The sequence below is a fragment of the Arachis hypogaea genome, chromosome 16 (genome assembly GCF_003086295.3).
Source record: "Arachis hypogaea cultivar Tifrunner chromosome 16, arahy.Tifrunner.gnm2.J5K5, whole genome shotgun sequence".
NCBI lineage: Eukaryota > Viridiplantae > Streptophyta > Magnoliopsida > Fabales > Fabaceae > Arachis > Arachis hypogaea.
In genome coordinates, this window is record NC_092051.1 from 11,179,858 (window position 1) to 11,250,824 (window position 70,967).

A 70,967-nucleotide genomic window follows, 5' to 3' on the forward strand; every position below is an offset into this window, starting at 1 on the left:
ACTCCTGTATGGCATTGAGCTGCGCCGTGTCGGATGGAGAGGACAACGATGTATTTTCACATGGATTGTGATTTTGCTCCATGACATTAGAGGATGGAACATCCCTTTCCATGTCCATGTCCATGTCCATGTCAATTCCAAACTCTGGTGAAACTTGAGGAAAATTCAAGTCAATCAACATCATGGTTTTAGATTTTTCTTCAGAAACTTGTACAACCGGATCCTGCTGAGTGGCACTGCCTTCACAAGGGTGAGAAAAGATGTCTGAATCCATAGACAAAACCACGCCCTCGGATGCTTCGTGCAAAGTTGATGGCGAAACAGGTTCATTCAAATCAAACTTCTGTATTTTCATGACATTAGGAAAGCAATTTGAGCAATCAGATGCTGCATTTTGAATGAATTCATGCTCATTGATCTCCCTTGGATGGTTTCCATCATGCTGCTCTGAATGAAATCTATGATTTTCTACTTCTAAGGTGGTGGTGTTGCGCTCATCGAGTGTAAGAGATAAATCTAATGCATCTATGCTCATATCTGTAGCAGAGAATTCTCCAACAGGCTTTGAAGAATTAGCCTGTTCAACCTGATCATCCACATGGTTTGAAGAATCAGCTTGTTCAACATGATTTGGAGGACTACCTTGTTCAACTTCTTCTTCAGAAGTATCTTGCTCAGATTCAATGGAACTGCTTGAGATGTCAGATATGCTCATAGTTTGAAAAGGTAAGCTTCTTAGCTGCCTCACTTTGCATTGATGCGAATCAACAACAATGCTTGTATCAACAACTGTAAATTTCCCATGATCTTGCTTGCACTTTGAACTTAGCGGTTGAAGGTAACGAAACTGTTTGTTTCCCTCATCCAAGTTTCCCTCAGTTGCTTGAATTTCATTCTCAATAAGCCCCGGCTCCAGTGCTACTTTATTCAAAACATCACTTATCGAATCGAAGTAGTGGTTGCCTTTTACCAGTTTCCTTCTAGAAAATTTCTTAACACCGGGTATAAGAAAAACCAAGGAAGGTTTTGAACTGGTGACAAATTGATCCTTAGGCTGCTCAGAATGCCACCCTTTCGCCAAAAGGCGCGGCCAAACAGCTTCCCAGAAGAGATCATTGGACCGAGCTTTGCTCAACCTGAAATTTCCTGTGAGAAACTTGATTATGTCAGCTGATGTAAGAGAGGAGCAAGCTTTGCCAACTGGCATTTCGGCACGAATAGAGAACACGTTTGTAGTCTTTGTCGGCTCGTTGGCAGTGCCAGTGAGATCTTGCTTCCCTTTACCAATGCCTACTGCAGCTATGAACACTTCAATGCCAACAGCATCCTTTAAATCAAATACATATTCTTCAAATGGCATCTTTCCCTCCAGAAATTTCCTTGAAATCTGCAGTAAGCAAATATTTGTCAAGAGTTTGTTAAGGTACAAAATACAATTGCAGTTCATTATAGTGAAATATTTTCCTTGTTGAAAAGCTAATACACCTATATCCACAAAAGATGTGAAAGGAAAAGGTTCATGATTGAAACCACAAATATTTCTTTTAAGAACTTAATCAAAGTATTTGTTATCATATAGAAGGCTAATTAAACTATATTTGTTATCAATAATCACTTCCATTTATAATTACAGCCTTGATAATTAAACTAGCTATGAAAATTTCTGCTGTATAACACTGCTAATTGAATATAAGATTTTTCATGGAAAATCAGTGCTTATTTCTAATCTATGCCATTAATTGCAACTACTTTAAGTCAAGTTGGAGTATCTTTTTCCCAATTATTTCCTAGCATGAACACAATACCCCAAGCTTGTTGATGGTTAATATTTAACCTCTAATGGAAATAGTATATGGCATCAGCAACACAGACAAAGAGGGATTTCATTCAACAATATTCATTACTGATAAAATGAGATCAAAACTTTCAATATCAATGTCAAGAATCTATGTAATCTATACAATGATTTAATCTCACAAGAACATTACTTACTTAACAAGGTGGATAGAATTATAAGAACTTGCATACATTAAAGTATGTCAAAGACTAGACATACCTCAATCAACAAAGTTTGGCATTCTCCTGCAACATGGGAAAACATTCTTGACAGCAATTCTTGTTGCCTCCATCCAGTGAATATTTTCTGGCCGTATATACATCGCCTATTTCTCAACTTCCGGCACTCTGACCATCGGCGATACCCTTTAGACCTATAAAACTTGCCATAATAGAAAGACAATATGTCTCCCATGTTTTTGGTCCCAACAAATCTCTTTACAAGACTGAGATTCTTTCCAAATATATAGAGGCCAAGAAGAAAACTGTCATATTCCGTGTTCGTCCAAGATTGAGCAGCCAACAAACCAGGGAGAAGATACTTTCCTCTTGACTCAACAGATTTTGCAGAGGATTGAATTTGAAAATTAGAAAACATAGTCTGAAATTCCACTTTAAGCTTAGGACATTCATTCTCCGAAATCATTTGTCCCTCTTTGCTTGTGATAGATTCTAAAGCCTCCCAATTACTGTTTTCTAACTTGCAATGTGACCACATCAGAGGAATAGGTAATCCTAGTGAGAAAGACTCTGGCCTATTGACTCTGGTTTCTGAATCTATTGTCTTCTTTATGAGCTGAGAGCGATACGGCACGGCGATGAATGCAGGAATTTCAGCTTGGTGCTCCTCTCCAACATGAGGATGATCTTCTGGATCTCCAAATATATCATCAGAAGCATCAGAAGATTTCATCTCAGTGCCTTCTTTGTTGTCATCACAGCATAGATAATCCATCTGCTAATAAAGTGAAATCTAACACTGCAAGAATTTTGAATGTTCAAAAATCATTCCCTTAACACAACAACATGATAGCAATTTCATCATAAATCAAGTGATTAAAACACCAAACTTCAAAATTTTATGAGAAATTCAAGTATATTTAACTATGCATATATATTACAGCAGAAAAACTGCTAGAATAAGGAATAAAAGGGAAATAGAAAAGAGAAAAGTAATGTGAATCAGTTCACAGAAAACAACTCAAGTGAAAAGGACATTCACAAAATCAAACCACGCAAAAACGGACACTTCATATCCACATCCAATTACAACAAACCCAGATCATCCCTCCACGTTATAAAAATAATAGTGATTAAAAAGACTTAAACATATTTAAAAAATTACAAAATCAAAGCAACTACAACAAAACTAATAAGCTTGAATTAAATAGACAATTAATGATACAAGGCAAGTGGGAATGATAGAGAGAAGCAATCACAATGAGGTTGTTATCATAATTAAGAGGCAAACCCATCAAAATAATAAATAACCGCTTTAATAATAAGATTATATGCATGTTAATAATGTTAATGTAAAGTAATAATGATTGGAAATAAGAGATGAAATGTAACCTTGAAGGGGATAGGGCCCACGTGTGAAAAATCGACCTGGGAAAATGGGTCTTCTTAGAAACCTCGATTGTCAACTTGTGTTGTGTTGTGTTCTGGTGGGAACTGAAAAGAATAACACAAAACACATTAAAAATAAAAAAACAGCAGAGACATATATAAATATGAGAGATGGAAGGACGTGGTTTAAGGTTGTTGATAGATTACCTCGTATGGTATGTGCTACTGATTACTATGTCACAAACACAGTTCAACTTTCATGACAGCAAACTTGTGTTCCGTAACTAGAGAGAGAGAGAGAGAAAGAGAGAGAGAACGAAAGAAAGAAAGAAAGAAAGAGAGAGAGAGAGTGAGAGGACCAAGAAAACAAGTAATCAAAAGAATAAATGAAGGAAATTCTCTACGATGTTAAAACTAGAGACAAAGCAAAAGGTTTTATAGTGGGTACTTTAGCAAATATATATATAAATTACTTGTATATTTTAAAAAAAAATATATCAAATTTTGAAAAAAAAAATCAACCGTTTATTATTTTAGATATGAGCTATGATGTATGACACGGGACACGACACTATATGGAATACGTCGATATGCGAATTTTAAAATTTTATAAGATATAAGGACACACGTACATATAAAATAAAAAATATTTTTTAGATAAATTGTAATGATATTTTGATATTTTATTGTTATTAAAATATAAATTAATTTTTTAATTATTTTTAATGTCTTATTTTAATTATATTAAGTATTTAAAATATTTTTTATTTTAATAAATAATAATATATACTATATCTAAATTTATTTCAAAAATATATGTTAAGAATAAGATTGGACACGCTGACACGTGATGGTATTTAGGTGTGTCCAAGTGTGTCCGGAGAAGAATTTTTTACTATTTATTAAGACATGGTTGGATACAGCAAACACGCGTATCGAATGAGTGTCGATGAATGTAGCGTCCAAAATGTGTCCGACATGCAGACATGACAATTTAGTGAAGTGTTTGTGCTTCATAGAATATCAGTGTAAAACTTTGGAGTAAAACTCAATTTTTTAATTTTGTGGTATTCTTTAAAATTTTAGGACCGAATAATATATTTTTTGCATATTAGACGTATTATGCCGCCTCAAAATTAAAAAAAAAAGTTACAAAATTCAATAACTGAGTATTACACCAAAATTTTTTTATAACCAAAAAAATTAGTCCAAATCAACTTGGATTAATATTAAAGAAAAAGATTGAGAATTAACCATTTGAATTTTACAGTTTAGTTTCTTATTTTTTTATTTTTTATTGGCTGATTATTGGTTAAAAATTGAATTTTAGCAAATACTAGAAATTTTACTTTGATCCAAAATGTGTAGCTTGTTATTAGGCTATAATATATGTTTCTTTAATTAAATTTCATATCACTTCATGCATATTTAATTAAAAAAGATTTAGTCATTTACTGTAGTATTCAATTTCAAATTTTAATTTTAAAACTTTGCAGTCAAACTGTTTGCAATATTAATATTTAAACGTTTTTTTATCATATAGAAAAACTTGGGACAAATTAATTTGAAAAGCTTCCTTAAGGAAATTTTTTAAGAAAAAGAACGGAATCGTGTGTAGGGCTAGCAATTCATACTCTATTCGCGAGTATCTAATTCGATCCAACCCATTCGGATAGGGTAGGTTATTCGACCCGCTGCGGGTAGGGTAGGGTACGATTATAACTTATAATAAGTGAATAACCACTAAAACTAGTTAGTTAATTTAGTAATTTAGAGCATTAGTTTTTTATTTTTTATGTTATTAATATGTATAAAATTCGAAATGATTGAATTTTATATTTATTTTAAAAAAATTTGATATTTCTGCGGGTATGATAGGGTAAAGTAGGATTTAGAATTTTAGGGTGTGAGTAGGGTTAGGGTTGAGAGATTCTCAACCCGCAGGTAGGGTAAGATAGAGTTTTAATAAAATTTTCAACCCGCGGGTAGAATTAAGGTAGGATTCAAACACTACTCTACCCTACTCATTGCCAGCTCTAATTGCGTATAAAAATAGTTTTTTTTTTTTTAGGAATTAATTTGTATAAATAAAAATTACGAAGAGCTTTTAATTACGTATTACCATAGGTGTGGTCACTAAAATAAGATATATTGTCAAATGTCATATCTACCAAAATATTTGACTTCATTATTACACATTTTATCCTTTTTGAAACAAACAACTCTGTATTAATAATATTTACTTAAATAAATGCTTTATACACTCAAAAGATATATATATATATATATATATATATATATATATATATATATTAAACTTGCAATAAAGGAATAAAATAATTAAATTTATCTATAGTAATATAATAAAAAATTGTATCAAATACCAAATACATATGTTTATACATAGTAATAATTTAGGGTAAACAACAAAAATACATTCGAATAATTTTGTTGTTAATAAAAATACATTTAAATTTTTTTATCAATAAAAATATTCTCAAATAATTTAAAAATGTGACAAAAATATCTAATATCAAATATTTATTTTCGAAAAATACTTTAGAAATTAATTTTAATGTATTTTTTGCAAACATGATTAAAAAACTGAAATATTTTTATTTTTAAAATTTGGTATTTTTTGCTAAATATATGTTTTTTTATTTTTTTTGTCAACAACTAATAATATTTTAAAAAAATCACAAAAAATATATATTTAGCAAAAAATACTAAATTTTAAGAATAATAATATCTCATTTTTCTAATCATGCTTGTAAAAATCACATTAAAATTCAATCACTAAAGTATTTTTTGAGAAATACATATTTAATTTTTGATATTTTCGTCATATTTTTAAATCATTTGAAAATATTTTTATCGATAACAAAATTTAAGTACATTTTTATCAGCGACAAAATTATTCGAATATATTTTTAATAGTTTACTCTAATATAATTGTTGATTTTTTATATATATGTAATATAATATGTATTTGCAAAAGAACACTAATTTTTAATTAGATAATATAATATAAGTTATTTGTATATTAATTAAAAAAAATATATCTATTCATTCATTCACTTTTTATTATTTATATTATTGTCAATATATAAAATAGCAATTAATGCAAAATTAATTAAGACAATTTCTTCTTTACCATCTCATGCGTTGTCAATAGCTTCTTGAGTCGAAACCAATCTAACATCTAAGTACTCCAATCTTTCATTTCTCTTTGGATATAGAAATAAAGAACACAAAACAATTTAAACTCTTTTTTTGTATAAAACAGACAAAGACTATTATATTATTTAAAAATAGGAGATCTTTTCATCAAATAGTATAAAAAAATTTAATTTCTTTTAAGTTTTTTTTTTTCAGAAACTTAACTTATCAACTTTAATGAATTATTACCAAGTTTTTTTTTTCTACAATTTATTGGGATATGGGACATCCAAATTTTTTGTTCAAATGGCAATTTTGTACTTATTATATTAAAAATTGGACAAATATGTACATGAGCACATGGGTCACAAGTAGAAGGTATCGGTTGAGGTAGTCCCGAGGTTCATAAATAAATCCCTTCCTATTTCTTTATGATTGAGTTTTCTTTATCATATTAACTATTAAGGTTTAGTCACCAAAAAAAAACTATTAAGGTTCAATTTAAGTAAATAATTTAATTAAACTCTTTTTAAAAAAATAATTTAAATAATAAATATTTATATTAAAAATAGTTTATAAATAAATTATTTTATGTTTAAATTTTTAATTTTTAAAAAAATGTGATAAAAAATTTTTATTATAGGATAAATTATTTTTTATTTTTTATAAATTTTTAAATAATTTTTTAAAAAGTGATAATTTAATTTTAAAAATTATACCATATATTAATATTACTATTTTTCATAAATAAAAAACTTTAAAAAATTACTTTTAAAATTAAACGGACCCTAAATATTCAGTTCATGTTATCTTATTATGAATAAAAATGTAAAAACAAACCAAATATTAGAACAACTCTATTAGAATTAATTTTGGGTATCATTTTGTTATTGTAATCGTAATAAAAATTCAATTAAAATATATCTAAATAAATTATATGTATTTAATTAGTTATATTTCTATATTTTATTACTCTATCTTTTTATTATCCTTTTATCAATTTTATAAAAAAAAATCTAAATTAATTTAATGTAAGTTATTTTTTAATTATTTAAAAAATTTTAATTTTTTCTCAATTCAAATACATAAAATTCTCAAAATTCATATCTACAAAATTATTAATTTTGTAATTTTAATTTTTAATTTAGTTAAATTTTCACAATTTAATAATTAAAAATAATTTAAATATAAATTGAAAAGAAAGCAAATATTGGAAGGACAAATTTTATCTTAAATTTTAAATTAAATTTTATAATATATTTTTTTTTGTGATTAAATTTTATAATATATAATCTTATAAAATATTTATATGACAATTTGTAAAATTTAAAATAAAATAAAATTAAAATCATTGGCGAGTATCATAAACCTAAACCTAAATACTTTGTGTATTATTAATAGCTCTTACTACATTTTATTAAATAATTTCGCTGATGACTAGCTAAGCGAAGGTGTAGAAAATTCTAATCCTCTCAGATGATGATTATATCTAAACTAATCTCAGATTATGTTTTATGTTTTCCTTCAAATGATAGTCAAATTCGCGATACTTTGATGAGAAATTAAAATTCAACGTGCTAGGTTACATTTTTGACGTCTCTTGGTTTGTTCGTGTGGATCCATGAAACCCAATATCTGCAAACCTTCGATGCTCTCAGCACACACCACTTGCCAATTGAACGGTTTCCCAAGCTCTTTTTTTTTTTTTCTTAAATTGCTAAAGAGGATAACCATTCAAAAATTATTTTTGGAATATTCACTTTAGTGTGATATTAGTTTTTTTAGTAGATACTTAAATTGCTAATTCACAAATTTCAAATCGGATAATATTGGCCTTTTTATTACTTTTAATTAAATTTTTTATATACTTATTGAACAAATAAATTTATAATAAATTTTATTGTAAGTTAATTAAATAAAAAACTATCATTACAGAATAAATTAATCTTCTTTAAAAATGACAAAAGGCCAATTTAACTGAAATGATTTTCAAAAAGTTTTAGAGAATAAAAAATTACTATAATACTATATGTACAAACGTTTTTTAGATTGATACAAGTCCAACAAAAAAATTTTAAACAAGTCAAAAAGTTTTTGTAATAGCACATAAACTTTTATATATATATATATATATAAATTTTTATACATAATACAAAAATTTATTTGATATAACATAAAAAAAAATTTGTATTAATTTTTTTTGTGTTGTATACTAAAATTTATGTGTTTTGTATCAAAATTTTTATGTTTAATATCGTTATTGGATATATATATAAGAAAAATAATGACCATAATTATGATGATGACAATAAAAAAAATGAATAGAAAGAAGAAAAAAGGCGACGGCAACAGTGATAAAAAAAAGAAGTAAAACTAAGGCTGGGTTTGGTAAAGTTTTTGCTTTTTAAAAGTAGCTTATGAAAGCTGTCTTTTAAAAGATAGCTTTTTAAAAGCTGCAGCACTTGCGTTTGGTAAAATCAAATTAAAAATGACTTTTAATAAGTACAAGCACCACAATTGTGTTTGGTAAAACAGCTTTTAAAAGTTGAAAAAATTATAATAAACATGTTTATAACAAAAAATAATTTCTTTTTTCAAATTTTTTAAAAATTTATATAATATTTTAAAATAAAATAATGTTAAAATAAAAAATTCATAATAAACATAAATATAATAAATAAATTTTTTTATTTTTTAACTTTAAAATTTTATATAAGTATCATAAAAATTTATTTTATCCTAAACATTATTACTAAAAATACTAAATTACCTAAATCACTATAATTTATTTTACATATGTAATATACATGTTGTTATTATAATTTTGACTAATGTTCATGCAAAGAAAATTTTATGATTGGTTTTCATAAACCAGATCAACCTCTTCCCGTTTCAAAGAACAGAGAAAAACAAACATAATAGATCTACTGAAAAAATACAAAATTAACACACAAAAAAATAACATAAATAGATAGAAGTTCATACCTAATATGTGATAGAGATGTATTTGTATTGAAATTTGTGAAGATTAGGTTGAAAACTAAAAAATATATGAAGATTGTGTTAGAATTTGTCAAGGTTAGGATGAGAAGTTAGAAATATACGAGAATTTTAATGGCAATATAATAGCGGGAAATATGTGCGGGAAAATGAAAAAAATTTGGTAAGCATAAGCCAGCTTTGAAAAGCTCCCTCCTAAGTGCTTTCAAAAGCACCCCTAACTTTTAAAAGCCGTAAGCACAAGCACTTGGACTTTTTAATTTACCAAACGCAAAATAAAGTGCTTGTGCTTTTAAAAAGCACAAGCACCTCTTGAAAAAGCTTTACCAAACTCAGCCTAACTTAATTTAAAAACGCTTAGGCACTTATTTTTATTTAAAAAATTATTAAAAAATAAAATATCTAATCCAAAATATTTTAGAGTTTGTTCTAATTTTTTAGTCGATCTATAATATCAATATTAGAACACATTATTTATTAAAAAATAAGCATATACCAAATCGGAGTAACTTATATTAGTGATATATATTTAATTTAAAAGTTAAATATATTTATTTTTTATTATATAATAAATAAATAATAAATATTATCATTTATATTTTGATAATTTCATTATTTTTATAAATTTATACAAATATACAATACAAAACAATTAGACGTGATTATGTGTAGAATAATATTATAAAAATAGGGGGATAACAATATCATTTTCCTAATAAATATACAATGTGTTTAATAAAAAGTTTGTAAATGTATGGCATGTGGAGTTGGATATTTGTATTGCCTTGGTTCGGTAATATTCTATTCTACTTAGACCCATTGCATTCAATTTTTCTTTTTAAGTTCGGTCAACTGCCAATTGCATTTTTCCTTCTCTTGCATTGTCCCCTTCTTTTGTCCTTATTTTCTCTTATTTTTTTGTTTTTCCTGAAAAATGTTATATTTAATTGATTTTTTCATAAAAAGACGTTCGTCTAAGCCTATGATATTATTCAATGACGATTGACGACTATATAAAATTAGTTTATATATATCTTAAAACAGTAACGCTGTTGTATCATGTTAGAGATAGCCATGAATGACAATCATAATTGAATGCAAAGGAGATTTGGACAAATCTTAACTCAACCTTTTAATTTTTTCTGAAGATATAATTTCTGGGGGGAAAAATAATAAAGGTTCAACTATAGGTCTTATTCATACCCTGGTTTAATGCTAAGGTCCAGAAATAAATGAGGGGTCCAATCTAAAAGATTGATCTTCGCTCTAAACCGACCTTCTCTCAAGAGGTCGGTTCTTACTACGTCTTGCTCTAAAGAAGTCGGGGATAAAGATTAGCTGGCAATAACACTCATTCAAATAAGTAATTGCCCCTAAAATCTCTCAACCCACTTCCAGGAGCCATATCCCAACTTTCCTAAGATAACTCCCCTTAAAAGGTAGAACTACTTCAACGGTGGTTATTGATTTACCACTATAAATACACTGACACCCCTCAAATATCACTAAGTCCCAATATTCTCTACTCTCTAGACCTGCTTACACCATTACTAACTTAGACATCAGAATGTGTTTACAGATACCACCCCCCATTTTCTCCCACGTACAAGTCGGATCTGCTCGGAGGCTTCATTCCAATAAAAAAAAGAAAAGAAAAACATTTATTGCTTTTCCACTCCTAAGGCAAATACTATCTATTGATATGCAAGCGGTTATGAATATTTGTGGTGGTTTGAAACTTTGGGCCCATCTTTGCACCTAATTCAATATGGAATTAGGGATATTCAGCTCATTTAGACCAACAATTAGTTTTTAAAAGAAAAACTATAAAGAGAAAGAAAGCCCAAAACTTCTGTTTTATTGTTTTTTCCATAGAAGGTACAAGGATCTTATGAGAAAGGAAAGATAGAATTTACAAATCAAAAACTCTAGTGACCAACCGTTTTTAGTAATTTTGGCTATTATTTAGTTAGTATAAATATTAAATTATTTTTAATAAATAAATTTTATTAATTTATTTATATAAATTCTGAAAAATATGATGTAAATCGTATTGATTTATGCGTGTAAATTTTTGGTAAATATATATGCAAAGTATATATTTTTTGTGTGCAAGCATCTGTAAATATGAATGTAAATTATTACTGATCAAGTATTGACCCAAAATAATATTTACTCATCATATAAAATTGTTTTTTACTAATTTAGAAGTGCCTTATGGGCTATGAGCTTAGATTTATCTAATTTTAACATAACTATGTTCTCTAACCAAAAAAGAAAAAAGAAAAACATAACTATGTTGTTAATGCCTTCAAAGTTCATAAGTCATGCCCACTTTAACCATGCGTTTGTGTGGAATATCAAATAATTTTTCACTCTGCCTCAAGTTTTTCTTCAAGAAGTTGTAGGCATAATCAATCAAAATCCTCTTTCCAATGTTGGCTCCTTTGCAAGCAACAATTTCATTCTCACCAATCAAGTGAACAACACCATCTTGTGATGCCTTTTCAACTCTCTCTATTTCTTTCTCAATTTCCTCTTGTACTTTCACTTCTTCTTGATCATCACCATTTTGGGACTTCCAGAACTCATCAACTATGAACTGCTTCAATCTTTCAACCAAAAGCTTCTCAAAAGGCTCTTCCTCGTTGCGCACATCCGTGTATCCATACCTCACAACACACCTGAACACATTGAGTTCCTTGGGGTGCACGCGACGAAAGAGGAAGCGCTCTTCCGTTGGAACTTTGCTAATTGGCAAGGACTTGATGGAAACAAAGATAAGAAGTGAGTGCAAGGCAGGTACATTGGCCACATAGTGCTTGAAAATTGGAGGAACACCTTGAACTAACTCTGAATAGAACATAGCTAAGCCGGGTAATCTACACAAACTTGTGTTGCAAGCAATCTCTTTAACCTTCTCTGCAGAAATCTTGTGATCCAATTCATAGTAGTACTTCCTTCGGTACACGTTGTTCCAAACATACATGATGAACATTAGAACCGCCGCGAATGCAAGGGGAAGATACCCCCCTTGGTCAAATTTGTATAAGACTGAGCTTAGATAAACAACTTCCACAGAACCAATGATTAGCACATAGCTAATGATCAAAAGTATATGAGTCTTCCATATCATGATCATGATTAGTACTAGAAAAGCAGATGTAAGTGTCATTACAAACACCACTGCTATCCCTGCATTTGCACAAAGCAAACATACACATATACATTAGAACAATACCAATTCATTCTTATTTTTGAACTGAAAGAGAGTGTGAGTTATTGTTTACCATAGGCATTGCCAATTTTTGTAGTGGTTTTAAATCCAACAGTGATGGCAATACATGCAATCATAAGGATGTAATTGATTTCTGGAATATAAACTTGTCCTTCGTGCTTGCTCGATGTATGTACAATTTGCACACGAGGGAAACATCCCAATGACAAGGATTGTTGGATTATGGAGAAAGTTCCTGAGATCATGGCTTGTGAAGCTATAATTGCTGCCATAACAGCAATAACAAACATTGGCCAATATAGTTTGCCTGCAAAACATAGTAATATTAACAAACTATCCTCAATTAATTACTTCATAACAACATAATCAAACATATATTCATTATTATTTACCTGGTATGGACTTGTAGAATGTGTCACTAACAAGATCATTATGCTTGCGAAGGAAAGAGGCTTGTCCAACATAAGCCAAAATCAGAGCAGGGTAAGTCACAGAACACATGCTAATTTGTACGGATGGAACTGTGAAATGTCCAACATCAGCAAATAGTGCTTCAGTTCCTGCAATAGAATAAAATCTAAACATTACTTAACTAAGTTAAGATTTTGTTAGAAATATAATCATTCATGTTGCTTTCTCCTGTCAGCTTAAGTTTTTAGGAGAAGTAGTTTTATACGTACCAGTTATGGCGAGCACAACACCACCAAGAGAAATCCAAGCATCTTTCTTGTTCCTAATGAAGTAGTCAACTATGTATTTTGGATTTACTGCTTTAATAACAGAGGGATCATACTTGATGAAATTGTAGAGACCAATGCCTGCGATGAAGGCAAACCATATACAGATAATAGGAGCAAAGGTGTATCCAACTTTATCAGTTCCAAATCTCTGAGCCATGAAAAGGCAAACCAAGATTGCCACGGATATCAGAACAACCACATCTGTGTACAATCAACACAAGTTGCATTAGTTATATATTAATTTTAAGTATCATAATAATAAAAATTTTCAACAGCAAAAAGCCAGAAGGTATTAAAACATTCATACTTTCCATTTTTAAATCCTTAATATGATCTGAAAACCATATCAAACCGGTCGCTAAACCGGTTTAGTTTGAATAAAAATTAGTTGATAACAAATCAGTCGAACCAATTCTTTTAATGATTAACTGATTTAAAATAATATACACACAAAAAAATTAATTTTTTTTAAATACAATCAACTTCACACGAAATTATTCACTAAGGTAACGTTTATTTTTGGAGACAGGACACAGAGACATGGACAGCACATCTTTAAAAAGTGTTTGAAAGCAAAGACATGGACACTGAACATATTGTCTCTGAGACAGTTTTTTATACTTTTGTGTCCACTCTTTTTACGAAGGACAATGATGGCACGGAATTTGGAAGAGAGACACGGACTTTTTTTATGAATTTTTTTTGTCTATATACTGGATATTACATTAGTGTCCTATCCATTATATCCAAACACAATACACAAAACATAATTTTTAATGTCTCTATTCTATTGTCTTTGTCTCAGTGTTCTGTTCTGTCCTGTCTTTAAAAACAAACACTACCTTTAAATGAAAAGTCAAATCATTTGACTGCTTAATTATCAATTTCACGTAAAATTGACGGCATCTGAGTTTTCATCTTTATATATACACACAAATAAAAACTTGCCGTTGTTGATGTTAGTAGCTGCTTGCTTGATCCCTCCAACAGCAGATAAAACAGAGATGCAAGGGGTGAGAACACCATCACCAATGACCATGGAAGTGCCAAGCATGGTAGCAAATAAGAGGAACAGCTTCATGAAGTGACTTTTCTCAAGCGCACACTTAAGCTTGCTTGCTCTCTTCTGACGGTTATTTGGCAACTCAAGCTGGTAGTTCGACACGTCAGCATCCTCCACTTGTTGATTCGGAATAAGTCCCACTTTTGCATAACGACATATTAGAGAGTATAGAGCAAAAGTCCCTCCTGAAATTTTACACATTTTTTTAATATAGTCTTAATAATATGATATTATTTATTATAATAAAGAATGAGAGTGTATATATACCGTCGCCATTATCGTTGGCCTTTAAGACCACAAAGACATACTTAATGAGAGGGATGAGAGTAATGGTATACAAGATCAAGGAAAGAACTCCCAAGATGTCATCGTTGTTCTTGATACCATCAGTGAATGTGCTTGAATACACATACAATGGTGATGTTCCAATATCACCGTACACTATCCCAATACTTTGGAACGCAAGTTGAAGTATCAAACACATAGATGGCCCCTACATAAATAATTAATTAATTAATATCAGCTATCAAAAAGTGTTGGTCTTTAATTTAATGTTTGTGTTACTAGTTAGATCAATTAGATTAATTATAAGTAATATCCTAAATTAGTTAAACGTTTTAATTTCTAATAAATTTTAACCATTATATCACTGTTAAATAGTCAAATGTTTTATTTTATTAGAAATTAGAAGAAAAAAAGTTGATAAATTAATTACTATTATTGTTTAATAAAGATATAATAGTTACAAAAAAATTTAAAATTTTTAAATTTTAATCATTATATTTTGTGAAACTATATGAAGTTATATGAAATTAAATATCAAACATATGTACTTACTTTTGCGGCATGCGTGCCGGAGAATCTTTGAGATGCCAGTTCCAGAGAGTCATATCTTCGCAAGATTTTCGAAGAAAGCTGCTTCTTCTCCATCACATCAGAAGCTTCTTGTTGTTCCGTCTCTTCATTACTGTTTTCAATTTTCTCCACATCCACAACTACAACATCATGATCTTCTTCTACCGGCATTTTGATTATTTGGCTAGTTGCACAACTAATTAATTAATTAATTAAATGAAGCTTAGGTTATTAATTAATTAGAGCCTTCCGTAACCAATCTCTCTCAAATTAAGAACATAGAGAAAGAGAAAAAGAAGTAGCATGCAATGCTAGTTTGGTTGTGGAAACTAACAAGTACGAAGGGTTTGTTTAAATAGATGTAGAAGAGAAGTGAGACAAAGAAAAATAAATAAATAAATAAAGCTGCTTGCTTAAATGTGGTGGGAAGGTGCAAACGTCGCTGTCAACATGCAATTTAACTTTGACTTTGCAAGAGTGATTATTTATCTCTTAACACGCACAAATGAATTTTCCACAACAGTTTATTTTGCTTAGTATGAAAGGTACTGAGAATTGAAACAGAATTACCTAAAATTAAGGGATTGTGAATGAATGAGTGAATGAATTAATGGTCCGAACTGGAAAGTGTGTGTTCAAATGCTGATTTTAATCTAAAGAATATACGTTATTGACGCGTTATTGTACTAAACATGCAAAAGATGCACGTGATGGGCACGGGACACTTGTGATTATCTTTTGAACGCCGCCGTTTCGTGCGTTAAGCTCATCAAAGAGTCAAAGTCATTGGTCACGTGAATAATTTATGTAGTTTGGTGTGTGTTTATTATTAGACATATCAGTGTCTCAGCCAGCCACTTATTCAGACTTGTAACTGCCATAGCTTTTGCACATTTTTGGGTCCCGTACGTAAATGTTGTTTTCTTCGGCATTGTCAAATGTCATACTAGACCCTTTGTTATATGTGAATGTTATGGTATTTAAAAAGTGATGTCTATTTATTAAAAAAAATTAAAAATAATATTTAATTTAAAAATATAATAATAAATATTTTATAATTTATACAAATAATTAATATGTTAACAGAATTTTAGTACATACGTTTATAATTCATGAAAGGATCTATATTCATGTATGAACTTCCAACAAAAGTGAGAACCACCAAACTCCTCATATCAAATAGTAGGTCCTAGTTGGCAAGATACTTTAATTTTGAAACTTTTTTAACGTTCCAAGCTATTACACCTGTCGCTAATACATTGAATTTGGAACACTATCTACTACAACAGATAGTGATTCAAGCGGAGATTAATTTGATCAAGGATTTTTATGCGTGAAATTATCGTCTTTCTTGAATTTTATAACCCCCCATTAGCGGAATATATCAAAGTGATGATGATTAAATATAAAGAAAAGAATATTCCTTTTGGGCGTGAAAGCATGTCAAGTCAAACTAAGTTTTAGAAACAACAATATTATTAGTTAGTAAATATTATTATTTTAGATTAATATTTAGTTAATAATAATTTATATTCATATTTATTAAAATTTGTACTAACGTTGATCAGAATTTATATATAAATTTATAAAATGTATTTATTAAAAATAATGCAGTATTTATAATAAATAAATACTAACTAAATTTATTAAAAGCTCTTCGCCCCAAGAATTTATGATTAGAAAATATCTTGCGACATTGTTTGTGCAATAGTAGCAAGTTGGCATATATGTGTAATTTTCCTCATAAAGTATGAATACAATGAGCTACATTTCAAGGATATGATGACGACTTTGCAAGAAAGGAGAAACTGTAAGGACTAAGGAGAGAGGGACCAATAGCATAACAAGTTGCCTATTTATGTTTCTATTATTGAGACTGCAATATTTTTTTTTCCAGCTGCAATTTTGACCAACTCTCCCACTTTCTGTATACAACGAACCCACACACCAGGGATAAGAGTGGATCCCACATAGGTATTTTCTTTTCATTATTACTATCCCTACCATTATTTCCGTAGTATTATTTTCATGCGTATAAGGTCGGTATTACGTGCATGATTATTCAAAGAAATATTAAATGAAATGTATACACAATATTATGTATACACAATGTAATTTGTCATGCGTATAAGGTCGGTATTACTTCTATATCCATGCACTTTATGTAGTGTGAAGGCAAAAGTGTCACGCATGCAAATAGTATGAAAATATAGATCCATCGTGATTAAATTTGTCAACTAAAAACTATTATGTATACACAATAATATTTAGAATATAATAAAAAATAAATTTAAACAGTTTCAAACAAAAACGGATTTCCGAATACTATGGAAAGAAATTTTCGGTCTTATATGTGTACGCAAAAGAACGTGTCTCGTGTCCAAGCAGGAAGCTTGTGGTGATTGGATTTCTGAGACAAAAAAATTAGAAGTATCTACAAATATTACATAAAAAGAACCTTTAATATGAGAGCTTCTTATTTAATAATAAAAGGTTAACATAAATCGGACAGCTAAGTTTTAAGGAAGATGTTCATAAAGATATTTAAAACGTCTTTTTTGTAAAAATGCTTATATTTTGTATTATTATTAGACGTATTAATTAATTTGTTATTTTAAATTTTTTAACAAATTAAAATAAAATCATTTTTTTATAATAACAACAATAAATTCATTTTTTTTAGAAATTTAATTGTATTTTTAAATTTTTAGGAATTTAAATGTCCACAAAACAAAAAATTAAGAATATATTTGTTTTTTTATCAAAAAATTTAAAAATATTTAATTTAGATTGTATAATTCGATCGGATCAAATCAAGTCTAATAATTATAATGCAAATAATTGGATTTATTATTATTGCTATAATAAACTAATTTTATTCTGATTTATTAAAAAATAAATTATTAACCAGTTTTATAAAAATATCTAATGATAACATGACAAACGTCTTTTTAAAAAAAAAAGATATTTTTAATGTCTTTATTAAACTAGTCTCCAAATTTTAATACCTTAATTTACTAGTTACAAAGAAATCTAAGACGAAAATTGACCAAAAGACAACGGGGTGCGTTATTATTGTGATATCATCATTTTATAGAGTCATTTTCTCTAAAGAAAAATTGTAATTAACTACTATTTATTTACTTATTTCTACCTTATATACACAGTCAAAAACCGTAGGCATTACTCTTCAAACATAATACAAAATCAGCTATCAAGAGCTTATCTTATACCTTATGGGGCAACGTATCTTCGGTTTTGGACCTTAACGAAAGCTTGGGATTCAAGAGGGCTTCTTTGCCAATTGCCATTTGAATTTAGTTCATTACAAAATATACAACAATTCCCTTTCGGACCTTGCATTTACAATACACCACAATGGAGGAAAATGTGGTGCTTTTTTGTCATGAATATAATGAAGACCGGCATTGCATGTACGATAATCCAGCCCCAAAACAAAAAATCAAAAAGCACGTACCTTGAGTTATCAAATTTTGGCTGTTCTAGTGACCTTGTCGAAAATTGGATTCTCTATCAACTCCCGAGCAGAAGGCCGCTTAACTGGATCAGGGTCCATCATGGCCTAAAATACATTAATCACCAAGAAAAAGAAAAACAATGTTAATATACCAAAGCAAGCAAAATATACATCAGGACTACTTAATTTAAATTGGATTACTCAACAATAAACATCAAACATTAGTACAAGCAGTACTTATCACAAAAAAATTGCTAATATTTTATAGTTAGAAAAACTTTTGAGACCTTGGTGCAACGGTGCAAGCATCGGCAGAATTCTTTAGAAATGGATCAAAACTGGACAGATAAAAACTGAAAACAAAATGTTCCTTCAGATTTAAGATGAGGGAATGTACAGAACCTTGAGCAAGTTTTGGAATTGCAATGAGTGGCCAGGCAAAAGTGGTAGCTTTCCCTCTTTAAGATTAAAAAATTGGCATCCTGATTCTGGCAAAGGCAATCGCCGAATGAACTCATACACAGAAGCTCCCAAAGAAAAGATATCAACTTTGTCAAGGTGATCATAATTATCATTGAGGATTTCCTGAGGCATATAACGTGCATCTCCCTCCTCAACCAGGAGGCTATTGTCAAGGAGAGTTGCACATCCAAAATCACCAAGTTTATATACACCATTTTTGACATAAATATTATCAGGCTTGACATCTAAATGAGCTATTCCCTTCTCGTGTATAAACCGCAGTGCATTGGCAATCTATCCAAAGATGCATAGGAATTAAGAGAAATATGGATTTGATATAAACATATGGAGCAACGAATAAAAACAAAGTGAACTTTAAGGTCACCAAAAGAAAATTCACCTGATATAGAGCCTCTAACACTTGTCCTTCTGTAAGTGATGAAGAGCATTTGTTTATGGATAAGCTGTGATCACAAAGCTCCATCTGAATATACAGCTGTTCATTTTCAAACCATGAAGAGTAGTATCCCACTATGTTTGCATGAGAACCTGCAGAGGAACGATGGAAAATAAGATTCAGAAGAACATAGTATAAAAGCCATTATATAAAACAAGAGTTAAAAATGTAATATATACAGACCTAATGCAGCCAATGCTTGAACTTCCATCAAAGCTTTTCTCCTGCATTGTGAAAAAATCAGTGTGCAAGTGACTAAAATCCTATCAAAGAACCACCCAGAAGCGTAAAGATTCTACCTTTCTGTTTCCAGTCGTAACTGTCTGGCACTGCGTTTCACAGCATAAAGGCACCCATCTATTCGTTTTAATACTTTGAAAACACTACTAAAGTGCCCTCTACCAATTTGCTGAAAAAAGAAAAGTTAAAAATATAATCACCTACGTTGAAGGGCAACAAACATTGGAACATAATACCAATCCAAAACAACCTATGATAGTTACAAATTAAGTTAAACATAATGGTATACCTCAATCTCATGAAAATCAGTGCGATAGCGTGAAAGACCATCATCACCAGTTATTCCAGGGAAGAGACCTGCAATTATAACATTATGCAGTTAAAAAAATTAGAATGGGTGTGATTAAAAGCCTCATCTGTACAATAATGTGTTTTGCAACAACTCTACAGAAATAACGTAAAATTACCAGTGAATGAACTGACCCAAACTATACCTGCACATTTTATCCTTTGGTTTCCAAAGGGGTCTGTCTCCTTTTGTGAAACATCTTTCAAATATGGATTCTGGATGCAGGGAGGAGGCATAACCCTGCAGCGCAATGCAACTGCAGAATGTGACACATAATTTTGGGCCTTTGGTTTATCAGCTGCTACTGTTTTCTCAGCAGCTACTTCCTCCCCAACAGAGTCCTTTCCAAGTTCAACAACTTGTTGATGGTCACCAGAAAAGTTTGGGCTGAGAGGATTAACTGAGATAGCATCTATGACGAAGAGACACATCAACCAAAATAGTTACTAAACTTGGGTGATCGACAAACATGAAGCAAATAGAATAATCATTTCAATGGTAAGTAACTATGCTTATGTTATATGTATGAAAATGGCACTTAAAACTTTAATCTCAATGAAATGTCCACTTTCCATCCTAATTCCATAAATTTGAAAGAAAAATAACGACTATTACAGAGTTTCCAATACTGAAACTACTTGGATCACATTTATATCCGTTCCAACGAAAAAAGCATAGACAATTACACACACACGTGTCGCATAACATAAGCAATTAATATGAGTAATGCGAGCTATCTATGGATGACTGCAGTTCATATCACAGCACTACTAATTAATAATCTCCACACAATGATCATAGAACTACAAATTCAAAGTTTCAAACATGCAATGGACTCAACGTGATTATATTGAAGGAAAAGCATGGTAAAATAGTCTTACCCAATCGGCACCTCTTGCTTTTTGTAGTGTTGAGCTTCTCCGGTGATTTAGGGCAAGGGGTATTTTCCTGCAGACCACAAACGACAAAAAAAAAAGGTTTCATTTTTCAGTTATATTTGAAAGCTAAATCTAAACCAATAATCAATCATCATCATTACCATATTGAAATCCAAGCCGTTGAAATTCTGATTATCCGGCGTAATATAATCCGGAGTGCTGCCTCCACAAAACAAAATAACAAAGAAAAGAGTTGTTTGATAGCGAAAAATGGAAACCGATATAACCGAAAAGGGAGAAACGTTTCGGAGGAGCTCACCAAAAGAAGTCCTGGCTAAGAATACAGTCTCTGTCGTCGGAGGCGTTGTTGTTATCGTTGACCGCGGGAGGGTTTGGGCGGTGAGATTCAGCATCTAGAAGGCTCTGGAAGCGGGAAGAAGGAGCGGAAGCAGAAGAAGAAGATGGAGGATGAAGGAGTGGAAAGAGAGAAACTTGACCTAGCTGAAGCTGAAGGTGGGAAGTGGTTGAAAGAGTACCCTTCTTCATCGTGAACTTGCTCCTCTCCTTCTTCCCAATCCTCTGGCTTTTCCTCTTCGTCATCATCCACCAAAACCCAATGAAATCGAATCGAATGAGTTGTGTTGCGATGATCTGATACTGTCAATGTATTAATAAACAATTAATTTTTTTTAATTAGCCATTAAATAAAAAAGTGGAAATTGGAGAAAAGCCGAGTGTTTTTCAAATTCGCGCGGGTTACTTTTTACATTGGCGGTAGGTTGAGGTGTGGGCATGTCCATTTTTGGATTACTGGGGATTCGATCATGGCCGTTCAGTTGCTTTCATTTGGGGCATTTGGATTTGTTGGACGGCAGGATCGGGGTTGTGGTGGGAGGGTTGCGTCGTTTAGAGTGCACACGTTGTGCTGCGTGCTGAGTAAGCTGCTGCATCCTCTTTCTGTGGGACCGGCGAGGTGACTGAGTGAACTGAGAGAAGTGGTGGTGGGTGGTGAGTGGTGAGTAGTGCGTGATAACAGTGCTTTTATTGGAAAATGAGTGAGCACTGCGCATATGCCCTGTGGCAGCTCCCATTTTTGGTTTGGGAACATCTGTTTTTTATATTTTAAATTAAATAATATATATCAAATAATTTTAGAATAATATAAAATTTTCTAAACATAGTTTATAATAGGAGTCAAGTACTTTTTTCCATTTTTAAGGTGTTGGGTTAAAATTAAAATTATTTTTTATTTTTTATTAATATTATTCTCAGCGTTATTATAAAATCATCATTTTCTTAATTTTTTAAGTAAAATATCCTTCATTATCATCGTTTATCCACCACCTTCTTTGTTTCACTGTTCATCTCATCTTTACCATTTATACTACCACCTACATTACCATAGCTTCATCTGCTGTTGCAGCTAGTTCATCAGAAGGAGAGAAAGAGAAGTGATGCAAACAAAGAAAGGGACTGCTGTTATTGGGTCGTTGCTGTCACTCAGTCGCCATTGTCACTAGATTGTCGCTGGTTCATCAGAGAGAGAACAGATGCGAACAGAAGGAAAGAGGGGTTGCTGTTGTAGGGCTGCGACTACTGCTAGGTCGTCGTTGGTTCATCGGAGAGGGGGGAGAGATAAAGAGAAGCGATGTGAATAGAAGGAGGGATGGGATGCTGCTACAGGGTCGCCACTGTTATCACTTGGTCATCGCTGCTGCCGCTGGTATATCGAGGGGAGAGAGAGAGAGAGAGAGAGAGAGAGAGAGAGAGAGAGAGAGAGAGAGAGAGAGAGAGAGAGAGAGAGGAGAGGAGAGGAGAGGAGAGGAGAGGGAGAGGTTGTTGTTGCTGGGTCACCGCTGCGCCTTTTCTCGCTAGTGACGTCTTCTTCTTCTCGCCGGCAATGTATATGGTAGTGGAAGTGGTGGGGAGAGATAATGATGGAGAGTATTTTGATCCAAGAATTAAGGAAATTATGATTTTAATAATGTTTTGTAACATTGAGGATGATATTAATAAAAAAATCGGGGGCGATTTTGATTTTTACTCAAAAAGTTAGAGATGAAAAAAGTACTTAACCCTTTTCGAGGAAAAGATCATGTGGGCTAGAGTTCCTATGAATTTCAAAAGCCCCGACATAGACCTCCATGATGGCACAACCAACCCAAGACATCATCTCAACAATTTCAAAAGTCGGATGTACCTGGTCGACGTGTCTGATGCAACTCGTTGTAAGGCTTTTCTGACAACTTTAACCAAAACAGCGATGAAGTGGTCTCAGCTAATTTTTAAACACAAGGTTGCAAAAGAGAGCACTCAACTCTCAGTAAGTTCCCAAGACTCAAGTATCGTTTGATTTTTTCAGAACTAGCTCAAGCTTATCTCAAAAAGGACAAGATTCAGGCGCGTACGGAATAAAATTAGAAAGATACTCGAATCGTTTAAGAAGAACTCTGGGATAGAATTTCAATACATGTTACAAAAGAAAGGCTAGATTGAGTCGCGAAGATTTGTTGGCACACACTCTTTCTCAGATAAAACTTCTTGCCATCGTCTTTCTTTTCTACTAACATAACTGGTACTTACCACAGGGAAACACTTGGCCAAACAGATTTCTCTTCTAGTACTCTCCTTTAACAAAATCCTAAGTTCTGCCGATTCTAATGGTGTTAACTTATACGATGCAATCAAAACTGGTCCATCTCTCGGCACTAAGTTTATTACAAGTTTCATCTCTTCTTGTGGTAGAAATTCTGGTACATCCTCAGGGAATACTTCAAGAAACTCTCTCGTATTCGGAATTCGATCAAAACGTTGCTCTCCACCTAACTAATTAGCAATTAAAAGATAAACCCTTGTCATTGCTCAGTCATTGCTCTCCAATACATTTCACCATACTGAATTCGAATAAAATTCCATGTAATTATCAGCACTTTTGATCCCTTAGATGTAACTCAAACTGAACGCTCGAAATAGTTCTACCTGCTTTCGCTGCGTCACTCTAATTATTATCCTTCAAGAACCTAGCTACTCCTCTATATTCACCAAATATCGCTCTACCTCAATAACTGGAAGTCATCGGTCGATCATACATTTGGAAATCATGGTTTTCACAACTTAGTCATACATTACAAATGAATGCTACATACCATTATTATCCAAGACGGTTAAAAATTCAGCTACTAGTTCACAATTACCTCGGGTCTAAGAATCAGATTTAGCTGTATCTCGGCTTTTTCTGTATGGACAATCCCAAGACATATGCCCTAGTTTCCCACACTTATAACATTCGCCTAGCCCGACCCTGCATGGTCTGTCCGGATGATACCTTCTGCTTCTCAAGCAAGTGAAATCATCTAACTGAGTACCAGTATACTTTTCTGCACCATGCTCCCAACAGTTTTTGTTCCTTCGGTCATTGTTCTGGTGCTAAGGACGTGAAGCGACATAACTATCTCTTTTAAAACTCTGACTCCTTTGTGTAATCTTCTTCTCTTTCTCCCTTTTGTAGAATTTTTGGCGGTCACTCATTGTCACCACAGTCCTTCTCGAGCATTCTCCTGTTACTCGACTCTTGTTTACCAATTCCGGAAGGCTCCTCATTTTCGTTTGTACCACATCACTCGGAACATTATCTCTACTACCATGTTCATTATCACCATTATCACCATCTCTAGCTTGTTGTCCCATCCTTTCCATCACTCGGTTCGCCATGATAGTGGTAGCAGCCACGTCCTCCATTGCAGTTACGAAGTTAGTCAAACTACCTACCGGCACAGTTCCCTTATTAACTCTTTGACCTTTCCTTCGACCACGTCTGCGCCCACAAGACATCATTTGGTACCAAACAAGTGATATCAAGGTGATCAGTCTCAACATCTCAAGTCTATTACTTCAAAGTCCCAAATGCATGCTCGTAAACTTTATGCTATGTTTATCAGTTAGATATCCTAAATAGCACATAAACACGACTCAGGGTATGCTCAGAAGCATAGTCAGTCCGTCTCCCAGGTTCTATAGGAATGAACTGCTCTGATACCATAATGTAACACCCTACCACATAGAGCCTTACGCTTAAATCATAAAGTAGAGGTGTCGAGGTATTATAACATCTAAAAGAAAAAACGTATATAAATATAGTTGAAAGAATTTTGTAACTAGTAGCCTTGAACAAGAAGTTATGCAAAAATAAAAACAGAAAATCGTGTGACACTCGCATGAATAATCGTAAAACGGATAGGTAAGATCGAAAGAAGGCTAAAAACATAATATACAGATCGGGGTTCCAAAGTACAGATATCAAGCTCCAAGCTCAACCTATGAAGCTAAGGCCGGTCAGAGTATATAATTATATATATATATATATATATATATATATATATATATATATATATATATATATATATATATATATATATATATATATATATATATATATATATATATATACAATGCAAAATAAAACTCAAACTACACAATAAACACCTGTTTCTCCAAGTCAATCTCTAGGATGGACAAAATACAAAATATACATGCGGAGATTCTGTAAACATATATACATAGCCTAAAACAAAATATAACAGCTCAAAAGATAGTTCTTCGCTTGTAAGGAAGGTCTCCAAACGCTCAACGAGGTGCCTCTCGACCTGCATCTGAAAAATAACAGAAATATGTATAGAATGAGAACCGGGGGTAGTCTCAGCATGGTAAATGTGCCCGCATTGTTAATATAAAAGGTCCCAAAAAAGCCAGAGGTATTTCTATAACTTCGACACTCATATTAATCCTAAAATTTATTCTAAACCAAAAATATCAGTAATCTAACTAAAGGATCATAGCCCTATTCTAACCCTGTACCTTCTGTCAACTCTAAACCTCTAAATCACCGGTGAAATGGTGCACGAAATTGTGATCATCAACAATGGTGCCAAAGGACTTGGAGCTCTCAAACGTGAATCACACTTTGTCACAATTCCGCACAACTAACCAGCAAGTGCACTGGGTCATCCAAGTAATACCTTACGTGAGTAAGGGTCGATCCCACGGAGATTGTCGGCTTGAAGCAAGCTATGGTCATCTTGTAAATCTCAGTCAGGCGGATTCAAATGGTTATGGAGGATTGATAATTAAAAGATGAATAAAACATAAAATAAGGTAAAGATAGAGATACTTATATAATTCATTGGTAGGAATTTCAGATAAGCGTATGAAGATGCTTTGTTCCTCTTGAACCTCTGCTTTCCTATTTCCTTCTTCCAATCATTCATACTCATTTCCATGGCAAGCTTTATGTTGGGCATCACCGTTGTCAATGGCTACTTCTCGTCCTCTCAGTGAAAATGTTCTACGCACGCTGTCACCGCACGGCTAATCATCTGTCGATTCTCGATCATGTTGGAATAGGATCCATTGATCCTTTTGCCTCTGTCACACGCCCAACAATCGCGAGTTTGAAGCTCGTCACAGTCATCCCTTCTCAAATCCTACTCAGAATACCACAGACAAGGTTTAAACGTTCCGGATCTCAGGAATGGCCGCCAATAATTCTAGCCTATACCACGAAGGTTCCAATCTTAGATTAGAAACCCAAGAGATACACATTCAAGCTTGTTTGCATGTAGAACGGAAGTGGTTGTCAGTCACGCGCTCATAGGTGAGAATGGTGATGAGTGTCACATAATCATCACATTCATCATGTTCTTGGGTGCGAATGAATATCTTGGAGAAGAAATAGACTTGAGTTGAATAGAAAAACAATAGTACTTGTATTAATTCATGAAGAACAGTAGAGCTCCACACCTTAATCTATGGTGTGTAGAAACTCCACCGTTGAAAATACATAAGAACAAAAGGTCTAGGCATGGCCGAATGGCCAGCCTCCCAAAGAGGGTTCAATCATCAAAACATGATTCCAAGATTATCAAAAGATGAAAATACAATAGCAAAAGGTCCTATTTATAGAAAACTAGTAGCCTAGGGTTGCAGAAATAGGTAATTAATGCAGAAATCTTCTTTCGGACCCACTTGGTGTGTGCTTGGGCTGAGCATTGAAGCTTTCATATGTAGAGACTTTTCTTGGAGTTAAACGCCAGCTTTTGTGCCAGTTTGGGCGTTTAACTCCAGCTTTTGTGCCAGTTCTGGCGTTAAACGCCAAAATTCTTGAACTAACTTGGAACGCCTGTTTGGGCCATCAAATATTGGATAAAGTATGGACTATTATATATTTCTGGAAAGCCCAAGATGTCTACTTTCCAACGCAATTGAGAGCGTGCCAATTGGGCTTCTGTAGCTCCAGAAAATCCACTTCGAGTGCAGGGAGGTCAGAATCCAACAGTATCTGCAGTCCTTTTTCAGCCTCTGAATCAGATTGTTGCTCAGGTCCCTCAATTTCAGCCAGAAAATATCTGAAATCACAGAAAAATACACAAACTCATAGTAAAGTCCAGAAAAGTGATTTTTAAATAAGAACTAATAAAAACATAATAAAAACTAACTAAAACATACTAAAAACATACTAAAAATAATGTCAAAAAGCGTATAAATTATCCGCTCATCACAACACCAAACTTAAATTGTTGCTTGTCCCCAAGCAACTGAAAATCATATAGGATAAAAAGAATAGAATATACAATGAATTCCAAAAACATCTATGAAGATCAGTATTAATTAGATGAGCGGGGCTTTTAGCTTTTTGCTTCTGAACAGTTTTGGCATCTCACTTTATTCTTTGAAGTTTAGAATGATTGGCATCTATAAGAACTCAAAATTCAGATAGTGTTATTGATTCTCCTAGTTAAGTATGTTGATTCTTGAACACAGCTACTTTATGAGTCTTGGCCGTGACCCTAAGCATTTTGTTTTCCAGTATTACCACCGGATACATAAATGCCACAGACACATGACTGGGTGAACCTTTTCAGATTGTGACTCAGCTTTGCTAAAGTCTCCAGTGAGAGGTGTCCAGGGCTCTTAAGCATACTCTTTTTACTTTGGACCACGACTTTAACTGCTCAGTCTCAAGTTTTCACTTGACACCTTCACGCCACAAGCACATGGTTAGGGACAGCTTGGTTTAGCCGCTTAGGCCAGAATTTTATTCCTGTGGGCCCTCCTATCCACTGATGCTCAAAGCCTTGGATCCTTTTTATTTTACCATTGCCTTTTGGTTTAAAGGGCTATTGGCTTTTTCTGCTTGCTTTTTTTTTCTGCAAGCTTTTCACTGCTTTTTCTTGCTTCAAGAATCAATTTTATGATTTTTCAGATTATCAAATAACATTTCTCCTTTTCCATCATTCTTTCAAGAGCCAACAATTTTAACATTCATGAATCGACAATATAAAAAATATGCACCGTTCAAGCATTCATTCAGAAAGACAAAAGTATTGCCACCACATCAGAATAATTAAACTGTTTTAAAATTTGAAATTCATGCACTTCTTTTCCTTTTCAATTAAAAACATTTTTCATTTAAGAAAGGTGATGGAGTCATAGGACATTCATAACTTTAAGACATAGACACTAAGATACTAATGATCATGTAATAAAGACACAAACATAGATAAACATAAGCATAGAAATTCGAAAAACAGGAAAATAAAGAGCAAGGAAATTAAAGAACGGGTCCACCTTAGTGATGGCGGCTTGTTCTTCCTCTTGAAGATCTTATGGAGTGCTTGAGCTCCTCAATGTCTCTTCCTTGCCTTTGTTGCTCCTCTCTCATGACTCTTTGGTCTTCTCTAATTTCATGGAGGAGGATTGAATGCTCTTGGTGCTTCACCCTTAGTTGTCCCATATTGGAACTCAATTCACCTAGGGAGGTGTTGATTTGCTCCCAATAGTTTTGTGGAGAAAAATGCATACCTTGAGGCATCTCAGGGATTTCATGATGAGGAATTTCTTCATGCTCTTGTCCATGAGTGGGATCTCTTGTTTGCTCCATCCTTTTCTTAGTGATAGGCTTGTCCTCATCTATGAGGATGTCTCCTTCTATGTCAATTCCAACTGAATTGCAGAGGTGACAAATGAGGTGAGGGAAGGCTAACCTTGCCAAAGTAGAAGACTTATCCGCCACCTTGTAGAGTTCTTGGGATATAACCTCATGAACTTCTACTTCCTCTCCAATCATGATGCTATGGATCATGATGGCTCGGTCTATAGTAACTTCAGACCGGTTGCTAGTGGAAATGATTGAGCGTTGGATGAACTCCAACCATCCCCTAGCCACAGGCTTGAGGTCATGCCTTCTTAGTTGAACCGGCTTCCCTCTTGCATCTCTTTTCCATTGGGCACCCTCTTTACAGATGTCCATGAAGACTTGGTCCAACCTTTGATCAAAGTTGACCCTTCTAGTGTATGGGTGTGCATCTCCTTGCATCATAGGCAAGTTGAATGCCAACCTTATATTTTCCGGACTAAAGTCTAAGTATTTTCTTCGGACCATTGTAAGCCAATTCTTAGGGTCCGGGTTCACACTTTGATCATGGTTCTTGGTGATCCATGCATTGGCATAGAACTCTTGAACCATTAAGATCCCGACTTGTTGAATGGGGTTGGTGAGAATTTCCCAACCTCTTCTTCATATCTCATGTCGGATCTCCGGATATTCACCCTTTTTGAGTTTGAAAGGGACCTCGGGGATCACCTTCTTCTTGGCCACAACTTCATAGAAGTGGTCTTGGTGCACCCTTGAGATAAATCTATCCATCTCCCATGACTCGGAGGTGGAAGCTTTTGCCTTCCATTTTCTCTTTCTAGAGGTTTCTCTGGCCTTAGGTGCCATAAATGGTTATGGAAAAACAAAAAGCAACGCTTTTACCACACCAAATTTAGAAGGTTTGCTCATCCTCGAGCAAAAGAAGAAAGAAGAGAGTAGAAGAAGAAGAAATAGAGGAGATTGAGGGGGCTTAGTATTTCAGCCAAGGGGGAGAAGTAGTGTGTTTGGGAGGGAAAGTGGTTTGAATTTGAATGGTGAGGTAGGTGGGGTTTTATGAAGGATGGATGTGAGTGGTGAAGAGAATGGTGGGATTTGATAGGTGAGGGATTTTTAGGGAAGAGGTATTGAGGTGATTGGTGAATGGGTGAAGAAGAGAGAGAGAGGTAGGGTAGGTGGGGATCCTGTGGGGTCCACAGATCCTGAGGTGTCAAGGATTTCTCATCCCTGCACCAAGTGGCGTGCAAAACTGCCCCTTTCTGCCAATCCTGGCGTTAAACGCCAGGCTGCTGCCCAATTCTGGCATTTAACGCCAGCTTCTTGCCCATTCCTGGCGTTAAACGCCAGTCTGGGCATTTAACGCCCATTCTGCTACCTTTACTGGCATTTAAACGCCAGTAAGTTTCTCCTCCAGGGTGTTCTGTTTTTAATATTGTTTTTGTGACTTCACATGATCATCAACCTACAGAAAACATAAAATAACAATGGAGAATAAATAAAATTGGGTTGCCTCCCAACAAATGCTTCTTTAATGTCAGTAGCTTGACAGTGGGCTCTCATGGAGCCTCACAGATACTCAGAGCATGATGATGGCCTCTCAACACCAAACTTAGAGTTTGGTTGTGGCCTCCCAACACCAAACTTAGAGTTTGAATGTGGGGATTTTGTTTGACTCTGTATTGAGAGAAGCTTTTCATGCTTCCTCTCCATGGTTACAGAGGGATATCCTTGAGCTTTAAACACAAGGGAGTCTTCATTCACTTGAATGATCAATTCTTCTCTGTCAACATTAACCACAGCTTTTGCTGTGGCTAGGAAGGGTCTGCCAAATATGATGGATTCATCCACACACTTCCCAGTCTCTAGGATTATGAAATCAGTAGGGATGTAGTGGTCTTCAACCTTTACCAAGACATCTTCTACAAGTCTATAAGCCTGTTTCTTTGAATTGTCTGCCATCTCCAGTGAGATTCTTGCAGCTTGTACCTCAATGATCCCTAGCTTCTCCATTACAGAGAGAGGCATGAGGTTTATGCTTGACCCTAGGTCACACAGAGCCTTCTCAAAGGTCATGGTGCCTATGGCACAAGGTATTGAGAACTTTCCAGGATCTTGTCTCTTCAGAGGTGATCTTTGCCTAGTCAAGTCATCCAGTTCTTTGATGAGCAAGGAGGGTTCATCCTCCCAAGTCTCATTACCAAATAATTTGGCATTTAGCTTCATGATTGCTCCAAGATACTTAGCAACTTGCTCTTCAGTAACATCTTCATCCTTTTCAGAGGAAGAATACTCATCAGAGCTCATGAATGGCAAAAGTAAATTCAATGGAATCTCTATGGTTTCAGTGTGAGCCTCCGATTCCCATGGTTCCTCATTAGGAAAATCCTTGGAGGTCAGTGGACGTCCATTAAGGTCTTCCTCAGTGGAAATCACTGCCTCTTCCTCCTCTCCAGGTTCGGCCATGTGAGACGTGTTTATGGCCTTGCACTCTCTCTTTGGATTCTCTTCTATATTGCTTGGGAGAGTACTAGGAGGGAGTTCAGTAATTTTCTTACTCAGCTGACTCACTTGTGCCTCCAAATTTCTAATGGAGGACCTTGTTTCAGTCATGAAACTTTGAGTTGTTTTAATTAGATCAGAGACTACAGTTGCTAATTCAGAATGACTTTGCTTAGAATTCTCTGTCTGTTGCTGAGAAGATGATGGAAAAGGTTTGCCATTGCTAAACCTATTTCTTCCACCATTATTGTTGTTGAAGCCTTGTTGAGGCCTCTGTTGGTCCTTCCATGAGAGAATTGGATGATTTCTCCATGAAGGGTTATAGGTGTTTCCATAGAATTCTCCCATGTAATTCACCTCTTCCATTGCAAAGTTCTCAGGATCATAAGCTTCTTCTTCAGGGGAAGCTCCTTTGGTACTGCCTGTTGCTGCTTGCATTCTAGACAGACTCTGAAAAATCATATTATCTTGTTGGATCAATATTTTATTCTGAGCCAATATAGCATTCAGAGCATCAATTTCAAGAACTCCTTTCTTCTGACTTGTCCCATTATTCACAGGATTCCTTTCAGAAGTGTACATGAATTGGTTATTTGCAACCATTTCAATGAGTTCCTGAGCTTCTGCAGGCGTCTTCTTCAGATGAAGAGATCCTCTAGCAGAGCTATCCAATGACATCTTTGATAGTTCAGACAAACCATCATAGAATATACCTATGATGCTCCATTCTGAAAGCATGTCAGAAGGACACCTTCTGATCAATTGCTTGTATCTTTCCCAAGCTTCATAGAGGGATTCACCTTCCTTCTGTCTGAAGGTTTAGACTTCCACTCTAAGCTTGCTCAATTTTTGAGGTGGAAAGAACTTTGCCAAGAAGGCATTAACTAGATTTTCCCAAAAAAGGCGGGTCGGGCTGGAAAATTGGGACCGCCAAATAACAAAAGCCCGCATAACCCGCACCGCTTAAACCGTGGGCTTTGGCGGGGCGAGGCGGGCATCCCCGCCAGGCTTTGTGTTTTTTTAGTGAGGGGGTATTTTTATAATTTTTTTGCCAAAACCTAACTTCCCCCAACCTAACTTACAAGAGTATGAAGATAAAAATTAAGTAGTTTAGATTATGTTTATGTTACTTTGGAGACAATATTTATAATTATATTTTAAATTATGTTTATTTTACTTTGGAGAGAATATTTATACTTATGTTTTGGATGAAAACTTGGTTTATAATTATGTTTATTAGATATTTATAATTACAAAGACTTTAATGTTTATGAATATAAAAAATATAATTTTTTATGCCTTTAGAAATTATAATAGTTAAAAGTAAAAAATAGAAGAGATTTTTTTATATCTTTATATATATTATTTAATAGTTAAAAGTTAAAAAAAAAAGGATACTTGGCGGGCTTAGCCCGCCGGCCCGTCAGCCCGCTGTTAGGCGGGGCGGGCTGGAATTCTGGGACCGCCTCACTAGAAGGGGCGGGGCGGGGCGGGCTTCCCCGTTTGCCACCCCTAATGGCGCGTCCGCATGGATGGTCAAAAATGCTTAAGGCGCGCGTACGCGCCAGGTGCGCGCGTACATGCCAGGTGAGCGCACGCGCGGGTTGGTGCTCTATTTTTCAAAATTTTTCCAAGTTCTTGCACCAAACCAAGCCTTCCAAACCTCCAAACAGCTACCAAAACACCCTAAAACCTTATTTAACATATTAAACTACCAAATAAACTCAACAAACAAAACAAAACATGAAATCAAGTCTATTCTACCAATATTTGCAAAAGAGAAAAAAGAAAAGAGTTTATCATGGTGGGGTGTCTCCCACCTAGCACTTTTTTTATTATCCTTAAGTTAGACTTATGGGGAGCTCCTCTCAAGGTGGCTTGTGCTTAAATTCATCTTGGAACATCCACCAATGCTTGAGTCTCCAATAAGCACCATTCTTCAAAATTAATAACTCCAAGCTTGGGTGGAGTTCCTCACAAACCATGGGCTCCCAAAATTGATTCTCCTTGTGCGATCCGGGATCCCACACTTTGTTTTGACACCCATCCTCAAATTGATCATCATGATTCCAATTGGGTGGCAAGTAAGGTGAATTCTCAATAAAGTGACCAACAACCCTCCTAGACCCATCTAGTCGAGCACTACTCCAACCTTTGTATTTCATGTTTGATGCATCAACCCTAATGAGCCTTGATTTGCAACGCCAACCACAAAACCTTTTTCGCTTACGCTTCATCCCACAAAGTTCTCTAAGTTGGCCATCCGTTTCAAGTAAATCATATTCAAGTGGGACAATAAAGCTAATAGAAATGAATTTCACCCACTCAAATGAAGGAGTAGATGGCAACCTAGGTAAAGAAGCATCCAAAGATCTTGATAAAGCGTAACCAACCCCCGTTCTTCTATTTCTAGGGACTTCCACCTCTTCACAAGGTTTCTTAATTTCAATCCTTTGTTCATCAATTCCATCTAAGCCTTTTCCCTTACTCAAATCATAAATGGAATGGTGAGAGAATTTTACCTCCACATTGCCTTCAAATTCACCGGGAGAAGGGTCTTCAAGCTCAAAGGATTCTTCACCACTAAGACTTGGTGCTTGATCTTCCTCACCAAGGGAACTCAATTCTTGCTCTATCCATCCAAGTCTTCATCTGGAATATGCCTTGGAAGGTGTGCACTTTCTTCCCTAGCATCAATTTCAATCATCTTGGAGGGGTTTTCTTCAACTTTATGTTCCCATGGGGGCTCCGCATCTCCTAAGTCTTCAACCATCTCTTCCTCTTCTTCAACAATTGTAGCTTCCTCCAATTGTTCCAATACAAAGCAACTTTCCTCATTCTCCACCAATCTCTCCTTCATGTTATGCTCTTCATTTGATCCTCCACATGTGGCTACGGGAGTTCCTTGAGTGTTCAAGCATTTGGATGCTAACCGGTTTACCACCTCGTCTAAGGCGGCCATGAATTGTTGCACATCCATTTTCATCTCCTCTTGTCCTTGAACAAGAACATCAAGGATGTCATCCATTGGAGGTTGGGGTGGATGGAAGGGTTCATGATTTTGGGAGAAGGGGTCATAGTAGGAAGGTGGTTCTTCTTGGTAGAGTTGTGGTGGTTCAATATTTTCCATTCTTTCCACTTGTTGCACAACACACTCCATGGTTGCTTGAAATTGATCCAATGCTTTCTTGAGACAATCTCTTGACTCTTGTTCTTCTTGGATATCATGAGTAAGATCATATGGCTCTTGGATCGATGCACATGAGTAGTCTTCCATGGGAGGTTGTGGTGGAAGGTAGTATTCATTTTGTGGTTAAAAATTTGCATTCATTGGAGGTGGTTCATCTTAGTAATAGTATGGAGGGGTGGTTCTTGAAAAGGTTGATGTTGGAAGGATGGTGGCTCATATGGCTCATATGGTTGTTGGAATGGTGGATATGGATTAGGGTCATATGGAGGTGGTTGGTAAGAAGGGACTTGTGAGTATGGTTGAGGGTTATGTTAAGGGTATGGATCATAGGCATATGGTGCTGGTTCTTGAAAGTCACAAGTGGATTCACCATAGCCATTGGATTGATATTGTAAGGCCCACATCGGTTGGGGAGGGGAACGAAGCATGCCTTATAAGGGTGTGGATACCTCTCCCTAGCATGATGCGTTTTGATGAGTGAGTGTGGGGGTTTCGGCTATCATCCCTATCGTCAAAGGCAAAACCGTGAGGCCTTGTGTGCCAAAGCGGACAATATCGTGCTAGCGGGTGGTCTGGGCTGTTACATTATGGTATCAGAGCAGTTCGTTCCTGTAGAGCCTGAGGGACGGACTGACTATGCTTCTGTGCATTCTCTGTATGTGTGTTATGTGCTGTTAGTATATCTACTTGATATAGTTGGCATAAACGTTCATGAGCATGCATTTGGGACTTTGAAGCACTAGACTTCCGATATTGAGACTGATCAACTTAATATCGATTATTTGGTGTGTATAGAAACCAGATGGCACCTCGTGGACGCGGTAGAGGCCGTGGGAGAGGTTGTACGAACGCTCGTGCGCCAGAGATTAACCCTAATGACCCGGTGAACTTTATGACTGCGTTGGAGAACATGGCTGCTGCTATGCAAGCCACTGCTGAGGCTCTTGGTCAACAGATGAATAACCATGGTAATGACGGAGGTGGAGTTCAGGGCCCGATGACACTAGCAAACTTTTTGAAGGTTAATCCACCTAAGTTCAAGGGAACCACTAGCTCGACTGAGGCCGATACATGGTTTCAGGCCATGGAACGATCACTGCAAGTGCAGGTGGTACCTGAAGGGCAGCGTGTAGAGTTCGCTACCTATTTGCTCACTGGGGAAGCGTCGCATTGGTGGCAAGAAATCCAACGCCTCCTACAGCAGGGTGATGATTATATCACCTGGGATGTCTTCCAAGAGGAGTTCTATAAGAAGTACTTTCCGACTTCTGCCAGGACGGCCAAGGAGCTTGAATTGTTGCAGCTGAAGCAGGGTACTATGTCCGTATCTGAGTATACTGACAAGTTTGAGGAGCTGTTCAGATTCTCTCGTATGTGTCAAGGGACTCTGGTGGAATATGAGGATTGGAAATGTGTTAAGTACGAAGGAGGACTCCGGAGCGATATTTTCGGTTCGGTGGGGCCAATGGAGATTAGGACTTTCTCCGAGTTGGTGAACAAGTGTAGGGTTGCTGAAGAGTGTGTGAAGAGGGCAGCCACTGAAAAAGAAAGTCACAAAGGATCATTTCTACAGAACCGAAGGAAGAGTTTTGCACCTAGAGGTCCGCCTTTCAAGAGGGGAGGTTCCTTTAGGAGGCCCAACAACAACTACTCCCAAGGAAAAAGGTTTAGGAAGCAGCCTCAGAATGATCAAGCTTGTACTAGGTGTGGGAGTCACCATCCGGGGGTACCATGCAAGGCCGGATGGGGTTTGTGCTACAATTGTGGAAAGGCGGGGCATAGAGCCACAAGTTGTCCGGAGCAGCAGAAGCAAGGTGCTGGGAAGGCACAACAGACTGGCCGGGTGTTCACCACCTCAGCTAAGGGTGCAGAGGGATCCGAGACACTCATTCGAGGTAATTGTGAAATGGCTGGTCAAACTTTAAATGCTTTATTTGATTCGGGAGCATCGCATTCATTCATTGCATTTGAGAAAGCCCATGAGTTAGGATTGAAGATCGTAACCTTAGGTTATGACCTAAAAGTATATAATGCTACCCATGAAGCCATGGTAATTAGGCTAGGATGTCCGAAAGTTTCGTTTAGGTTCAAGCAGCGTGATTTTGTCCATAACTTAATCTGCTTACCGATGATCGGTCTTGACCTTATCTTGGGATTGGACTGGTTATCTGAGAACCATGTCCTGCTTGATTGTTCTATAAAGTCGGTGTACTTTATGCCGGAAGGTACAGAAGGGCCGGTCGTGGTGAATAATTATTACTTGAATTCGATGATGGTGAACTGTTCTGGAATCGAATGTCAGGGTATCCTGTTGTTAACCGCGGGTGTTTCGGGTGATGACCAAAGGTTGGATTAGATTCTGGTAGTGTGTGAATTTCCGGAAGTGTTTCCCGATGATATTGAGGAATTTCCACCTAACCGAGAAGTCGAGTTTGCTATTGAATTGGTGCCTGGGGTGGGACCAATCTCAAGTGCTCCTTATAGAATGTCACCGTTAGAGATGGCCGAGCTAAAGTCTCAGTTAGAGGAATTGTTGGGTAAGAACTTTATCCGACCAAGTGTTTCCCCGTGGGGTGCTCCAGTGTTACTGGTAAAGAAGAAAGATGGAAGTATGCGACTCTGTGTGGATTACAGGCAGCTGAACAAGGTCACCATAAAGAATAAGTACCCATTGCCGAGGATTGATGATCTCATGGATCAGTTACAAGGAGCTGGGGTTTTCTCCAAGATCGATTTGCGATCCGGTTATCACCAGATAAGGGTGAGGGGTGAGGATATCCCTAAGACCGCTTTCAGGACTCGTTATGGTCATTACGAGTACACTGTAATGTCCTTTGGGTTGATGAACGCTCCTGCAGTATTCATGGATTACATGAATAGAGTGTTCCATCCGTTTCTGGATAAATTCGTTGTTGTCTTCATTGACGACATACTAATTTAATCCAAGACTGAAGAAGAGCATGCGGAACACTTGAGGACCGTGTTGCAAATTCTAAAGGAGAAGAAACTCTATGCAAAACTGTCTAAGTGTGAGTTTTGGAAGGATGAGGTAAAGTTTTTGGGTCACGTGGTGAGTAAGAAGGGAATAGCCGTAGATCTAACTAAGGTGGAAGCTGTGATGGATTGGAGGCAACCAACCACAGTAACTGAGATAAGGAGTTTTCTGGGCTCAGCTGGCTATTACCGAAGGTTCATCAAAGGCTTTTCGCAATTAGCCTTGCCATTGACAAAATTAACCCGCAAAGACACTCCGTTTGTTTGGACTCCTGAGTGTGAGGAAAGCTTTCAGGCATTGAAGAACAAGTTGACCACTGCACCTGTGTTGGTGTTACCTGAGCCGAACGAACCATTTGAGGTGTACTGTGATGCCTCACTAAAGGGTCTAGGATGCGTGCTGATGCAGCATCATAAAGTGGTGGCGTATGCCTCACGACAGTTGAGACCTCATGAAGTTAGTTACCCTACGCACGATTTGGAACTCGCTGCGGTCGTGTTTGCCTTGAAGGTGTGGAGGCATTATCTCTATGGGGTTAAGTTCCAAGTCTTCTCCGATCACAAGAGCTTGAAATATCTCTTTGATCAGAAAGAGCTTAATATGAGGCAAAGGAGGTGGATGGAATTATTGAAGGACTATGACTTCAAGTTGAATTACCATCCGGGAAAGGCAAATGTAGTGGCGGATGCGTTAAGTCGGAAGTCGTTATATGCGGCTTGGATGATGCTTCAAGAGGATGAGTTGCTCAAGGGATTCGAGAGTCTAAAAATTGGTGCTCGAGAAGTATATGGAATCTTGTGTTTGAGCCGATTGGAAATCTCGAGTGATTTTAAGTTCGAGCTCCTAAAGGCTCATGAAAATGATGAAGCGTTATGGAAGGTGTTACTGGCTATCGAGCAAGGAAAACAGTGGAGAGTGTCGGAAGAAAAAGATGGGTTATGGAGATTTAAGGGTAGAATCATTGTGCCAGATGTTGGCACTTTGAGGCAAGATATCTTAAAGGAGGCACACAAGAGCGGATTCTCCATTCACCCGGGAAGTACTAAGATGTACCATGATTTAAAGGCGATATTTTGGTGGCCAGGTATGAAGAATGATGTGGCGGAATATGTTTCAAAGTGCTTAACTTGCCAAAAGGTAAAGATTGAGCATCAAAGACCTTCTGGGATGTTGCAACCTTTAGAGGTTCCACAATGGAAGTGGGAAAGTATTGCAATGGACTTTGTGTCGAGATTGCCAAGGACTAGGACTGGTTTTGATGTTATCTGGGTGATTGTGGACCGACTGACGAAGTCAGCTCACTTTTTGCCCATTCGGATGACTTACACCCTTGAGGATCTAGCATGGTTATACATGAAGGAGATTGTGAGACTTCATGGTGTACCTGCTACTATAATCTCTGATAGAGATCCTCGTTTCACTTCGAGGTTTTGGGGTGCATTTCAGAAAGCTTTCGGAACCCGACTAAGCTTGAGTACAGCTTACCATCCTCAAACAGATGGTCAATCCGAGAGAACAATCCAAACACTAGAGGATATGTTGAGAGCTTGTGTTTTGGATCAACCGGCGAGTTGGGATCGGTATATGCCGTTAGTGGAGTTTGCATACAATAATAGTTACCATTCGAGTATCGAAATGGCTCCGTATGAGGCATTGTATAGGAGGAAATGTCAATCTCCGCTATGTTGGTATGAAGCTAGAGAAAAAGGCTTGTTGGGGCCGGAGATGATAGCTGAGACCACTGAACAAGTCAAGAAAATCTGAGATAGGATGCTTACGGCGCAGAGCTGTCAGAAGAGTTACGCCGATTAGAGGCGGAAGCCCTTGGAATTTGAAGAAGGAGATCATGTTTTCCTGAAGGTTACTCCAACCACAGGAGTAGGTAGGGCGATTAAAGCGAAGAAGTTGAATCCTCGATACATTGGTCCATTTCAGATCCTGGAGAGGATTGGACCGGTAGCGTATCGGATGGCTCTACCACCTCATCTTTCGAACCTGCACGATGTGTTTCACGTGTCACAGCTTCGGAAGTACACTCCTGATGCTAGCCATGTATTAGAACCTGAGTCGGTTCAGTTAAGAGAATATTTGACGCTTCCAGTTGCTCCAGTTAGAATTGACGATACTAGTATCAAATGGTTGCGTGGAAAAGAGGTTTCATTAGTCAAAGTGGCTTGGAGTCGAGGCGGTTTTGAGGAACACACTTGGGAACTTGAGTCAGAGATGCGAACGGATTATCCGCACTTATTCTCAGGTAATTGAATTCGAATTTTGTGGGCAAAATTCCTAATTAGGTGGGTAGGATGTAAGACCCGGTTAATTAACGGCTAATTAACCCATAAATGAGAATTTATTCTAGAAAGCTAAAAATGTTATTTTTATGGCTAAATGTGATAGAGGAGAGTGAGACGAGAATTTCGATACCAATTTTATAGAAATCGGACCAAGATTGGACCAAACGGGCCAAACCGGTCCAACCGGACCCAAAGTAGGCCTTTGGCCGAACTAAACTAAACCAAAACCCTAGTTTTCAGCACTCTCTCTCCTCACTTATCACTCAAACACGCTGAAATAGAGTAAGGGAGGGGAAGAACACTCTCTCAAACTTCTATCTCTCACTTAATCTTCAAACCACCATAACTTTTGATCTAGAACTCCGATTGCCGCACCGTTTACGGCCACGCGTTCATCGCGAAGAGCTCTACAAAACACATATAATCAATCTTGAGGTAAGCCATGTTTTGCTCTTCGAAATTCCAGCCCTTGTTTTCGAGTTTCATGGATGAAATGTTGAGATTTTGGGCTCTTTGATGTTATAGGACCCAACTCTCTTGAAGGAGAAGGTTAATCTTGTCTCCTTGGACCTTGGGTGTGGTAAGATTCTCAACCCTAGTGTAATTTGTTGTTCTATGATATTGGGTATTGAGATGTTGTGTATGGGTATGATGATTGTGGCTTAGGTTGTATATATGTGAATATTGGAGCTCGATTGGTGATTTTGGAAGGCTTGGGAGAGGGTTTTATGTGATAAAATCTATTCTTGGAGGTGTTGAGATCTTGAGAGCTTGTGGACAAGCGGTTTGGAAGTGCTCTGGTTGAGCTTGGGAAATCGGCTAAGGTATGGTCTCGGTTTCCCGTATCTAATATGTAATGTGGTAGGAAATACTTAGGCTAGAGGCCCTAAGATAGGCATTGAATTGTTGATGTTGTTGAATGGTTGAGATATATGATGTGATCATATATGTGATTATGAATATTGATGCCTTGATTGTGTGATATATGAGAAATGCATGTTGTGATATATGCTTGATGGATGATTGAGGTTGAATTGATGGGTGGTACCATGTTGATGGTGAGTAAGATGTTGATTATGTATAATGATGGTTGATTGGAATGGTATTATTGGAAATTGGGATGAGGAAGGATGTATGACATGACATTATGTTGTTCTTTAGCCATTTGATTGAGAAGTGTTAAAATGGTTAGATGGTGGTTTTGGGAATTTGGTAAAGTGTCAATATGTGAGTTGAGAATGGCTTGATGTTGATTTTGGTACATTTTGATTAATTTCAAAAAGGATTGAAATTGACATGTTTTGGTTGATTTTGAAAAGAGTTGAAAATGGTTTGTTTTGAAAATGGTACCTTGTGGTTTTGTATGAAAATATGGTTTTTGGGCATACTTTGACGGGACATAACTTGGACTACGGATCTCTGATTTGTGCCAAATCTATTTAGAAATGAAATTGGATCCGGGATGTTCATGTCGTTCCAAGAACAGGTGAAAAACGATTTAAAATGAGAAAGTTATGTCCGTCGGAAGATTGGGGGTTGAATCTGTAAATTCTGCAGCTTTTAACTTAGAAAATTTTTAGCAAAATGACCCTCCGCGCGTAGGCGCACTTGGCGCGTATGCGCCGTTCTTCAAGAAAGCACCATCCACGCGTGCGCGTGGTTTGCGCAGGCGCGTCGATGCGCTGCACCAAATGCTCAGCTATTTTCCCGAGAGTTGTGCCAGAGTTGTGCCAGTTTTGTGCCTGGGGCGCAAGAGCACCCACGCGTACGCGTGGTTGACGCTCGAGCATCGTTTGGCTATTTTTCAACCCGCGCGTCCGCGCGTATGACGCTTGCACGTCGATGAGATTTTGTGGCCATCCACGCGTACGCGTGGAGTGCGCGTACGCGTGGCCCTGTTTTCATCCCAAAGTTGATTTTTGAGTTTTAAAAGCCAAATTTCATACTTCTAGGCCTCCGATCTCACCACTTATGTCTTAAATCATTATAATATGCCTAGCAATGAGGCAATGGGCTAGTAAATGTGGTAACTTGCGAGTGAAGCAAGGGAAAAATGAATGATCAATGAGGATCAAAGATGATTATGTGAGATGCGGAGGATGGCGGTGGAAGTGCTTGTTGTGCCATGGGCCGAAGGGTCAAAATTGTTAATGAATTGGCTGGTTATGGATTTAACCGTGAGCCGGATGGCTAGATTATTGCCGTGTTACGGCGGAGCCATGATTATGGCTAAGTATAAATGCATATATACTGTTGAATGAATTGTGAATGTTGCACTTCCACCATCGGAGATGAGGGTTTCCCTGGGAGGAAGCAGTGGCTAGCCACCACGTGCTCCAGGTTGAGACTCGAAGCTCTTTTGACCCTATGTCGTAAGTGTGGCCGGGCACTGTGAAAGGCCCGGATGAGCTCACCCCCGTAAATATTCACCAGTGAGGGTGATGGATATGGATCATGATTATGATCAAGTTTATGATGAGTATAACTCGAGTTGGGGATGCGCAACAGAGGGACAGTCCAATGGTTAGCTACCAGGACTTATCGGGTTGGCTCTATAACCGACAGATGATATCATCAGCCACTAGGGACAGGCATTCATCATATGCATACTATATGAATTGTTTGAGATTGCCTATTTGACTGCATATTACTTGCTAATTGTCTAAATGCCTTATCTGTTCCTATTTGTAAATCTCTTGTATGATATAACTGTGTTTGCTATATTATACTCCTGCTGGTGGTTGGGAGGTCTGAAGGAATTGGAAAGGAAAGTATTAGTTAGACTGAAGGATCTTTAGTCAGTTGCCACTTATGGTTTAGCTTGTTTATAAGCTTTGATATTATCTGGAGGAAGTTCTAGGATTGCCTTCGGCTTTCCTCTATTATTATGTATTATATATGTGAAAGATGTTACCATGCTGGGGACCTCTGGTTCTCACCCATGCGGATTTTGTGGTTTTCAGATGCAGGACGTGAGGTTTCTCGCTAAGGCATGCTGGAGACTTCTGGATTAGCGAAGATTCTTGTTCTCGGGACTCTGTTTTGGTTTATATGTTTTGCTTAGATACTTTTATCTCCATTACATAATACCAACTATGATGACTCCTCTTATAGGAGATTTTTGGAGAATAGGTTTCTGTATTTGTGTCCCTTTGGGTTTCCTTGGGATTTCCTTATTTTATTATATGTATATATTGCTATGCTCAGACCGGTTAACTTCGCAACCGGATTTTGAGTTTTGATATTCCCGTTTTTGACACTCTTTTGTATATATATAATCTCGCGTTAGCTTATCCTTTGCTCGTTGCGTTATCGATCGAAGTGTTGCGCTTTCGAGTTGCGATTTTTGTTTACCCCTTTTTCTACAAAGGCTCCTAGTTATAATCCTTATTCACACTACTATACGTACTAGATTTTTGTTTTAGAGGTCGTAATATCTTGCCATCTCTGGATTATGACTTAAGCATAAGACTCTGTATGGTAGGGTGTTACATGATGGTATCAGAGCCAGAACCCGGATCGATGTGCCAGCGAGGACGCTGGACTCCCTTAGGGGGGTGGATTGTAAGGCCTACATCGGTTGGGGAGGGGAACGAAGCATGCCTTATAAGGGTGTGGATACCTCTCCCTAGCATGACGCGTTTTGACGAGTGAGTGTGGGGGTTTCGGTTATCATCCCTATCATCAAAGGCAAAACCGTGAGGCCTTGTGTGCCAAAGCGGACAATATCGTGCTAGCGAGTGGTCTGGGCTGTTACAGATATACATCATAGAATGGCTCTTGTTCATAGTGCATTGGTGGAGGTTGTTGCCATGAAGATTAATCATATGCATATGGCTCCTCCCACCTTTGATTATCCCATCCTTGATACACATCTTCATTGTAGCCCTCATTACCTACAACATAGTTAGAACCAAACTCATAGCCAAAGTGAGAATTCATGATGAAAAGAGAAAATAAGAAACAAAAGCTAATAGGAAATAATGAAACAAATTCCTAAACTAGCAAAAACTAGCAAGCAATCTAAAAATCAAGCTATTCACAATATTCACATATATACAATAACCAATAACACAACACCATTGCAATTCCCCGACAACGACACCATTTTGATGAATTAGATTCTTGACGGTTTAGAATTCACAAATGAAATCTCGTTGCAATATAGTTTCTAAACCAACAATTATCCTTTCATACAAAAATTTATTTGTCACAAGTACAAACCCCTAAATTTATAAACCAAAGTATTGAACCTCGGGTCGTTCTCCCTAGGAATTACAATGAAGTGTCTTGTTATTGGTTATGAGTTGTATTTTTAGGGTTTTTGATAAGAGACCTGAAAGATAAATGGCAAGGAAGTGAACTAATGGCTAAAAAGGCCTTGGCAAGGGTTGGTGGTCAAGGATCTCTATCCTAATCACTAACCACAACATGAGAATTGGCAAGGATCAACCCCATTAAGTCATCCTCTAACTAGGTAAAGAAAAGTCAAATGAGCTATGTCAATCCAAGTCCACAAGTCCTAGTTCTCCACCAAATCAATTAGTGAGATCTAGCGTTAATGGCTCCCAATCGTCAATCACTTGGACATTAGTAACTCAAGAGTTTCTAAGTTACCTTCCCAAGCCATGAGCACTAAAAGTCTACTCTAAAATCCAACCAAGTATTTTATCAAACACTTGGAAGGCATAAAAGGAAAACATAGTAAAATTGCAAGAAAAGTAAATCTACACTACTCAATTGCAAGGAATTAAACAACAACAAAACAATTCAACAATAAAGGAACATGAATCATAAATTGCATTAAAGAGAAATAGAAGAAACAAAAGTGCATCAACATAAAAGTAGAGAATTACAAGAATTAAATGCTAAACTAGAGAGAGGAGATGTATAAGAAGAAGAATTGCAAAAGGAAAAGTAAATCAAAGTATGAAATTAACCTAGATCTAAGAAATTCTAATCTAGATCTAACCTACTCCTAATCCTAGAGAGAAGTGAGAGCTTCTCTCTCTAAAACTAACTAAAGCATCATAAAACTAAAATAAAACTCAACTAATGACTAGATGCCTCATCCCTCTTCAATCCTTGGGTTAAATAGCATCAGAAATGAGTTGGATTGAGCCCAAAATGCCTTAGAATTCGCTGGCCACGAGTTGCATTAAGTGAACCATGTGCAACCATCGGCGCGTACGCGTACCGTGCGTGTGCGTGCCTTTATGCGCGGTGCAACTATGGCAAATCTTATATCATTTCGAAGCCCTGGATGTTAGCTTTCCAACTCAATTAGAACCGTATCATTTGGACCTCCGTAGCTCAAGTTATGGTCGATTAAGTGCGAATAGGTCGGCTTGACAACTTTTGCGATTCCTTCATTTCTTCATGAGTTCTCCATTTTTACATGCTTTTCTTTCATTTCCTTGATCCAATCTTTGCCTCCTAAACCTGAAATCACTTAACAAACATATCAAGGCATCTAATGGAATCAAGGTGAATTAAATTTAGCTATTTCAAGACCTTAAAAGCATGTTTTCACTCTTAAGCACAATTAAAGGAGAAGTTATAAAACCATGCTATTTCATTGAATAAATATGAGGAAAGGTTATCAAAATGCTCTAAATTCAACACAAGATAAATCCTCCAAATGGGGTTTATCAGTACTACAGTTAGAAAGCGCACCTTGCTCCCTGATGTACTATTTTTTCTAACTTTATGGTTTTTTCCCGTTGAAGGGTTTTTCTGAAGGAAATTTTAATGAGACACTATAGCGAGGGCTAAGGGTAATAAAAATCCTTAGTAGCAAGGAAACTTATGTAAATCATTTCTTCTTAATGATAATTCATTTCTCCTATTGATTTTTCCATTCAAACGCATTAATTTAAGCTAAAAAAATGTGCAAAAATTATTGTCCGACCTGAGTGGTCGGCAAGATGAAGCGACGGGGTACAAAATAGTGTAAGAAGTTATGTAAGCAGTTTGGAGTCTAACCTCAAAAGAGTTGGGCCTAAAATGAAATGCAAAAGTAACTTGGTAAGCCTAATTACTTAAAGTCAGAGTTCAAAAAACCAGGGGAAAACAATATTTACATGAAAAAGGACCAAAATGACCGACCTACTCTACCGACATCTTTTCCAACTTAGCGAAAACAGCACCAAAAGTTATTAAAGTGACTTAATGAAAATTTCTACTTCATTCATAAAAAGCTAACAACTATACCAACTAATAAAGGATAATTAATGAAGCAATCATTCATGCAAAAGCCACTATTAAAATAGTGGAGAAAGGTTTTTTAAATAGCAAAATTAAAGTTGTTCATTAAAAGACCCACAGGCCGGGTCATCCAAATTAGGGGTGTTCGCAGTGCAATTTAATTCGATTTTTTAATGAAAAGTCATCCGATCCAATGTTATATTAATAGTACGGTTCGGTTTGGTTCGATTTTTTTATTAAGCCCATCCGAACCAAACCAAAAAAATTAAATTCGGTTTGGTTCGGTTCGGTTTGTTCGGTTTTTAAATTGTTTTGAAAACCTTCCTATTCTAATCATCAAATCATATCTAGGGTACTAAAATAATTAACAATTTCACAAAATCAGTAGATGTAGATGGAACAATGATCAACTTATAAATCACTAACAAATTAGCAGAAGCACAACAAATTAAAATCATTAACAATTTTGTTATAAAAACAGCAGAAATAGATAAAACAATAATCAACCTGAACTGAATTAAGAAAATCAAGAAATACAACCAAATTAATTCAAAAAATTGTGCAAAAATGGTGCACCAATTCCAAACTGAATCAGGAAATAGAACCAAACTAAGTAAAAAATACGACCAAACTAATTCCAAAAATGTTCATGTGGTGCACCAATTCCACAAATTCTTCCTCTTTTACCTTTCCATTTCCTGCATTAACATTAAATAAACAAAAGGTTTAGAATCAACCCTAAACCAGAATTTCTCTAAATCAAAATAGAACAAAAATTTCAAAATTAAAAAACTAAATCAGAATCAACAACTCAACCATAGAATCAAGAACAAGCCAACCAAGTGTTCGTTACAAATTAAAATTAATAAGAAGACTAAACCAGAGTTAATAAAAATAGAATCAGAACAAAAAAAAAAACCAAAGACTTAGGCTCCATTGCAGAGGATGACGGAGGTGCAGGATGGTGAGACAGCGGCAGCGACGAACCAATGACCAGAGAGACTGGATAGATCAATGGCGAACGAGAGATGGACGACGAACGAAAGACGGACGACGAGCGGCGGCGGCTTCGACTGCGTCTGGTGTGTGCTGCTTCGGTTCGTTGAAGACGACAGCAGCTGTTGGTTCATGGAGGAGACGGCTGATAGAGAGGTGGTGTGTGGAGCCGTCGAGGCTGAGGGAGAAAGAGAAGCGCTACGATCCTACGAGGAAGAGAGAGGAAGAGAAAAGGGCCGCGCCGCCACGATGGTGCTGTCCGGTGGCGTCGATGGCAGAAAAGAAAAAGGAGGAGGTTCCGCTGAGATCTGCGCTGGAGAGACTGAGAGAGGGCTCGAGGGAGTTTGGGTTTCTGCTAGGGGCGGCTGGTTTAGAAGGAATTGGGGAGGGAGGCTGCTTTTATAGTAGGGTTTTTAATAACACCGGTTCGGTTCGGTTCAAATTTTTCTATCAGAACCGAAAATCGAACCGAACCGTAGAAAAACTGCAAAAAAACATTTTTTTTTGGGTTTTTCAGTTTTTGGTTTGTTCGGTTTTCGATTTTTTGGTTCGGTTGATCGGTTTTGTTCGGATTTGATCGGTTTTGAAAATACTTAAAATATAAAAACTAAAAAGGAGGGATTTGCTAATTCAAAGTCATGTTAGAAGCATTTTCGGGCTGCATGGAGGAGATCGAAAGAGTTTCAGGCTGAGAAAGAATGGGCTCATCTTTCAATCGGGTCAGAAAGCTCGGAGAGGTTCCGTCAACTCGGACTTCTCAGGTGTTCGTGTCAGGCATGGGAGTGTCTTCATTTTCTTCAGGCGCTGGGACAATCTTCCTATCAACCACAATATTATTGGGGCTAACAAGAGAGAGATCCACCTCGAGAGCTACAACTCAGAATTGAGCCTTCAGATTCTCAACTATCTCGTCCGTTTCTTGAGCTATAGTTTCCTCCAGATCTGCATATTTCTCCCCTGACTTATCGAGTTCATCCACTAAATCAAGTTTCTCCCCGAAGACCCTGGTATAGCTCTCTTCAACCTTCTTTTTTAGGCCCTCCGCCATGATACAGGCGGCCTCAGATTGCTTCACCTTCTCCCGAGCTTTAGAGAGGTCGGAGATCAGGACCTCATTCTCATTCTCCAACTCCAATTTGGATTCCCTTAAATATGCCACCTTAGCCTTCAAGTCGGACAGAGAACACTGGGTAGCACATAGGGGAGTCTCCTCAAGTTGCTTCAGCAAAGCATAACACATTCTTGTCGTCCTAATTCTACCCCGAGCTAAGACTTGAAGGTGGTGTTTTACAGAAACATCATCGATACTGATAAAACTATGTGAAAAGATGTGTTTTTTGCAAAAACGCCACTGCATCAAAGTCCTGTTCATAAATGCTTGCTGATTCAGCAGTCTTGCATTTTTTAGGTTTCGGCTCAGGAATGAGAGGTGAAAGAGAAAGTACTTGATTACCAGAATCGGAAGGAGGAAGAGTAGGTTCAGTAACAATTTTTATAGATGCTGAGGCGCCCGAGTCCGACTTGGAGGGGGAGGGAAGGTCACCAGATCCACCGACCTCTTTCAGCTGTATGTTTCGTGCAACAACATTCTTCTTGGCAGAACGAAGGGTTTTCATAGCGGTCGACTTAGGAGCCATCTTTTGTGCATGACATCAAAGTCGAGTTATATTAACCACCAAAACAAATCAATAGAGCCATATCTACAAAATGAAAAAGGAGGCTACCTAGCTCAGATTGAAGTTGGCTTGGATTTCTTAGAAATTTCTTTGTGTCTAAATTAAGAGGTCGGCCCCAACGCTCCTGAAACAAGGTGATTACACTCTCCTCAATTTCGTTTAAGTCGTCCAAATTATATTTAACAACTACAAGATGCTCTTCCCAATACAAAAGAAAAAGGGCTTCATCACTTTCATTAAGAAAGAAAGGTCGAGAATCCTTAACAGCACAAATCTTAAAGAAATAGTTTTTAAAATCATGAAAAGCATAATAAAAAATGGCAAAAACTTTCCTTCCTTGAACAGTTTAAAAGGAGACCTGGCCATACTTTTTGGAACTAAAAAATTTGGTAAGCATCTTAATTAAAATTCGATATTTATTTTTTTATTTTTTAAATTTCATTTTCTCTCATAATAATAATAATAATAAAAAAATAGATTCCTAAATTTATTAATTTATGATAAATAAATATTTAATGCCAATGAGTTATAACTCAAATAGTATAGTCTTTCCATACTCACCTAAGAAGTTGCAGGTTCAAATATTCTTATCGTTGATAAAAATAAAAAAAGACAAATAAATCTTTAATTATTTAAAAATATTAAAAATTATATTTTACATTCTAAAATGTGAGATATTTAAATCCGTCCAAAATATAAACTATATCATATATTCAATAAAATCAGTTATTAATATAAAATATATACTAAAATATAAAATTAGTATTAGAAATAAGTTAAATAATATTTAGAGTAATTACCCAAATCAGTCCCCGAGGATTTTAGAATCGGACATTTTAGTCCCCAAGAAAAATTAATACACATATCAATCCCTAAGGTTTTACTCCGGCAGACAAATCAGTCCCCAGATCATTTTCCGGCAGAGTAACTACCCAGATCAGTCCCCAAAGATTTTAAAAACGGACATTTTAGTCTCCAAGAAAAACTAATGTACAAATCAATCCCTAACGTTTCTCTCTATTAGACATAATAGTCCTCCGTCCAAAAATAAAATAAAATAAAATAATTATTATTAATTGCACAATAATATTGTACTATATTTTTTTTATATTTTTTGGACAAAAATAATGATAAATTTATTCATTAAATTCTTATATAATAAATTCTTTTAAAATCATTTGATATTTTTGTATTTAATATAATTAAAAGATGTCCTATGTAAAAAATATATATATCTTTGTATTAAAAAATATGTATTAAAAGAAAATATTTTGATTTAGATTTATATTAAATAAATATTTTTTAATACAAACATATTTTTTAAAATAGTATATCTTTTGATTATATTAAATACAAAAATATCAAATGATTTTAACCTTAAATTTCTTATAAAATAATCTCTAATAATTTTATTCATTTATTTATTTATTATTATTATTATTATTATTATTAATATTATTAAGTGACTATATATATATATATATATATATATATATATATATATATATATATATATATATAAGAATTTAATAAATAAATTTATTATTATTTTTATCTAAAAAATACAAAAAATCATGGTATGATATTATTATGTAATTAATAATAATAATAATAATAATAATAATAATAATAATAATAATAATAATAATAATAATAATAAAATTATTAGAGATTATTTTATAAGAAATTCAAGATTAAAATCATTTGATATTTTTGTATTTAATATAATCAAAAGATGTACTATTTTAAAAAAAATGTTTGTATTAAAAAAAATATGTATTTAATATAAATCCAAATTAAAATATTTTCTTTTAATACATATTTTTTAATACAAACATATATATTTTTTTTACATAGGACATCTTTTGATTATATTAAATACCAAAATATCAAATCATTTTAACCTTGAATTTCTTGTAAAATAATATCTAATAATTTTATTATTATTATTATTATTATTATTGAGTGACTATATATATATATATATATATATATATATATATATATATATATATATATATTGAATAAATTTATCATTATTTTTGTCCAAAAAATATAAAAAATATAGTACAATATTATTGTGCAATTAATAATAATAATTATTTTATTTTATTTTATTTTTGGACGGAGGACTATTATGTCTAATAGAGAGAAACGTTAGGGATTGATTTGTACATTAGTTTTTCTTGGGGACTAAAATGTCCGTTTTTAAAATTTTTGGGGACTGATCTGGGTAGTTACTCTACCGAAAAATGATCTGGGACTGATTTATCTGCCGGAGTAAAACCTTGGGGATTGATATGTGTATTAATTTTTCTTAGGGACTAAAATGTCCGATTCTAAAATTCTCGAGGACTGATTTGGGTAATTACTCTAATATTTAATTTAAACAAATATACAGGGAACCGATATTAGTGACGAAATCAGTGAAGAAAATAGAAATAGGATTTTTGCCAAAATATGCTAGCAGACATGTGGTATTGCCATTGAAACCTCCATCTTCCTTAATTGACTTACTGGGTCTGAAAGACTGAAACTGAAACTGAAACAAACACCATCTTCGGAAAGCTGTTTCAGCTCGCAGCTCAAATGTGGCGCCAAAATATACTCCGTGTAATTTCTCTCTCAAACATTCCTTGCATTTTTTTTTTCCAATTCACTTAACAAGGTTCAGCTTAATGCTTAGAACAAATTCATTCATTTTACAGCACAATCACGACTCAGATCAAAGCATTTCCGGTAACTAGTAGCTTCTGCAATTTATTATTATTATTATTAGAGTACAATTGCGAATCACTTTCTTCTTCCTTAATTCGCAGATGACGACGTAGATGAGCCAGACGGCGCTTGTCCAAACGACGTCATTTCGGTAAAAACCTTAAAAGCCTCTGCCGCTGCCTCCAGCAAGGTTCACTCGTTAATCCCCACATTCTCGCTTATTCACTCTCAATCTCTCATGTCTATTTCGAAATATACAAACTATTTACTATTTATTTGTTTATTTTTATGATGATAGGAAGAACTGCCTCTTCCAGTGCGGTTGGATTTTCTAAAAGGTGCCTCGGTTATCTTAATTGTTGATATTGCATTATGTTTGACTATTAATAAATAGTATTTGTGTGTGAGTTTTAATTATTATTAGTTGTCACAGGAATCTCGAATCAAATTTTGGCTGGGACAAGCAGCAGTTTGTCAATTAAGGCATGTCTTGATAAATTTTTGGAGATTCCATTACTTTTTCGATTATTTGTTATGTGAAACTAATATTGTTGTGATCAGGAACCAACAGATACACCTCCCGAAGATGAGGTTGAAATGCCTGAATTCAATGAGGGTGACAGCAGTAGCATATTGGGGGAGGTAGCTGCCAATTCAAGTGACGAAGAAGTAATTCAGGATGAGGTACTTGTTGAAGTTAGTACAGAAGAACATTTTGTTTGTGATCTTATAGCCATTTGTTTTGTTAATTTCTCCAGCTCTGTACTTTTGTTGTTAGTTATCCTCTACTAGTAATCAATATCATCTTTTATTTTTACTATAAAGGGTAACACTGTCCTGTCGATTAGAGAGCTTCGCAAGTATGGTCCTCAATTCGTCAGACACAAACAAGTTCGAGTTTCTAATGAAAGATCTGAAGCAGTGTTACCTCTCAAAGAAAGTTCTTCATGCTCAGCATTACATGCTTCCACCTCCAGAGCAAACCGATGTGGTACCTATCCGAAGTAAATAGAAGTTTCTCCATTATAGTTAACGGCAATTTCTTAAGGAATCTGAAAATTGTTAGAGAAGTATTTTGTTGTGCTGATGTGCTTTTTAGATTTCTTTGGAATCTTGTGTCATCCCAGTGCTAATTGCAGCTGTTGCAGCCAAAATAATTCAGTATTTATTTACAGGGTTCATGCTATATGGTTGCATACGATGATTAGTAAAATAATTTCCACACAGAAATGGAGTAAAGTCTCTTATTGAAGTTGAATGTTGGATCTATTCTTCTAGTAGTAATTGATGAAGCAATTATGTTGATCGTGTACAGTTGCAAACATTTAGATGAAGAAATAATTGATCAAAATGTGAAGTGTTACTAATATGGGCTGTGGTCTACTGCTTTTCCAAACAATAATTTTGCTACATATAAGTTTTTTGGGTGATTTTTTGTCCTCCCTTTGCTGTTGGGAAAATTCCTAATATTATTAGAAAAATTCCATAAAGTACCATTTTTCCAGTGCATAAACGTTTACTTCAAGCTTTGAAAGTTAAGTATTTTGTCAAATTGATAACCACTGCAGGTGTTTGGAGGAAAGCTAAGTCAAGAATTTCAATGTCATCATTGTCACACAAATGTGAGAATTCTGGTCCTTCAATGTCTGATAGATTGCCTGAAAAGAAAGCTGATGGACCTTGGGCTTCTGCAACCTTGGACAGTAATCATACTGAAGATAATGATGGTGTGGAATTAAGTTCAGATACTGAGCCGGCTGAAACAGAAGCCATTGCACCAGGACCTAATCTACCCTCAATGGCTGACCTATTTGAAAATCTCCAAGACAAAACACATCTAGTGAGTGTCAATTTTGAAAATCGTTCCCTTGTTATTTTGGCCTATCTAATTTCTGTAAGGCCTTTCCTGTCTCTACGTTTCAGTATTTTCCACATGGTCAAACCAGAGGAAAAATAGGGCACACTGTTCAGAAGAGGGGTAGATCCGACCTGCCAGATATGATTGCTGACAGTGAAGACTCCCCTGATCTCGTGGATAGTGGATCATCAAGTGACAATGAGGTGCGCATTTGCTAAGTTGTATATTTTAGTATCTTGTCATAACTAGCTCTACATCTTTTACAGGAGAGCGATCAACATATGAGGATTACTTTCTGTGGAAAGAAAACGCAGACCATGGCAGATCGATTTCAGGAAGCTTTAGGGACTTCGTCTATTATTGCCGAAGGGACTCATGTTGGTGTACATAATTCATTGAGGTATGAAGTAGTAGTTTCTTTTTACTTCCATGCAATTAAGAAAAGTGAATTTGAACTAATTATGAATATAATGCTTTGTTATGTTGCTGAATAGCACAGAGCTGGAATATTTGGCAAGCTGCAGCAGGTCATGCAGACAGAGAAAGAAAGAGATTTGGACTTTTGGAAAAAGCTACAATCTGGAGCTAGACCAGATAGTAAAACTTTTGCTTTTACTCTGTCTGCCTTTTTCATTCTTGTCTAAGTACACATCACAAAAACTTCTGTCATATTGAAACCATTGTTACTTAGTCTCTCTCCCCCTTGTTGGGGAGGGCCAGTACATAGACACAAAGAGATAAATGCGAAGGTTATATACTCTTTTTAAAAAAAAAAAAACATTTGCAGGTGAACTTGGCTGCTTTGATGTGAAAATCATTTCAAGATACTTGGATGGAAAGCTGACTGTTTGTCATTGTTCATTTGGCAAGTTCAGAGAGGTAAAATTGTTAAAAACATAACTTAAATGAGTTCACCTTTTTTCGCTTGTCATTGTTTTATTATGCTTATTTTTGCTAATGATGTCTGTTTTTCCTACTCTGAATTTGAGAAGATTGATTTTCCTGAAGTGGGACACATGCTACGTGTAAGGTATACTGAGTTATTGATTCAAGGTGTTTTGATGCATTTGCAGCATTTTCTATCAACAAATAACAGAGAAAGCACCATCATCTTTAGTCCAAGGGTTTGTGACAATGTTGACCTTGAAGTTGGGAACTTGATCCGTATTCATCCGCCATGGTAAGAATGTGTGTGTGTGTGTATATATATATATATATATATATATATATATATATATATAAAGTTACTTACGGTTGCTCAACTGAGCCGAGTATAGTTGTCAGTTGTGTTAATGGGTAAATCCTGAATATTTTATTATATGCACTTTTCTGGGACTTCAACTTGATATGAAGTGCAAATGTTCTTGCTTTCCTTATCTCTTTTGGTTTTCATTCTTGGACAGGAAGGAGATTCAGGTGGGAAATGACCGTATGATATTGTGCACATATTTCTCCCAAATTTAACCCATGTTCAGTTTCTTTGACGTGATAATGGAATGCATTTGATGTGAATTGCATTATAGTTGGGGTACATAAACACTGTCCAATATCTTGTATGTTATATCTAGCTGTGTGAAATATTCATTAACAATAGCAAATTTTCCAATTGCTAATTTGGAAGGAATCTTGCCGTGTCTTGTTCTATTAGTGTTCCTACACATGCTACACATTCTTCCTTTCATTCATTTATTTGAGACAAATCAATGAATATCAACTATTACATTACTAAGTGCACGATATGCTGCACACTTCATGTCATATTATAATACCAGTTAGAGGATTGATTAAGCCAAGAACTCTGAATTCAGCTTCAAGAATGCAGCTATCGCCCACCAAGAATCCACTACTTGGGTCTTTAAATTTAGCCAATGCTACAAGCTGTCTGGAGCCCCACGCTGCACTCGAGTGGGAGAACTTACAACAAGCTGTCATACAAATAATTAAGCTCAAGTTCAGAAGATAAAAATGTCTCAAATGCTCATGTATGAGCTTGTAAGGTAAACATGGCATCACCTTTTGCTTCAGCATGGTGCCCACCAATTTGGTCTTTTGCACGCACAGTGTAATCCATAAGCAATTTAGCATTGGGTGGGAGAGTTGATGTGTCTAGTGCTAAAAACATTGAAATGCTATTGCCCTTACCCTCAAGTGTTCCATTCGGGTATACACGAATCTTCCTTGAGAGTAAAAACCAGGCTAGTCATAGAACAAAATTTATAGTCTTAGAATACTGATACATATACACCAAACTAACTCATATCATCACTATTTGATTGGATATGTTGGCATGGTCCATCTTTAGGTGAAGACCACATCACATTCAATCATAATGAGATGTGAGTTGGTTTGGTGTATATGAAAAATGAGTATCTAAATATTTCTCATAATCTTTTATATGCTTTAATGAAATGGTTAGGACTTGAAAGTATTTTCATGTACCATTTATAGTCTCCGGCGAGAAACGGCGGGGACTCGTACTTGTCTAGATTTGCCAAGGAATAGTTTTTGAACTTCCAACTATGGGAAAGAGTAGCAGGTTCTTTTATCATTGATAAACAATCCCCTTTGTTTGTGGTCTTGACAACGAAAACCTCAGCTCCAAAAACACATGTATCTTCAATCAAGTATCCGTTTGAAGAATCGTAAAATGTGTGAAGGTCAATAAATTTTGCAATACCCCATTCTGTTTTCAGGACATGGAAACGCCTAGTGCTTGCATCTGTATGCAGTTAATTTCATTAAGCAATTATTAATTTATTATACACTTCATTTTTCTCAATAATAAAACTAACTTTGTACCTTGTGTTGTGACATATGCGTCCTCGTGGAAATTATAGAGAGAAAAGTTGACAATGGCGTTAACCTCCCAATCAAGAGGTAACGAACTTGGATCCGTAAGCGCCAAGTAAATGGAAACATGGCCTTCCCCTGCTCTCCTTTTGTTCCCGGTGGGGTATATTGAGAGACTCCTATAACCACATCCATTAACATTAAATTGAATACATACAACTTTGTATAAAGCATGAATATTTTAGTGTTTGTGAGCTAATTCAGAGGTTTACTAAATATTAATTTAGGTGCATCAACTTGTGTACGAGCAAAATTAAGGCATTTGTACCATTTACAGTCCCCAGCTTCAAATTCTTCTGAGGTTACTTTTTCTATTGAGGCCTTCGCAAGCAATGAGAAGGATTTGATCTCGAACGCATATTGACTTGGTGGAGATTTTCTTCCTAAAAAGATGTCACCAAACAGTTCAATGCAGACAGAGAAATGTTTTTATTATAATAATTATTATTATTGCTATTTTAGTATAATAATAGCTACTATTTTTATTAGCCATGTTTGAATAATGCCTACCCATATTATACTAAAATTAATTATCATGCATTTGTATATAAATACATGTATAATTTAATTTTAATGTGTATTTTATATTAATGACTGATTTTAGTAGTTGATTTTAGTTATACCTAGCAAGGTTGGCATTTATTAATTCCCATCCTTCTATTTCAAAGAAACTACAAACGATAAAAGAAAAAGAAATAGCACAAGCTATCATATACGAAGGGAATGAGATAAAAGAAAACAATACCTCTCATGTGTCTGATCGATAACACTGGATTATCAGGTGGCATGTCCATGAGTAACGAGGACATTTTTTTTTTCGTTGGATAATTAAGGACTAAATAGCAAGGATGTTTTTTATTTGGCTTTTAAGGTTCTTCTCAAATATTCTAATCGGCTCAATACAATTTATTCACATTTCTACTAGAAGGAAAGGATTGTGTGAGAATATGTACTTGGCAATGCCAAAGATGAGGCTTCAAGGCATGGTTTCATTTAGAAAAAAGGTTCTTTAATTTGTTCGATACTTCAATATGGAGTCAATTTGATTTTATCATTATTTTTAACCAAAAAAGTTAATTTATTTTGACTAAGCTGTGGAAAAGGTTTACACAGAGTCACAGACGCACAAAAAAATAAATTTATTTTGACTCAGCTGCCAAAAAAGTTTACACAAACATGGACGCACGTACACACGCAAGTGTATATATATAAGGTGAGTCACAACACAAGTATTTTTAACTATATGTAGTGTAAAATTAATACTACGTTAAGATAAAACTCACTTATGCATATTAAGTATTTATCAAGGTGGCTATTTGTTTTTATGTAAAAATAATAATTAAGATGTTAATATGTATTATGTTAAACAGTTTAGTCAAGAATAAGCATAGAAAATTAGTTTCTAATTAGTCAACCTTTTTTTTTTTGTTATTGTAAATTTCCTTTTTAACTTTTATTTTTTGGAAAATTTAGTATGTATAACTAGAATTTAGATTTTATAATTCAAAATATAGGATTTAAAATTAAAAAAAGTTGGCTGAAAATGTTGTAGGCTTCATGTGACCCGTAATAATGCGTTAATTTTAGTAATATGAGAAATACAAACATCAAGTCGTTGTAGTATAGTGGTGAGTATTTCCGCCTGTCACGCGGACGACCCGGGTTCGATCCCCGGCAACGGCGCTTTTCTTTTCATTTTAATCTACGCTTCTTTTTCGTTTGGTCGTGAGCCCATTACTTCAAAACAATAAGCTTTCTTTTCTTTCGGGCTCCAGCCCGTCTCAATGTCAAAAAATGTTAATATGTCAGTCTGAAACAAAATAAAACAAGCCCAAAAAAAAAAATAAAAATAAACATAAAATAAGACAAAAAAAAAAAAACTTCTCTGCGTTAAAAATAAAACTAACACTGATTACTATTAGCAAGCTTATTTCTTAAACAAAAGTTTACTTATAATTTTTTATTTAATATACAAATATTTAAAAATTATATATATTTGTTCAATTAATTTAAAATTACATTTGAACATCTAATTAAGCTCTTTGTTCTAAAATTTTTAATATATTTTATTTACAAAAATCTTTCTCTTTATACAATAAATCAATTTTTTCTGAACATTAATTAATATTTCAACATCAAATTGAAATAATTTTTTAGCTTTTAGAAAAAAATATAATTATTTTTTAAACAACAAATAAAAAATATTGTTTTTCAAATTTGTTTTCTATGGTATTACATTAAGTAAATTTTTTATTAATTTAAATAAATATGTGAGTGTGAGTGTGAGGGTAGTGGTTTGCACGGGCGGAGCTTGAAACAAAATTTTAGGGGGGCCAAATAAAAAATAATTGTCAAGATGCTTTTGATATAGACCCCATTAGAAATAAGTTTGTCTAACCTCATCTTTTTTATTTGGGTGATATTGCCAAATTTGAAGCCGTTTTCCAAGATCTCGTTCCAAATAATTAAGGTCAAACTCATCGGATGCAACTCTTTAAACTTTTGAAGGTTATATCTCGCTTTTTTCGTGATTCATTAAAGTAGAAGAACTATCTACAGGTGTTGATATTGTAAAAGTTATATGTTCTCCTTCTTAAATATTAGCCTTCCTCTTAAAAAATACATCAATTCTTTGATTTTTCACGATTATTTTATATAAAAATTTGAATATATATCCTATAAAATATGTAGAAAAGAATTTAGAAGCACAAATATTAAAGTTTATAATATTTATTAATTTTTTTATTAATTTATACAAATACAATAATATCAATACTTATTGAATATTCTAATTTTTTATCATATAAAAAATAAATTAAATAAACAATAAAATATAAAATAATATTAAATTACATAAATAAAAAATACCTAATTTTTATATTTGAACTCGAAGGTAGAGGGAGTGTTGCTTATTAAATAGAGAGTTGTGAAATACAAATACACTCGATTTAGTCCAAATCCAACATGTTTTAAATGTTTAAAACTAAAAACTATTGTGCAATAAAAGTAAGAGATGAAGATTAAATTTTGGTATTTTAAGTCATAGTAAAGTATTTGAGCCAATTGAACTATTTTTTATTTTTTGAAGAAGTATTACTAATTTTTTTAACAAAAGTTTGGGGGCCATGGCCCCCTTGTCTCAACTAAGCTCCGCCACTGGTGGTTTGTGCATGTAGCATTGGTAAAGGATAGTAGTGCATGCATGCAGCATGCATTAGTAGCTAATACGTACCGCAGTAGTGAAGGACAATCTTTAAAATTTTTTGTTTTTGTTTTTTTTTTCAAGCAATATGTTCTAGAAGAAGTTGAACCATATTAAATTTAAAGTAATCTTTTTTAATGACTTTTTCAAATAAAAATAAATATACAACTAGTATAAAAATAAAAAAGAATATTTAATTATTTGGACAATGTATTAGTATTCAGTTTTGACAAATATCACTTACTGATCTTTAGTCATATTAAAATATATATTGTAAGTGTAAAAAATATATATATTGATATTATTTAAATAAAAGATATTAAAAGATCATCAAATTTTATTATTTTTTATTATCAATTAACTATTAATATTTAAAGTATAGGTTAAAATATATTATTCGACTATTAAACAAAAGAAATTTAGCTAATGGCTAAAAATAATAAATTCTGATGATTCTCTATTATTTTTTTAATAATTATTTTTATATTTTTAAAATAACTATCAATTATACATATGTGTGTATCCATAAAATAAAAAAACAAATGCTACGATATTTCGGTTTAATTAACAAGTATGGGTTATTATATAATAATAATAATAATAATAATAATAATAATAATAATAATAATAATAACCGATGGCGACTATGGGATCTTTGCTGATGGAAGTAGCTTCTGTCTCTGCTGCAGTTTCAGGATCTCTATTACTAGCTGTTGTGGAATGACCGATGGCGACTATGGGCCTGGTGGTATGGGCAACGAGGAGGGTGCCGGAGCTGTGGTTAGCGTGACTGGTGGCGACTAGGGGACTGGTGGCGATGAGGGGGTGAAAGTGCTGGGGTTGGTGATTCGACTGCTGGTGAGGGTGCGAGGGTTGTCGGATATCACTGGTAAGGATCGACTGCGGGCGAGTGGTGGTGGAATGGAGGCGGTGATGGGGTGGAAGTGGCTTCGGCGGTGGGGTGGGACTGGGTGGTGGGGATGATTCAACCTGTAAAGTCTGGGGGTGGCAGGGGCGGTGGGGATGGCGGTGATGGGGTGGAAGTGGCTTCGGCGGTGGGGTGGGGCTGGGTGGTGGGGATGATTCAGCCTGTAAAGTGGTGGGGGTGGCTGGGGCGGTGGGGTGGGGGATGGGTGGTGGGATGATTCATCCTGTAAAGTGGTGGGGGTGGCAGGGGCGGTGGAGGTGGCGGTGATGGGGTGGAAGTGGCTTCGGCAGTGATGATGACGTCGGCGGCGGAAATGACGGTAGCGGTTCTTCAATAGCGGCCTCTCTGGGCTTTCTTATAATTTGGATATGTTATTTAGGAATCAATCTATTAGGTATAGGATTACACAGTTATGGTTCATTTATATCTAATTGAATTGAATTTAATTAAGGAAAAAACCTCTGGCAAATACAAATAAAGAAAGCATAACTATATATACATCATAAGAGATAAGGCGGCGGCGGTACTGGAGGCTGCGGTCGTGGTGGCAGTGGCGGCGGTGCTGGAGGCTGCGGTGCTGGCGGCAGTAGTGGAAGCGGCGGTGAAGATGGGGCTGGGTGGTGGGGATGATTCAACCTGTAAAAAAAATAAAGTAAAAAAAAAGCATTGGATCAGTTAAAGATCCAATTTTAAAATAAAGAGGAAATCAATTATTATAGATTATGGGCCTTTCTGGATTTTTTTTTATCTTTTTTGTTAAATTTAAAAGTATTAAGAGACTCTGACCCCAAAAAAAGGAGTATTTCTATTATTCTTCTAATAAAATTAAATTTTGTCTTAAAATTTACAAAAAATAATTTCTGTCAAAATAAAATATTTTAAATATTTTAAAATATACTCATCACTCTCTTCAAATTATATTTTGCACTATAATCAATACTAAAAATATTTTTTTTAATAAAAAGTTATAAATTTCTAAATAATATTAATACTTTCTAAACTTCTAAATTTTTAAAGTAATAACTTACTTTTTTTTATCAGCCATGAAGAGAGGAGTGGAATCAAATTGTGTGGAGAAAAATAATGAAAAATAAAGAGAGGAGAGTTCCTTTTATAAGGTAAACTATGAGAAACAATGAAAAATATAGAGAGAAAAGTTCCTTTTATAAGGTAATTTTACAATGAGACAATGCATTGAGGAAGAGTAATTGGTCTGTTGCTGGAGGGGTGATACGGTGAGGAGTGTCCTTTGTGAATATGTGAGTGTGAGTGTGAGGATAGTGGTTTGTGCATGCAGCATTGGTAAAGGATAGTCCTTTGTGAATATGTGAGTGTGAGTGTGAGGGTAGTGGTTTGTGCATGCAGCATTGGTAAAGGATAGTCCTTTATGAATATGTGAGTGTGAGTGTGAGGGTAGTGATTTGTGCATGCAGCTGATACGTACCGGTGAAGAACAATCCTTAAAACTTTTGCTTTTTTTTTTTCCAAGCAATATATTAAATTTCTCTCTCTTACTTCGCCTTCATGTTGCTACTTTTTAGTGATGGGTTTGTTAGTAATTGTTACAATTCTGGAATACGATTTAAAATATATGAAAGATTGTCTTCTTGAGTTAAGCTTCATAACAAATGAATATGGCTTTCAAATAACTTTTGTTAAGATAATATAACAACAAATTAAGAGACATCTAAAAATGAAGGAGCAGAGAAGAAACAAAAAGTAAAAAACTATAAAGATCACTCCTCAGTTCTCACAAATTTACGATAAGTAAAGAAATTATTTTTTATTTTAAATTTTAAATTTTACATTCTTCAAAAAAATAAAGATTAATAAATAATTTTATAATAAAAAATTAGTTATATTGACTAATTAAAAATTAATTAGTTATATTGACTAATTAAAAATTATTTTTACATATTTATTTCATAAATTAAATTATTATATATATAAAAATATATATTTTACCCTGCCTTACAAACATAATTTTTAGAAGCAAAAAAATAAATAAAGGAGAAAAATACATAGAAAAAATTTTTTTTTTTTGTAACTAAAATACATAGAGGAATTATAGGGGAAAAAAAAAGCTTGGTGCTATTAGTAACCACGTTTTCTGTTTTTGGTCATTGTCTGGGCCAGATAACCTAGTCCAAACAGAGATACATCTGCAAACATTGGTGAGCAATTCACTCCTTCAAAACTGAACCACCAATCTACGCAGCTCTTAGTTAGGGTTTCTAACTCGGTATCATTAGCCACCATGACTGTCGCAATGGTTGCTGTGATACCCAGCTTTCTGCCCGCTGCATCCTCTTCATCGTAATGTTTGCTTGCATATGTTGATGGCAACCGGTTTCTCCTGTCTGCCTTTCCATAATATCAGTTCGCATCTTCTTGACTTTTCTTTTTTTCTTTTTGGTCTGGGCCGAATCTTCTTGACTTTTCTATTAGTAGCCACTTGGAAACTAGTATACGAGCTTGATGGGCCATTCTATTTTGGGTCCAATGGCCATTCCTTTTGGGCCTGAATGAGCCACTGTGATTAACTATGGAGAACACAAACCCAGCTCACTCCGAGACAAAAAAAAAACACAGCTCACTCCGTCCTTGGAAAGTGGAAACACGACGTATTTCAGCGAAAGATCACCGTTGCGTTCGATTGTTGCAATGTCAGTGAGGGATCATGGGGTTTCAAAGTTCGCTGCCATTTTCTGGGCTAATAAGGTGAACCTCTTTTTCATCCTAATCACAATTCGTAGTTGCCCCCGCCCTCTCAATTATGAAATTAGGGTTATGTTAATGCTTATTATCGATTTGGAAACATTGCCTTTATATTTCATAATTACATTAGCGTTGTTTTTGTGACGAATAATTTTTTTTTGTTTGATTTTGCTACTCTGTAATGTAGGAAAATTCCTCCGGCTGAAAAGTTAACAGAATTGGAAATTTTGACGTTGTTTCGTAGAATTTTAAATGTTTAACTTTAACCATTCATATTTTACCAATTGTGAGAATATATAGCAATGTAATCCTTACTTGACTCTTTTATTAAAAGGTTATTGATTAAATTTTATATTTCAAAATTTTTTGGGAAAAAATGCATTTTTTTAGTAGAATATAGAGCTGTTTTGTAATTTGTTATGGGGAAAAAGAGGATCCTCTATGCTGAATTTGTCTCTAAAGTATAACTGTCTTTTAATGGTATTCTGAACCCACTAAATGATTTAAGGGTGTATATTAGAGGAGCCTGATCTTTTTGGTAAGTGGGGGTAATTTATTATTATGTCTTATGCAGACTTGTTTGAATGTGTTACAGACAGCATGAACAAGAGGTGGAAACTGTGATTAAAGTATTGCAGCTAGGGGTGGCAAACAGGCCTACACCCGCTGGGCCGGTCCGCGTAACCCGCCAAAAAAGGCGGGTTGGGCTAGAAAATTGGGACCGCCAAATAGCAAAAGCCCGCCTAACCCGCACCGCTTAAACTGCGGACTTTGGCAGGGCGGGGCGGGCTTCCTCGCCGGGCTTAGTATTTTTTTAGCAAGGGGTATTTTTACAATTTTTTTTGCCAAAATCCAACTTCCCTAACCCAACTTACAAGAGAATGAAGATGAAAATTGAGTGTTTTGGATTATATTTATTTTATTTTAGAGACAATATTTATAATTATGTTTTGGATTATGTTTATTTTAGTTTGGGAACAATATTTATAATTATGTTTTGGATGGAAACTTGGTTTATAATTATGTTGATTAGATATTTAAAATTACAAAGACTTTAATGTTTGTGAATATAAAAATTATAATTTATTTATACTTTTAGAAATTATAATAGTTAAAAGTAAAAAACAGAAGAGTTTTTTTATCCCTTTATATATATTATTTAATAGTTAAAAGTAAAAAAAAGAGAGGATATTTGGCGGGCTTAGCCCGCCGGCCCGCCAGCCCGCCGTTAGGCGGGGCGGGCTGGGATTCTAGGACCGCCTCATTAGGCGGGGCGAGGCGGGCCAGCCCGCCAAAGGGCGGACTTCTGACGGGGCGGGCTTCCCCGCTTGCCACCCCTAATTGCAGTCTAGACCCTTGGGAATCATAGAGCATAAGTTTTCTGCTGAGGAGATTCGTAAGGCTAATGATACTGTCTCTAAGACTGTGGCCAATTGGCGAACCAATGCGAATTTGCATCCCAAAAATCAACTTTTGAAAGACTATATTCAGAAGTGAAACAACTTCAAAGTGCAGGCATATTTTGGCTCTTACATGTGAGGACAGTTTTATTTTAGATCCTCTAAATATTTTTTGAGTTTTACAAATTCCTTTCTTTACTTATTTATGATGTTGTATTAAACATGTGAACTTTGGTACACATAGCATTAGTTATTGAATTATGTTCACTATTTCACTATAATAAAGATCTTTAGTGAATGAGAGTGAGGTTAGTCGTTCTTCTTTTGTTATTTAAGTTCATTTATTAGTTTATTCTTGGAGGTATATGATGTTAAAATTAGGTTACATTTGCCTTATTTGACTAAAGAATGACAAGAAATAAAGTTCTGCTTAGTCGTTTAGGTAGTGATAGCACCAATGAAAAATGATTTAATACACTATTAAAAGCGCCTAAGAGGCATAACTTTTGCGAAAAAAACTAATTAAATATAAAGAAAAAGGTGTGGAAAAAAACTGCTCTCATTCATAAACAAAATACAATTTAAGAAAGGATAAGGGTAGTTAGATATGAAGTTACATAACTATATGTAACAACACTAAATCCAATCCAAATGGATGAAATTAACCTTCTTTTAAGTGTACTAAATGTGTAATCACCGTAGCCACAGTTGTCATGAAAATTATAGTCAAATAAAAACTATAAAAAATACTTATATCCTCTAACAAATAAGTCATAATTGTTCCACTACCAATGACTAAGAAGACCATAACAATGACTAAATAAATTTTTGCTTTTTAGACTAATTTATTCTCAACTACCCATCTATTTGGTATGCATGGTGCAAATATTATAATAATGTATGGTTCTAACTTTTTAAAAAAGATGTGGTATGAAGCTTTGAAGAATATTATATGCCAAAGGGTAACAAAGAGACACAAAAATAGTTCATATTTTACTCCCTATAGAAATAGGAGTAATATCACTATAACCTACAGTACTTAATGTGACTAAAGTAAAATAAAGAGTATCTACAATTTTTTTTTAGATTTAACTTTAAACTTTTCCTTCAAGTAAAGTATAATCCCACCCAAAAAAATATATAAAAAAAGATAGAATGAAGCAAATATATAAAATAAAATATTAGCATATCCCTGAAATTCAAAAAAAAAAAATTAGTAATTAAATCATAAACTTTTATAATAAACAAATTAAAAATATGTAAACAATAATGTATTAAAGAGTTATATCTAAAAAAATATTTTAATTATATATTTATTAATTTTTTATTTCAAATAATTACAAAATTTAAATTGATTTCTTTAATTATTCTAAATAATTTTTTAATATATTTTTTTAATTTTGAATAAAGAAGTACAATTAAAAACATCTTTTTTAAATATAAAAAAATTTAATTTAATAATTCATACTTAATAAATATTTTTGGATTCTTATTTTTAAGATTTTTAAACAATACATGACCAAATAATTAACTTAAAATATAAAATAGCAATAATATCAAATAAAATAAATAATTAAAAATAAAAAAATTAAAAATCATACACATCTGCAGAAAATTAACACACACCTGCAAAAAATGTAACGACATACACATCTGCAGACAAGGTAACCACCAAGATGGTGAATTTCCACCATGAGCTTCCATCTCTGCTGCAGGATTTACACCATTAGCTTCTTCCTCTGCTTTCAGGATCTTTATTGCGATATGACCTCTGGCGACTATGGGACTGGTGTTGTGGGTAACGAGGGGGTTGCCGGAGCTGGGGTTGGTGTGACTGGTGGCGACTAAGGGACTGGTGGCGACGAGGGGTGTGAAAGTGCTGGGGTTGGTGGTTCGACTGCGAGCGATGAGAGGGGTGAGGGTGCGGGAGTTGGCAGATATCACTGGTAAGGATCGACTGCGGACGAGTGGTGGTGGAATGGAGGCGGTGGGGTTGGCGGTGATGGCTGTGGAAGTGGCTTCGGCGGTGGGGGTGGGGCTGGGTGGTGGGGATGATTTACCCTATAAAGTGGTGTGGGTGGCAGGGGCGGTGGGTGGGGCTAGGTGGTAGGGATGATTCAGCCTGTAAAGTGGTGGGGGTGGCGAGTGGTAAGGATCGACTGCGGACGAGGAGGGGGGTGAGGGTGTGGGGGTTGGCAGATATCACTGGTAAGGATCGACTGGGGATGAGTGGTGGTGGAATGGAGGCGATGGGGTTGGGTGGTGGGAATGATTTAGCTTGTAAAGTGGTGGGGGTGGCAGTGGCGGTGGGGTGGGGGCTGGGTGGTGGAGATGATTCAGCCTGTAAAGTGGTGGGGGTGGCAGGGGAGGTGGGGGTGGCGGTGATGGGGGTGGAAGTGGCTTCGGCGGTGGTGACGACTTCGGCGGCGGAAATGACGGCACCAGCGAAAATGACGACGGCGGAGGGCTGGCGGCAATGGCGTCGGCGGCGGGGCTGGGGTGGACGTGGCTTTGACGGTGGTGATGGCATCGTCGGCGACAATAATGACGGTAGCAGCAATAATGACGGCGGCGGCGGTACTGGTAGCGGTGGCAGTGTCGGGGATGCGCATCGGGGATGGCGGTGCTGGAGGCTGCGGTGCTGGCGGCGGTAGTGGAAGCGGTGGTGGAGGTGAGGCTGGGTGGTGGGGATGATTTAGCCTGTAAAAAAAATAAAGTGAAAAAAAAATATTGGATCAGTTAAATGTCCAATTCTAAAATAAAGAGAAAATCAATTATTGTAGATTATGGGCCTTTTTGGATTTTTATCTTTTTTGTTAAATTTAAAAGTATTAAGAGAATCTGACAAAAAGTATTTCCATTATTCTTCTAATAAAATTAAATTTTGTCTTAAAATTTACAAAAAAATAATTTCTGTCAAAATAAAATATTATAAATTTTTAAAATATACTAATTACTCTTTTCAAATTATATTTTACACTATAAGCAATACTAAAAATATTTTTTTAATAAAAAGTTATAAATTTCTAAACAATATTAATACTTTCTAAATTTCTAAATTTTTAAAGTAATAAGTTACTTTTTTTATCAGCCATGAAGAGAGGAGTGGAATCAAAGAGAGGTATTGTAAGAATTAAAAGAAAGAAGAGAAAAATAAACTATGAGAAACAATGAAAAATGAAGAGAGAAGAGTTCCTTTTATAAGGTAAACTACGAGAAACAATGAAAAATGAAGAGAGGAGAGTTCCTTTTATAAGGTAATTTTACAATGCATTGAGGAAGAGTATTGGTCCGTTTCTGGAGGGGTGATACGCTGAGGAGTGTCCTTGGTGAATATGTGAGTGTGAGTGTAGTATTTGTGCATGCAGCATTGTGTGAGTGTCCCTTGTGCAGCATGCATCGTTGGTAGCTAATATAGCTAATACGTACCGGTGAAGGACAATCTTTAAAATTTTTGCTTTTTTTTCCAAGCAATATATTAAATATAAAGTAATCTTTCTTAATGACTTTTTCAAATAAAAATAAATACACAACTAATATAAAAATAAAAAAGAATATTTGATTATTTGGATAATGTATTAGTATTCAATTTTGACAAATATCATTTACTGATCTTTAATCATATTAAAAAATATATTGTAAGAGTGTGAGGGTAGTGGTTTGTGCATGCAGCATTGGTAAAGGATAATCCTTTGTGAATATGTGGGTGTGAGTGTGAGGGTAGTGGTTTGTGCATGCAGAATTGGTAAAGGATAGTCCTTTGTAAATATGTGAGTGTGAGTGTGAGGGTAGTGGTTTGTGCATACAGCATTGGTAAATGATAGTCCTTTGTGAATATGTGAGTGTGAGTGTGAGGTTAGTGGTTTGTACATGTGAATATGTGAGTGTAAGTGTGAGGGTAGTGATTTGTGCAGGCAGCATTGGTAAAGGATAGTCCTTTGTGAATATGTGAGTGTGAGTGTGAGGGTAGTGGTTTGTGCATGCAGCATTGGTAAAGGATAGTCCTTTGTGAATATGTGAGTGTGAGTGTGAGGTTAGTAGTTTGTGCAAGGGAATATGTGAGTGTGAGTGTGAGGGTAGTGGTTTGTGCATGCAGCATTAGTAAATGATAGTCCTTTGTGAATATGTGAGTGTGACTGTGAGGGTAGTGGTTTGTGCATATGAATATGTGAGTGTGAGTGTGAGGGTAGTGGTTTGTGCATGCAGCATTGGTAAAGGATAGTCCTTTATGAATATGTGAGTGTGAGAGTGAGGGTAGTAGTTTGTGCATATGAATATGTGAGTGTGAGTGTGAGGTTAGTGGCTTGTGCATGTAAATATGTGAGTGTGAGTGTGAGGGTAGTGGTTTATGCATGCAGCATTGGTAAAAAATAGTCCTTTGTGAATATGTGAGTGTAAGTGTGAGGGTAGTAGTTTGTGCATGCAGCATTGGTAAAGGATAGTCCTTTGTGAATATGTGAGTGTGAGAGTGAGGGTAGTATTTTGTGCATGCAGTATTGATAAAGGATAGTCCTTTGTGAATATGTGAGTGTGAGTGTGAGGTTAATGGTTTGTACATGTGAATATGTGAGTGTGAGTGTGAGGGTAGTGGATTGTGTATGCAGCATTGGTAAAGGATAGTCCTTTGTAAAAATGTGAGTGTGAGTGTGAGGGTAGTGGTTTGTGCACGCAGCATTGGTAAAGGATAGTCCTTTGTAAATATGTGAGTGTGAGTGTGAGGTTAGTAGTTTGTACATGTGAATATGTCAGCGTGAGTGTGAGGGTAGTGGTTTGTGCATGCAGTATTGGTAAAGGATAGTCCTTTGTGAATATGTCAGTGTGAGTGTGAGGGTAGTGGTTTGTGCATGCAGCATTGGTAAATGATAGTCCTTTGTGAATATGTGAGTGTGAGTGTGAGGTTAGTGGTTTGTGCAAGTGAATATGTAAGTGTGAGTGTGAGGGTAGTGGTTTGTGCATGCAGCATTGGTAAAGGATAGTCCTTTGTGAATATGTGAGTGTGACTGTGAGGGTAGTGGTTTGTGCATATGAATATGTGAGTGTGAGTGTGAGGGTTGTGGTTTGTGCATGCAGCATTGGTAAAGGATAATTCTTTGTGAATATGTGAGTGTGAGAGTGAGGGTACTAGTTTGTGCATATGAATATGGGAGTGTGAGTGTGAGGTTAGTGGTTTGTGCATGTGAATATGTGAGTGTGAGTGTGAGTGTGAGGGTAGTGGTTTGTGCATGCAGCATTGGTAAAGAATAGTCCTTTGTGAATATGTGAGTGTAAGTGTGAGGGTAGTAGTTTGTACATGCAGCATTAGTAAAGGATAGTCCTTTGTGAATATGTGAGTGTGAGAGTGAGGGTAGTGTTTTGTGCATGCAGCATTGGTAAGTGATAGTCCTTTGTGAATATGTGAGTGTGAGTGTGAGGGTAGTGGTTTGTGCATGCAGCATTGGTAAAGGATAGTCCTTTGTGAATATGTGAGTGTGAGTGTGAGGTTAGTGGTTTGTGAATGTGAATATGTGAGTGTGAGTATGAGGGTAGTGGTTTGTGCATGCAGCATTGGTAAAGGATAGTCCTTTGTGAATATGTGAGCGTGAGAGTGAGGGTAGTAGTTTGTGCATATGAATATGTGAGTGTGAGTGTGAGATTAGTGGTTTGTGCATGTGAATATGTGAGTATGAGTGTGAGGGTAGTAGTTTGTGCATGCAGCATTGGTAAAGAATAGACCTTTGTGAATATGTGAGTGTAAGTGTGAGGGTAGTAGTTTGTGCATGCAGCATTGGTAAAGGATAGTCCTTTGTGAATATGTGAGTGTGAGAGTGAGGGTAGTATTTTGTGAATACAGCATTGGTAAAGGATAGTCCTTTGTGAATATGTGAGTGTGAGTGTGAGGATAGTGGTTTGTGCATGCAGCATTGGTAAAGGATAGTCCTTTGTGAATATGTGAGTGTGAGTGTAAGGGTAGTGGTTTGTGCATACAGCATTGGAAAATGATAGTCCATTATGAATATGTGAGTGTGAGTGTGAGGTTAGTGGTTTGTGCATGTGAATATGTGAGTGTGAGGGTGGGGGTGGTGGTTTGTACATGCAGCATTGGTAAAGGATAGTCCTTTGTGAATATGTGAGTATGAGAGTAAGGGTAGTATTTTGTGCATGCAGCATTGGTAAAGGATAGTCCTTTGTGAATATGTGAGTGTGAG

General features: G+C 35.4%; 5 protein-coding genes, 1 long non-coding RNA gene and 2 other non-coding genes across 19 annotated transcripts in view; 4 read left to right on the forward strand and 4 right to left on the reverse strand.

The window, feature by feature from the left end:
- The window catches only part of LOC112756376 (uncharacterized), a 4,532-nt gene extending 695 nt beyond the window's left edge, over window positions 1-3,837 (reverse strand). Inside the window, exons 1-4 of the mRNA XM_025804954.3 lie at window positions 3,613-3,837; window positions 3,409-3,510; window positions 2,057-2,815; window positions 1-1,387 (exon numbers count right to left, since the gene is read on the reverse strand). The exon at window positions 1-1,387 is cut by the window's left edge and continues 695 nt beyond it. Of these exons, the coding sequence (XP_025660739.1) occupies window positions 1-1,387; window positions 2,057-2,791 (2,122 nt within the window). The 5' untranslated portion in view covers window positions 2,792-2,815; window positions 3,409-3,510; window positions 3,613-3,837. The remainder of the gene's footprint in view (window positions 1,388-2,056; window positions 2,816-3,408; window positions 3,511-3,612) is intronic.
- A 7,882-nt stretch (window positions 3,838-11,719) lies between these two features.
- On the reverse strand, window positions 11,720-16,082 carry LOC112758340 (potassium transporter 5). The gene is made up of 7 exons (XM_025806987.3): window positions 15,443-16,082; window positions 14,873-15,098; window positions 14,491-14,790; window positions 13,483-13,743; window positions 13,195-13,362; window positions 12,855-13,109; window positions 11,720-12,759 (listed from the first exon to the last, which is right to left on the reverse strand). Exons 1-7 carry the CDS (start codon window positions 15,629-15,631, stop codon window positions 11,876-11,878), a joined length of 2,283 nt encoding a protein of 760 aa, XP_025662772.1. The 5' UTR covers window positions 15,632-16,082; the 3' UTR covers window positions 11,720-11,875.
- A 2,654-nt stretch (window positions 16,083-18,736) lies between these two features.
- On the reverse strand, window positions 18,737-22,392 carry LOC112758760 (wee1-like protein kinase). The gene is made up of 11 exons (XM_025807502.3): window positions 22,085-22,392; window positions 21,644-21,981; window positions 21,486-21,543; window positions 21,328-21,394; window positions 20,592-20,858; window positions 20,387-20,454; window positions 20,157-20,266; window positions 20,041-20,081; window positions 19,801-19,949; window positions 19,341-19,694; window positions 18,737-19,043 (listed from the first exon to the last, which is right to left on the reverse strand). The coding sequence occupies exons 2-11, from the start codon at window positions 21,925-21,927 to the stop codon at window positions 18,948-18,950; spliced, it is 1,494 nt and encodes a 497-aa protein (XP_025663287.1). The 5' UTR covers window positions 21,928-21,981; window positions 22,085-22,392; the 3' UTR covers window positions 18,737-18,947.
- A 10,090-nt stretch (window positions 22,393-32,482) lies between these two features.
- Window positions 32,483-32,590, forward strand: LOC112760506 (small nucleolar RNA R71). Its single transcript, XR_003180943.1, has one exon. It is a non-coding gene; the product is annotated as a small nucleolar RNA R71 (small nucleolar RNA).
- Window positions 32,591-51,533: 18,943 nt separating this feature from the next.
- On the forward strand, window positions 51,534-55,308 carry LOC112758179 (uncharacterized). 12 transcript variants are annotated; one of them, XR_011873877.1, is made up of 14 exons: window positions 51,534-51,721; window positions 51,817-51,847; window positions 51,928-52,016; window positions 52,125-52,164; window positions 52,260-52,309; window positions 52,388-52,510; window positions 52,652-52,817; window positions 53,395-53,666; window positions 53,726-53,887; window positions 53,951-54,084; window positions 54,179-54,328; window positions 54,472-54,563; window positions 54,758-54,864; window positions 55,088-55,308. XR_011873877.1 is itself a non-coding variant. In XM_025806778.3 (14 exons), the coding sequence occupies exons 1-14, from the start codon at window positions 51,698-51,700 to the stop codon at window positions 55,146-55,148; spliced, it is 1,449 nt and encodes a 482-aa protein (XP_025662563.1). In that variant the 5' UTR covers window positions 51,534-51,697; the 3' UTR covers window positions 55,149-55,308. The 12 variants fall into 12 exon arrangements, 6 of the variants coding, with proteins under 6 accessions (XP_025662563.1, XP_025662564.1, XP_072075933.1 ...); XR_003179521.3 differs by having other exon boundaries at window positions 54,179-54,281; XR_011873878.1 differs by having other exon boundaries at window positions 54,184-54,328.
- LOC112758180 (MATH domain and coiled-coil domain-containing protein At3g58360) lies at window positions 55,172-57,424 on the reverse strand. Its single transcript, XM_025806785.3, has 6 exons — window positions 57,280-57,424; window positions 56,803-56,917; window positions 56,484-56,653; window positions 56,124-56,403; window positions 55,698-55,861; window positions 55,172-55,609 (listed from the first exon to the last, which is right to left on the reverse strand). Exons 1-6 carry the CDS (start codon window positions 57,341-57,343, stop codon window positions 55,440-55,442), a joined length of 963 nt encoding a protein of 320 aa, XP_025662570.1. The 5' UTR covers window positions 57,344-57,424; the 3' UTR covers window positions 55,172-55,439.
- LOC114925549 (uncharacterized) lies at window positions 55,543-56,888 on the forward strand. The gene is made up of 3 exons (XR_003814890.2): window positions 55,543-55,681; window positions 56,522-56,632; window positions 56,762-56,888. It is a non-coding gene; the product is annotated as an uncharacterized lncRNA (long non-coding RNA).
- A 721-nt stretch (window positions 57,425-58,145) lies between the features above and the next one.
- TRNAD-GUC (transfer RNA aspartic acid (anticodon GUC)) lies at window positions 58,146-58,217 on the forward strand. Its single transcript has one exon. It is a non-coding gene; the product is annotated as a tRNA-Asp (tRNA).
- Window positions 58,218-70,967: the final 12,750 nt, after the last annotated feature.

What these genes read in the sequence shown, in the direction of transcription:
- LOC112758340 (XM_025806987.3), bottom strand. Translation starts at nt 15,631, where the DNA reads ATGCCGGTAGAAGAAGATCATGATGTTGTAGTTGTGGATGTGGAGAAA. An exon ending in GGCCAACGATAATGGCGACG is followed by an intron (nt 14,791 to 14,872) that starts GTATATATACAC and finishes GTAAAATTTCAG; the next exon opens with GAGGGACTTTTGCTCTATAC. An exon ending in AAAAATTGGCAATGCCTATG is followed by an intron (nt 12,760 to 12,854) that starts GTAAACAATAAC and finishes GTGCAAATGCAG; the next exon opens with GGATAGCAGTGGTGTTTGTA.
- LOC112758760 (XM_025807502.3), bottom strand. Translation starts at nt 21,927, where the DNA reads ATGATGACGAAGAGGAAAAGCCAGAGGATTGGGAAGAAGGAGAGGAGC. An exon ending in ACGGCTTGGATTTCAATATG is followed by an intron (nt 21,395 to 21,485) that starts GTAATGATGATG and finishes TGTGGTCTGCAG; the next exon opens with GAAAATACCCCTTGCCCTAA. An exon ending in TTACGACTGGAAACAGAAAG is followed by an intron (nt 20,082 to 20,156) that starts GTAGAATCTTTA and finishes TTCACAATGCAG; the next exon opens with GAGAAAAGCTTTGATGGAAG.
- LOC112758179 (XM_025806778.3), top strand. Translation starts at nt 51,698, where the DNA reads ATGTGGCGCCAAAATATACTCCGT. An exon ending in AAGAAGTAATTCAGGATGAG is followed by an intron (nt 52,511 to 52,651) that starts GTACTTGTTGAA and finishes TTTACTATAAAG; the next exon opens with GGTAACACTGTCCTGTCGAT. An exon ending in GGTGTACATAATTCATTGAG is followed by an intron (nt 54,085 to 54,183) that starts GTATGAAGTAGT and finishes TGAATAGCACAG; the next exon opens with AGCTGGAATATTTGGCAAGC.
- LOC112758180 (XM_025806785.3), bottom strand. Translation starts at nt 57,343, where the DNA reads ATGTCCTCGTTACTCATGGACATGCCACCTGATAATCCAGTGTTATCG. An exon ending in ATCGATCAGACACATGAGAG is followed by an intron (nt 56,918 to 57,279) that starts GTATTGTTTTCT and finishes ACATCTTTTTAG; the next exon opens with GAAGAAAATCTCCACCAAGT. An exon ending in CTCGCCGGAGACTATAAATG is followed by an intron (nt 55,862 to 56,123) that starts GTACATGAAAAT and finishes TTTACTCTCAAG; the next exon opens with GAAGATTCGTGTATACCCGA.